The sequence below is a fragment of the Lytechinus pictus genome, chromosome 17 (genome assembly GCF_037042905.1).
Source record: "Lytechinus pictus isolate F3 Inbred chromosome 17, Lp3.0, whole genome shotgun sequence".
NCBI lineage: Eukaryota > Metazoa > Echinodermata > Echinoidea > Temnopleuroida > Toxopneustidae > Lytechinus > Lytechinus pictus.
This window is the reverse complement of record NC_087261.1, coordinates 29,841,000-29,913,088: the sequence shown is the minus strand read 5'-3', so window position 1 is coordinate 29,913,088 and position 72,089 is coordinate 29,841,000. Positions and strand designations below refer to the sequence as shown.

General features: G+C 36.4%; 1 protein-coding gene across 1 annotated transcript; it reads right to left on the bottom strand.

Moving 5' to 3' along the window:
- Positions 1 to 16,599: 16,599 nt before the first annotated feature.
- On the bottom strand, positions 16,600 to 39,308 carry LOC129280868 (uncharacterized). The gene is made up of 5 exons (XM_054916864.2): positions 39,068 to 39,308; positions 35,774 to 35,944; positions 26,322 to 26,381; positions 22,934 to 23,003; positions 16,600 to 18,749 (listed from the first exon to the last, which is right to left on the bottom strand). The coding sequence occupies exons 2-5, from the start codon at positions 35,826 to 35,828 to the stop codon at positions 17,555 to 17,557; spliced, it is 1,380 nt and encodes a 459-aa protein (XP_054772839.2). The 5' UTR covers positions 35,829 to 35,944; positions 39,068 to 39,308; the 3' UTR covers positions 16,600 to 17,554.
- Positions 39,309 to 72,089: the final 32,781 nt, after the last annotated feature.

The following is a 72,089-nucleotide window of genomic DNA, read 5'->3' as shown; positions in this document are numbered from 1 at the left end:
TGATTTGAATGGATGTTCATTTCTAATGACACAGACGAAAGAATCATGTTCTGTATTGACCCTTCATGATTATTTCTGCTCGTTTTGCAGCTTTTCAATTCAGACTTCATCCGGCACTTTTGAATCCTGGGAGTTGGGAGAAATTAATGGTCAAACTCAGATTTCCAAACTTTTTTTGAGGGGTTTATATCTTATATAACCGGGTTGACTATAATTACATGTGACCAGTGCTGCAGTGAATACATTTTAATAAGCTCAAGACCCAAACTACATGAACTAAGACACACAAATACAAGAAATAAGGAACAATGGGTATAATAAAGATGCATGATAAGTAAAATGTGACATTCGATATTATGTATGCTCTTAAGTCAGTGGAGTTTCATGTAGGCTGTAGAAATGATATATCTAAAATTGGAATTAGTTTTGGTGCCGTGTCCAATATGGTTTTATGCATTTAAAGAGCGAAACCAATAGTAAAAATAATAATAAAAGTAATAATAATAATAATAATAATGATAATAATAATAATAACAGAACAGTTTTTGTATAGCGCATTACACCTTACCAAGGTCTCAATGCGCTTTAGGAAAAAGAAGAAAAGATGAAGGAAAGCTGCTGCTAATGCTACGATGATATTATTATCAGTCAAACAAATACTTTAAATGCAGACTTAAATTGTCCAACTGTATCAAGTTGCCTTAAATTGTGTGGATACTATTCCAGAGTTCCAACGCTGCGTACGCAAACCCCCGTTCACCATCAAACTTTGTCTTAACAACAGGTACATTATAAATCCTTATGAAATGATCTAAGATTTCGAACAGGTTCATATTTTACAAGTAACTCAGACAGAAAAGTTGGAGCCATTTGTAAAAAAAAAACGCTTAAATGAGAGAAGTAAGATCTTGAACTTAATACGTGACCTGACAGGCAATCAATGCAATTAATGCAGATGATACACATTCATATATTTTTGTTCTGGTAACAATCCCAGCCGTCGAGTTTTGAATGATTTGAAGTTTCTGGAGTTGGGTGTCTGGTACTCCATACAATATACTATTACAATAGTCTAAGTGGCACAAGAGAAATGCATGCACTAACCTTTCAGAAATATCTCTATCAATATACGGTCGAATCTTCCCAATCTTATGTAATGCATATGACGCAGATCGACATTTAGATTTTATGTAATTTTGCATCGTAAAGTGATCATAAAATAGGACACCAAGATTTCTTGCTGCACCCTCTACACCCTCAATTTCAAAAGGGCGCAAAGGTACATGGGTTCGAAATCGAGATTTTATATGCATAACCTCTTTTTTTCATTCTATTCAGCTTAAGGCCATTCAATCTTGACCACTCTTTAAAGGGATGCTCCGGGCTGAACATAGTTATATCTAAATAAATAGAGTAAAATTCACAAAATCGGATAACCAATAACAAAGTTATTAAATTTGAAAGTTTAACAATATCTTGTGAAAACAGTTATATGCACATCGTCCTGAATGTTCATTAGGTGGGTTGATGATATCATATACCCACTTTCCTTTTTATTACGTTATCACATGAAATCATAATTATTTCATTTTGTCATATACATATGTAAATGATGTGTCTCTATTATAATAAAGTAAGTTGCTGCAAAAAATAACTAATGCCCTCAATCAGTTGTCAATCCAATTGTTCTAGTTCTTGGTAGAAAATGTTTTAATATTCATAATTTCGTTTAATAGAATAAAAAAGAACAAGTGGGGTTATGACATCATCAGCCTACATAATGAATATTCGTGAAGATATGCCGAGAACTGTTTCACCGGAATAATGCAACTTTTTAGAATTCAATAACTTCATTATTTGTTATCCGATTTTGATCAAATTTTCAGCATTTTGCTTTGTCAATTTTACTATATTTATTGAGATTTAAATTTTCCAGCCTAAACCATCCCTTCAATTTCCTTGATACCACTATGTACTCTTGAATTTCTATATCCGATGACTTACTTGTCATATACATTTGGGTATCGTCTGTATAAAACATTTTAGAGAATCCATAAGAATCAATGATATTTTCTAAAGGTGGTGTATTCATGATGAAAACAAAAGGTCCGTTAACAGTCCCTTGGGGCACACCTTTTATCTGTGTATAGGATGATGATTGTTCACCATTTATAAATACAGACTTGAGTATGAAATGTTAGGTATGTGCGAAACCAGTCAAATCCAGTAAAGGAAATACCACTTTGGGAGATAAATATGAATACGACAATCTGATGAATGCCCCTATATACTATTTTCAATTATCGGATGGTCTAATACCATTTGGTCTAATTATCAGTTTGTCTAACATCACATAGTCTAAACCCATTTCGTCTACAACCGATTCGTCTAATATCCAATTCGTCTAATTCCCACCTGGTCTAATATCCTATTCGACTAATTCCTATTTGGTCTAATGACCAGTTGGGCTAATTCCCACTTGGTCGAATATCCAATTCGTCTCATGAGCAGTTGGGCTAAAACCTTTAGTCTATTTTCCTATTGGTCTAACACCACTTGTCTAATTTCCACTTCGGTTAATTTCCACTTGGTCTAATTTTTATTTTGTCTAATTGTCATATGGCCTAAAGACCGTCTGGTCTAATTTACACTTGGTATAATATTTAATTGGTTTAATGACCACTTGGTCTAAAAGCCAAATGGTCTATTGACCAATTGGGCTAATAGTCAATTGGTCTCATTTTCATTTGTCTAATTGTCATATGGTCTAATGATCGTTTGATCTAATTCACACTTGGTCTAATGTCCATTTAGTTTAATATGAAATCATTCATTATGATTTATTTGATCTTAAATTAACAAATATGGTCATGGATAAAAAAAAAATACACCATGCATTAGCTAATGCATGTCGCCAGGATCCAGAAGGGTAGAGCCGGGGTAGGGCTGATGGCGGGAGCAAAACCTCTCCGTGAAGAACTCCCCATGACGAGATAGTCGGTCACAGAATGAATAAGGATTAATCTGATCAAATATAATTCTTATAATTAGGCATATATCGATAATATATATGATGCTGAAAATCATATCATACTCATAATCATAATATCACCGCATGCACATTTACAGATTCTAAGTATTGGGTGAACATTAAGTTGGGGACCTTGTAGCTTATAATGGCCGAATGGCGGGGTTTTCACCAGAATAACATTATTATGAAGAAAGGAACAAAAATATAATGTAATTGATTGTGTGGATACGTGTCTAGTAGACATGTTTATGCCTCTTTTATAATCATTGTTATGCACCACTACAGACGATACTTGAACTGTACGGAAAATAAGCAAATAGTTATGCAGTTTGGGGGGTTTCAAAAGTTACAAAGCCATTAGATCACGCAATTTTGTTTTGAATATTTTGTTAGTAGTCATTCATTTATCTTCTCATTCTTTTTTTTGTTCGACTTCTTCGCCTCCTCCTCCTCAAAATGGATTGGCGGGGGGGGGGGGGGCAACAGGAACGCGGTTCCTGAGATTATGAATGTTATCCCCACCAAAATATTTGAAAGAAATTGCAGTTTTGTATGTGGTAGCAAAAACAGTTTTTTTTTCGAAGTCGTATGTTTCTTTTTACCCTTTTCAATTTTTTCGTTTCCTTTCCTTCTATTTTTCCGTTTTCTTTCTCCATCTTTTATAATTTTCCTTCTCTTTCCCATTCATGTTTCTTTACCCTCTCTCTTTGGTTTTCTCACTCAGTTCCCCCCTCTCCCTTCTCTTTTGTTTTTTATTCTTCTTTTCTTCTTCTTCTTCTTGTTTTTCTACTACTACTATTACTAGTACTACTACTACTACTACTACTACTACTACTACTACTACTACTTCTCCTTCTTCTTCTTTTTTTTTTCTTCTTCTTCTTCATCATCTTTTTTTCTAATGTAGGGCTTCTTCCGTCAACCTTTATTATTGTGATTTTATCTTAATTTATTTTTATATTGTTCTTATTTTTTATTCATTCCACATTTCTCATTTACAAGGATAGGCATAATATAAGGCCTAGAGCGGACAACATGCAATGCAGTATTACATTTCTGCAGTGTTCAGAAATGAAAAAGAAAAACAAAAATATTATTACTATACTTTCTATATAATGGCCTAATGAAAATAGTCCAACAAACCATTATCCAAAATGGAAATCAGATTAATTAGAAATTAGACCAAGTAAACATTAGCCGAAATGAAAATTAGACCAACTGCAATATATACCAAATAAATAATGAACCAAGTGAGGATTAGACGAACTCGTATTAGACCAACTAGTATTAGACTAAACCACAATAAGCCGAACTAGTATCAGACCAAATTGATTTAGACCAAGTGACAATAAAATCGATTGGACGAAATGACAATTAGACCAAATAAAAATTAGACCAAGTGACGATTAGCCCGACTGGATATTAGACCAAATGTGAATTGGACTAGGTGGGTTTAGCCTGAATGTTGTTAGCCCATCTGAAGAGTAGACCAAGTGATATTAGACCAACTGTCAGTAAACCTATACTATGATGACTTATTTTGACTAGAATGAACGCAAGTATTTTATACGCACCAATTCCTAAGATCTGGTTTATTTGACATGAATCCAGAAAAGGGGAAAAAACGAAAACTGTTCCTGCACTTTAGATTCGTTTGCTTGTTGATTGCCAAACTTGTTACGTTTAAGCAGGGACGTCCCTGGTTTAAGCATGTAGCTGCAGCAGCCTCCCAACGTGTATTACACAAGGGGCGTAAGAGGGAGAAGGACTGGAATCTTAAAATGAAGATACCCGAGGGCTCCCCCTCTCACGTCCCTGATTACACCAAATGTTACTTTTTGTTCAAGATTGTACAGCGATGACTAGTAGACAGTATCATGTACCACCTGCAAGCGAGCTCAGCGAACATGTTTTAAAAGGTCTATGATTTTAAGCGCAGGACTCTAAAGTAGGTTATGCTCTTTTTGTTGTTTATAAAGGCCAACACTCATCTCAATCATCACAATTATCATAATCATCAATATATTTATCAAAAATCTCTTTTCATACAGCATATTCACAATCTAAATCTTGAAAATATTTTTTATGTAAATATATGCATACGCTTTGAAAATGTTTTGCATATAAATTTTATATGCAAAACATTTTCAAAGCGTATATATATATATATTTACATTAAAAAATATTTTCAGTATTTAAATCATCAAGGGCAGGGTTTGCCTAGGGCTATTGGCCTTGAAATTCAATGGCCTGAAAACTGCAACGAAGGTAGACTCCGACCATAAGTACATGACAACAATACTGTTCAGCAGCCATATTAATCGCAAACCTTTGCAAGACAGGACCCAGCTCGTATTTTAGGCATATTACATGTTTTTTTTGTATTTTTTTTATTAAGAATATGCTCATTATTGTCAATACTCCACACCAACAAGTCAAGCTAACACATAACCTAAACTAAAACTACACAATAACTTAAACTTTAACTACCAATAAATTTGTCAAACTTTACTTATAAAAAAAACAAAAACACTACAACATGATACAATACATTACGACCTGTGCACCTGCCATGTTCCTCTTTTCATTTGCACTTTTTATTCGCACCTCCCTTATCTCCCTCTTTCTTTCCTTTGCCACTTTTCCCTCCCTATTATGATTTTGTAAGTACTTTTTTTGTGTGTCACCACTGTAATTATTATTAATTGAATTACTTTCTCTTATTTTTGTTGTCGCTTATTCGTTTTATTTTGATATTTGTGGATTACTTGTTTTAAGTTTGTCTTCTGTGTCCGTCTCGATTTTTGTATAGAGTTGTATATATAGTTTGTTTATAATTAGTATTGAAACCAAGGTTAGGGGCTTGCCTTCTCTACAAGCTTTTCATTGATAAAATTACTGCAACAAATTGTAGTTTGGTTTAATTTATATTCTACATTTGTTACGAAATTTCATTGATTTGTCTGTATTATCGATTATATTGAATATGTATTGTTTCTTTGATTATATTTTGAAAAAATTGTTGAACGGAAATAAAATCTAAATCTAAAAAAATCTATATTACATGTTAATGCTTGGAGTTTCGGTAAGACCTTAAATTAATTGAAAGGGCATACGAACCAGTGGCCTTAATAACCCCATTTCTGTACCCATAATGTAGAGTAGTCTTGTAAGATAGCCCCACTTGAATTATAACACACTACTTAATACATTCATATCGCAATAATTATATTACCAAATATCAAAACAGATACCTATCCTCTCAAATATACTTCATTTTCTTTACACAGATGAATTAATAGGCTAAATCATCATATGTACGGTTTACTAATAGTTATCTTAAAAGACAAGCAATCTTATATAGCACACAGTCAATGAGGGACAACATACAGTGTACAGTCTCGATCAGTACGTTCCCTTTGAAAAAATAACCATAAGAAAACGTAATGAATATTCAACACATTCATCTATTCACACCCCTATCCGAACAAGGCAAAATGTAAAGCTATCCCTCCTGACGCCATTGAAAAAATATATTTCAGTTCTACCCCACCACTAATACCGCAATTCAAGAACAGCAATACAACGTAATCGTTCTGTTATCCTTCTTGATGCAGTGATATATCACGAAGAGGTCATCCTTCCGTATCAGTTTGTGAAATTTTTGTCCAGACCAATAATATTACCTTCATGTATTATATTCAAAACCTTTCATGATCGGTGAAGACTATTACATGCAATATAATCAGCATTTCCATTGTTGTTTAAACAAGTTAAACCGCAATGAATTCTTATAATCCTCTTCAGAGTGACGATTAATATTTTCATGAATTGTTAAACATTTAATCTAAATACATTTTTTTTCAAACAAAATGAGGAGAAAACTCACCCTCCGAGCTTTCAGCAACACTTTGACCGAGGCTCGAAAAGCTGAACCCGAACAATAAGAATAAGTAAAACACCATTTTGAACATCGGAAGTAAAATCACTGGCGGGATATTTATTGCACGCTGTCTTATTTATTGGTACCGGTAGTTTATTTGTGAAGATAGTATGACCTTATAATAACAGCTAATGCGGCCTAAATAAAGACGATATCGACATCACGTGTATTCCATAGCAATGTAGTTGTAAGTGTACTTTTTTTCGCAGAATACTTCCTCATTTCTTGCTAGCAGCCTATATGTCTGCTCAACACACTCAATCATTATATCATACAATAAACGCCATCGTTTGAAAGTTGTTTTCATTTTGATTTGACATGCATTGAAAATCTTATTCTGCTACCAAGTATGGGGGATACGACGTAAGTAGTCTTATAATTACCACATCGAAACCAAAACTTGAAGGCGGTGCAAGTACTGCAAATAGTTCGTTGCTGCACATTTCCTACATGTATTAAAAGTGGGATTAAAAGCAAAATAGACCCTGAAGTGCAGTTCTTCAAAATAATATAAGCATGAAGCTGAGGGATACATGTAATCATATTAGACAAAATCCCTCTAATTATGTACATGTATAGAGTTTGTGACGTCATATGACTGTAAGCAGCTGTCTTTTGGATTTATTAAGAAAGAGGCTGCCATTTCCCAAAGCTTCACGATGAGCGACCTTTTTCATAAACCATTTAGACATACCCCTCATATAATGCGTAAATTTTATTGACTTTCCATAAATTATCAGTCTTTAATCCATGAATATATTAATTCATCTATTTTTTAAAATGTGTTCACCCTTCTATGGTCATCATATTAAAAACCAATAGATGTGAGTAATTATACTGTGGAAGCACCGCGGTGTAGCGGTTCTGACTCTCGCCTTGTAATCAGAGGGTCGTGTGTTCGAATCCCACCATGGCCTAGCGTCCTTTGGCAAGGCGTCAATCCACAATTTGCCACTCTCCACCCAGGTGTTAAATGGGTACCCGGTAGGATGCGAAAGCCTATGTAGTATGCCTAGCAATTGAGTCTTGGAACTCTTGTTGGAATGCTCCCCAGGGAGTGGAGAAGGTGCATACATTGTATGCGGGCATGCAAGGATCCGATGACCGGGGTAATGATATATCTGTAAAGCGCTTAGAGACGTCGTTCCGATGTGTTAAGCGCTATATAAATGCGGAATATTATAATTACTACTAGTATTCCTTCAATAATGTCTTGGCAATATCCCTATGAAAGAATTGAAGAAAGAGGAAAGGAAGCAATAATAATAATAATAATAATAATATAGGTATATTTACCCAGGGAAGCCACTTAACTTCTGAAAACTGTTCTCCCAGCAGGCCCTTCTATTATTATTACCCCGGCTATAGCTGGGCTGGTTAGGCGGTCAAGCATTCAAGGAATTTCTTCCTACCGGGTCAACGGCCGGTATGCCGGAGTCCTTGTTCTTGCCGATGGTGAGACACTTTTGAGCAACTCTGCAACAAAGCTTTAGGCAATGTTAGACACCACCTTAGCCTATTCACAGTGCTGGAGGTACAAGATCAACCCAACTAAAAGCGCTGTGGTGGTCATGCATCCGAAGGAGAATGACACACAGACTGTCTGGAAGATGGGCGACTCCCAAATTTCCCGTAAGGATTTCCACGACCACCTGGGCATCCCCAAGTCTGGTTCTCGCCTAGACCCCACCGACCAGATAATCTCGAGAGGCCTTAAGACATTTTATGCCCTCATTGGCACGGGTGCTTATACTCTGGGATTGGTTCCAACACTGTCTTCTCATCTTCGGAACGTGTACTGCGTCCCAATAATGCTGTACGGTAGAGCAATCCCTCACTTCACCAAAGCCATGGAGTATAAGCGGGACAAGGCGCAGAATCATCTTTTAAAGAGAGTCCTTGGGATTCCCAATACTGCGGCTAACGAATGTGTCTTCCTGTTAACCGATCTTCTTCCCATTAGTGCTAGAATAGATAATGAAAAGCTTCTGCTCTTAGGGCAACTTCTTAACCTAGATCAGATTAGGTTTGAGTATGGAACCTTCCTTCAAGCACTGCATGTCAACACCCAAACAGTCAAGTCCCTTAGGTGTATTTTTCAGAAATATGGGCTACCACCGCTTGAAGACCTGCTTATTAACCCCATCCCATATCGAGCTTGGAAACCTGCCATCAATAAGGCCATCAACGATCATGTCCAAGCTCAGATGTTACAGGGAGCCACTTCCAAGCCTTCTCTTGTTTGCTGGACACTGAGGCTCTTCACTGAACCTTTGGGGTTTTACCCCAAGGACCCTCCCTCTTCCAAAATTGGGAAGAGAACAGACCCAACTTGTGCCCTACGTAAACTTGAAGAAGACACTACAGAGCATATCCTTGCCAAATGCCCATGTACCCTCCACCTACGCATCACTCTCTTGGACAAGATAAGGAATCTCCTAAAGGACTTCCCCTCCTCAGCAACCTCCTTCAATCCCACCAATCCCTGCCAACTCACAGCAGCCATCCTACTACCCTATGATGCTTCCCTCCCTCACCCTCTAAATGCCCTGATCCTAAAAACTACCATGCACTTCATTTTTAAGTTGCATGTCCTTTTTTGTCCGTTAAACCTGTCAATTCTCAGTAACCTGCCTGTCTTTTAATCCATGTGGACTTGACATTTACCAGACTCATTGACTCAACTTTTGCAGTGATACCTGCCGATCCCCGAACAGCGGAGGAACTGAAACGAGAGAGAGAGAGAGGGTTCCCATTCATCTCACTTGGGTTGAGTGCAGAACAATGTGGATGAATTTCTTGCTGAAGGAAATTACGCCATGGCTGGGACTCGAACCCACGACCCTCCGTTCAAAGTCAGAAGACTAATCCACTGGGCCACAATGCTCCACGTAGTATATAAAAAAGGAAGAATGGAGAGAAAGAATAAAAAGAAGGAGATTATGAAAAACAACAATGATCGTGATGATGATGATGATAATAATAAGAAGAAGAATATGAAAGGACGAAAATTAAAAGAAAAGGAAGAGGAGGAGAAGAAGAAGGAAAAGAAGAAGAAATAATAATACGAATAATGATAATGAGAAGAGGATGAGGGGGGGGGGTGGGAGAAGAAGGAAAAACGAAAGGAAAAGGACGAAAAATAAAAGAAGATGACGAAACATGTCTACATCAGATAGACAATGCAACAATTGTTACAAAATTCTTACGAGATAACGCTGAAGTACTCATGGTTTTAATATATTGAATAAAAGTGAAACAGAGGAAAAATGGCCGAGGAGTGACAGCGTTTTAAACACATGCTCCTCTTCAGGATGTTATCACTCTCCACAATGCCAGGAAAGAGGGGGGGGGGGGGTTAATCACCTTTTAAAAGCGCCGAAGTGTGACCCATGTTAACCCATGTTAAAAACGTGGTCACACTTCGGCGCTTTTAAAAGGTGATTTAACCCCCTTTCCTGGCATTGTGGAGAGTGATAACATCCTGAAGAGGAGCTACACACAAACTGAATACGAGAGGTCCGATGACAGAACCTTGTGACCCCACATAAGTAAGTATTTGACTGGATTTCACCTATAACCACATAATGGCTTCTGTTCCTGAAGTATAACTGGAATCGCTGTTAGATCTATATATTAAGGATGCAAGAAATCTTGTGTTGTGCTAAATATTAATTATTGGACTAGCGGCTCAAGCCAAAGAGCAATCATCGTGGAAAACATCGTTGGGATGCCGCAACTGATGCATCATTAAATAGAGTTACATGGACAGCCATCGCCAAATTATTCTTATAAAATAAAATAAACGAAACCTTTGGTATTTTTTTTCTTTATTTATTAAAATCACCTTTTGTACTTACATAATACGAGGCTTTAAAAGAAATAAATGACATAATAAAATTAGTTTCACCACAATTATGTATGCATTGTATACGGGGGAGGGGGTATAATCACAATCGGATGTGTACATAAACACAGTGAAGACTTTAAATTTCAATGAAATTTTCATTTTCCATGCTTTGTACTTTCTATACAATGTTCATCATGTTTATTTATGAGCCATATTCTCTAAACGCAGCGAATGTTGCTGCAATCTTAGGGATATGTGCATTTTGATGTCGAATATGAATGGTTTGCTATAATGGGTATCTGCTTCCTATATATATATATATATACATATATAGGTTTTCATGGCCGAATTCGGCAAATATCAGTCAGCCACTTTGATCATTAGGCATTCACATTCAAGCGATTTATCCTCAACTGTCATTCCGGGGTTTCGATTTCACTCTTTTCGATTGAATACTTTGTTCAAAACTATGTATTATGAGTAAATTTTTATTCAAAACAAAACCTTCAATCAAATTGAATAAAACATCATTTGATTTGGGGAAGTTAGAGTGGAGAAACAAATTATGCTGTTCTGCATGTCCATTTTCATATTTAGGCAATCACTTTGATTTTTTTTTCATTTCACTTTCAACGTTAATGATCTATGGATATTGTTGTGTTGGGATCGTTCATATCTTAGTTGGGAGCATCAATGACCACACAGGAACGTTAGATGTACAATTCAATCAAGAAACTTTATTAATAATCAATCTTCAGCGATATTACATGTAGAGTTGACAAGCATATCACAATTAACGTACGTCGATGTAGATCCTAACTCTGTGATGATCTTAACTTATCTCCCCTCAACCCTTGGGTGTACACTCAATATATATTCAAGCTTCTACATAAATTATAATCCAAGTGTTTGGGTATAGGACAAAAGGGGGTTTTGATTATTGGGAAGGGGAAGGCAGTTCTTTGTTCTATGATTAGGGGTTGTTTGAACTATTAACAATAAGGGTTTTTAATGGCGTGGATTAAATAAATGAATAAGGCTTCTGAGAAGGGGTATGGACATAAAAAGGGATGGTTCTGAGAAGAGGTATTTTACATTATGACGTCTAGGCTATATGTATGTAGTGATTTATACAATTACTACATTACATTCCCTTTCTTTGGAAAATTGAGGCTCCCCTCCATGTGGAAAAAAAATCAAAGAAAGCAAAATCAGAGGAATAGATACCCTGGGGTCAATGAACTATATACATTATAAAGTCAATATAGAGAAATAGAAAAGAAAATATATACATTATAAAGTAAATACAAAAAATATAGAAAAGAAAACGATATGTGAAACATTTGATCATTGTTCCGTGTTCTCTTTCGCTCATTCTCTCTCCCAAACAAATACTTTAAACATAATATACATATATACAATAAATTCATATTAAATGATTAGCATAAATCATTCCATAATTGTGGTAACGATAAAAATAGACATAATGCTAACCCTACTCAAAATTCAAAACATAAATTGCAATTTGTGTTCAGAAACCAGTGCACATTATGCACTTAAACTAAACAAAACAATCATAAATTGTGCAGACTTATGCACTTAAAAGACAAAGTAAAAATGAAGAGAATTGTAATAACTAGAATAACAATTCAAGTATCAATAACAATAATGTAGTCTAGCAGCTTGCAGACGAAACGTCGCTTTCACACTACGTTTGCTACATCGTGAGACAACTGGTTAATTTCTTCTACTCAATCCTTCACCACGATGAACCTCTTCCACATCAACAATAATGTAGTATATGTTTCAAATATTCTTATTACTAGCCAAGGCAATTCAGCAATGGATAACAACTCTTTTTACAATATAAGTTAAACAAATCTGGTATCAGTTAAGGTTAAAGGTATAAATACCAGTGAACTGTATATGTAATAGTTTATTAACAATATATAAGCTAAGTTTGCTAGTGTGTCTATCTTTTTACTGCTATCGACCATTAATGGATAAATTCTCATCATACTCTGATGATAAACGAAACCAAAGATACAAATGTGATATTCCAACATGATTATAAATAAGAAAAATAGGTGCGCTCTAGGTATTGAAAGTGTGTCTATGATTAAATAGGCCTAATTATACTGCATATGAAGCATTAACATAGAAACTCGAGTCACTAACAACCTAACCTGTCATGAATTTCCTTTTATAATCATATTAAATGAAAAAAAGTTTAACAAGTAAATTCAAACTTGTTCAGTACCACTTAACAAGAGTATATACAAACCTTGTTATGTCATCATATTGATGAACTTTGATATATAACTTTATGTTCATGAACAAATGCATTTTAACATGTGTTCAATTCGACACAACAATAAAACATACCTTCATCAAGATTTTGACTACTAATTGCTATCCGGGTCTTATTCAAACCATTATGACTTATAACATTATCTAGGAAGTAAACTCTTCCAGGAATAACAAAGATACAATATATCTATAAAATTACAATAGGGTATACACTATTGTAAATAGATTAAAGCTTACATATACAAAGACTTGTAAAATCTTGCTGGGGACCCTGTTATTGGTATTTGTCTATTAGTCAATATGTCATTAATTAAATCGTCCGTGCCTCTATACAAATCGACATTCCACCAAAATCTAACTTGTTTGGTGGTGTTATTAAAGCTTTGGTCAAATGAGGTCAGTAATTGTAAATGTCCATTCTTAAAACGCCCTCTATGAAGAGTCATGTTCTTATCAATGGGGGCATTCATAAGCATTTCAAACTGTCTTTCCAGGTCGGTCTTTGTCAAAGGTCTGGGGGCAGCTATCCCATTGATGTCCCCTATTGCATGCAAGTAATCTGAATCATTGATTGGGCCTGATAGCTGGGTACACATAACTTGCTCAGCATTGAACTCTGGAAGTTTCTCATCATTCTCATTGATGAAGTGATGTCACCAAAGTAGTTTATGTACACTTCACAATAATATAATACAAATCAACCAATTTCTGAGCGGTGGGCGTCCTCATCATAGGGAAATGTGCTTCTATTTTCACTTCAAATTCCGAAGTATATTTTTGTAATAGGATTACGCACCATATCTTCTATATGAGTTTCACTCCTAATTTGCTCTGATAATATCTTAATGGTTATTTCAAGTGTATTCAAACTTGATAAATTTCATGTTATACACAAAGCGGCGAAATACTAAAAGAAAATAATAAAAACCAAAATAAAAACGTATTTCTTGACACACAAGGCCTATGTGTAGTCCAGTTTCATTCATCACTGGAAATTGCTTTGCTTTACATGTTAATGTTAACCAATTGCATCATCATGATTTCGATTGAAATATAAAACATTTTTGCTTCGTATTATCATCTACCTTGATTACATCACATCTGCAACATTGTTTGAGAAATGATGGAACATCATGTTGCATTAATTTGGTAAATCCTTATTTGGCTCGATATTCCTTGGAATTATCAATATCAGTGGCTTCAACTTAAGTCATAAAGGATAATTAAGAATATGGTTAGAAAGGTCAGTGTTTGTCGAATGTGGAATGTTGTTCTTACAAAGGTGAACGCAGTATAGGATAAAGATGATGTTATCATCACAAATTATGAACCATGAAAATACAATTATCATGTAACAAAAAAAAACTAAATTTAGTCGCTCTCTCACACTTTTATTCATTAGTGGAACAACAAAGAAAATGGTTTCACTTACCAATCAGAAATGAAGGAGATGTCTTCTAACAATAATTAAAATAGAGTATAAGAAATAGCACAGTATTAAAGTAATGTCCAGTATTTTTATATATATTCATTCAGGGAAAGTCAGTCGTTCATTCCATATAGTTCGGGATTTATATTGTCGTAGCATAGAGTTGGACATGATGATGGTCGGCGTCGTGGTGTTGACGATGGTCTTGTCATGCTTCCAGTTGTCATTTATGTTTCCATTGATGTCCTTGTCCTATTGTCCATCTGTCTGTTTTGTCCTTCTACTCTTCCGTCTGTCCGTCCATCTTGGGTAATGTCTCTGTCATCGTACATACACGTATGTTTGCGTTAAAGTTTTCGTTAGCCGATCGAGTTCATGTTAGTGCTAGTTAACTCTTTCTATATCCTATATCTGCAATTTCTCTGAGATTGTCATGAGAGAAATTCTAAGTCTTTTATGGAAGCACAGCGCCATGATCACGATCTAGTGTTTCTCAATAAAAAAAACTGGGTTCTCGTCACTGACTCTGGTTCAAAGCTGTCTGTCTTTCCTCCTAATTCATTATTAATTCAAGGGAAATATGTGTCAGTCCTCTATCGCATGCACTAGAAAGTAAAAGCCGGGTTCTCCACCATGTTGTGTTGGGATCGTTCATATCTTAGTTGGGAGCATCAATGACCACACAGGAACGTTAGATGTACAATTCAATCAAGAAACTTTATTAATAATCAATCTTCAGCGATATTACATGTAGAGTTGACAAGCATATCACAATTAACGTACGTCGATGTAGATCCTAACTCTGTGATGATCTTAACTTATCTCCCCTCAACCCTTGGGTGTACACTCAATATATATTCAAGCTTCTACATAAATTATAATCCAAGTGTTTGGGTATAGGACAAAAGGGGGTTTTGATTATTGGGAAGGGGAAGGCAGTTCTTTGTTCTATGATTAGGGGTTGTTTGAACTATTAACAATAAGGGTTTTTAATGGCGTGGATTAAATAAATGAATAAGGCTTCTGAGAAGGGGTATGGACATAAAAAGGGATGGTTCTGAGAAGAGGTATTTTACATTATGACGTCTAGGCTATATGTATGTAGTGATTTATACAATTACTACATTACAATATTCATATTTTTCTTTTCCCACTCGTCCAGTCTTTCAATTTCATCAATTTTCTCAATCTTTTTTATACAAATAATTAGTTGTCATTTTGTTGTTTCCCGTCCTCTTTAAATAATTCATCATATGGTATTCTTCTGAGTTCTTTGGTCCATTATTTATATATTCCAAAATACAATTCACATTTTCTGCATCTGAAATCAATGTCAGAAAATATTTCCGTCGATGCATAAAATGACCAAACATTCTGTGGGTAAATCATACTGGGTTAATGCTCATTAAGTCTTAAAATTTTTGTTTTCCCTTCATTTACATATTTTTTTTTATTAATTCCTTTATTCTTTTATTTGTTTCTTAATCAATGACATAGTTATTCCTTGCACAACTCTTATTTCCATTCACCATTCGCAGGCATATATAGAACGATAATACATTAACCTCGTTTTATGAAAAAAAATTATATGCAAAAATAAAATATTTGCACATCTCAACGCATCAGAACATGAATTGGAAGTGTATTTATATTGTCTAACCTTAAATATAAACAATTACGTAATATAACTTCTTTTGTGGTGAGAGAAATGGTAAGGAATATCATAATTTGCATTCACAATACAAGTTATTCATTTCTATCCACCGTTCCGATAATTGTCGAATATATATGCAACCACCACTATTGTTTTCTTCTTTGCTTGTTCATTAGTTTTATCGAGTGTTGTTATTCACGTTTCGTTACAGTAAGTGTGTTATGTGAATATTCATACTTCATTGTACTTTATTTATTCTGAAAAGCCTTTGCTCTTTCGAGGGCTTCTTGACAATTTCCCACTTATATCTATTTCCGGTATATCCTCGAATGTAATTTCTATTTTTATACTGCCAGGGGCTTTCTTTACACATTTCCATTTTCCTCGATTAAAAAATGATAATTTTCATTATTTTGTTTCTTCCACATCTATAATTTTTTTTGAAAAAAAAAATATTCGTAACAGTACAACAGTAATGAAATACATTGAACAGATGTGAAAACTGTATGCCTGTTCGTGAAATTGATGGCCGGAACCTTCACCACCTTGTGGCCTGTGGGAATTCGAATACTGTTCGTGAGAATTTGAATACTCTTCACGCGTTTATCTAATAAAAAGTTAATCGCATTATCAAAAATATCAAATCGAACAGTATTTGCTTCTCAAATGGCGATCCACGTTACCAGTCAATGTCATGTCAAATTCATTCAATTATCGAATGTTCGGATGCTTACATTTCGAAAATTGGCGGGAAGACTCATACTGTATCAAGATTTAAATTGCAAATTTGCAATAGTGCAGACGCGGTGATTAGCAGAGCTGAAATGAATTTCACTCAATTTCTATGGTGCGACATTTAATTGATTCAACAACCTTCAGATGAAAACAAGGTATGCGTGCCATGATATTTTTGTTTTCATATGATTTTGTGATTTTTTTTTACAGTGCACATGGTATTGTTCATGATGTATACCATTTTATATCATATTATTCTCCTCTTTACATTCTGATATTAATCCGTTTTGTTTTCCTCTCTTCTTCTTCTTCTTTCTTTCTTCTTCTTTCTTTCAGTTTCACAGAATTTCTCAGTCGTTTTCGTCTCGTCTGCTTATCCCTAATCACTATCTTCTGTTCTTACTACTTTTTCTTTAACCCCCCCACTCCTTCCCCTGCTCCCATCGTTCTGTATCTTCCGTATACTTTTTAAATACATACTTTTTTACTAAAATGCTAAGCAGCCTATCACACATGTCTATAATACAGCACAAGTCCCAGCTATCGAAACCGAATAAAATCATATTCGATAGCGCCATCATGAATATTCTTCCTTTTCTCTTTCATGCTATCTGACCATGTGCGACCATCTCGTAGTCTCCGTTTTGGCCGGCATTGGGTGTCGCTCCTCCAACCACCGCATACTCATCATCATCCACTGCTGCGTATAGGACCTCGCCGGTTTCAAACGCACTTCCTGGGTCATCTCCGACAATATTATACGTTGGGTCAGAGGCAGCGGCCCCGTCAGTGTCCTTCCCGTGTGCCAGCTTGTCATAGTCCGATGTCTTCAGTTTGGGCTTAAGAACCGAATATTCCTCGGGTGATGACGAATCTTCGCCTTGCTTTTGCTCGCTTTTCGCGCTGGTGCGAGATTTGAAGAGCCTATTGAATCTTCCATACCCTTCATGAGATGTTTGGAGTTCGATATCAACAGAATCTCCCCCTTGCATGGTATACTTCTTCTTTGGTGAGCCATTGCTAGACTTATCGGGAAGTGCATAGATGTCATGTGGCATGGTGTTTGACTTGGGATCTTCAAGAAATTTTTCAGCGGTAGAAACTATACATCTATCGAGTAACTCGGTCACGTTGGTATTTGCTTTATCTTCTGTCCCACATAGGGAACCCGCTGGTCTGTCGATGGTTGGTATAGGACTTTTAACAAAAGTGCCATCACATTTAGAAGGCTTTCGCGAACTTGGAAGTTTTGGCAGGTGGTCGAACAAAGACTTCCGTTTTGTCTTGTCAGGGGATTTTTTTTCAACTTTAGAATCCTCAGAATGCCCCTTCTGTCTTGGCTTGACAACAGGGTTTGGCTTACTTTTCAGATCTGACCGCGCATGTCGATTACCCGTTTGGTCGGAGGCCATGCGAAGATCAGGATCAGAGTTTCCCCCTTCACCAGAATTACACTTGCGAATGTTGGTTGGCGTATTTGAAGGATATGTCTCTGATGCCATTGCACCTTTAGCTGAATCTGGTAACGAACAATAATGATTTCCGTTCTCGCCATCGAATGAGCGAACCGTTGCTGCCGGTCCTTGGGCTGTAACAGAAGCATATGCTTGATCGATAGATTCCAGTCCACGATCAAGGGTACTGGATTCCGAAAGATTGCGATAGCTATGATTCCTGTTCATAAGATTATCACCTGTTCGGTGTACACTAGACTCGTTCCCTCTTCTTTGATGGATGCTGCGAGGCTGCCATTCATCGAACATGCCTCTCGGACGCTTTCTCAAAAAACGTACAACTCTGCAAATAGAGAAAAGGATTGATAAAAAATATGTGTTTTTTATTATTAGATGTATTGCACTGTGTTTCAGATGGATGCCGTTAGAACGAACATTAGAAAACTCGAACGAATATTTGTTTTATTTATCCCGACTGTTTACGGTTCCTCGGACTTTCAGTAAAAAAATTGTTAGGGCCACCGGAACGTGTAAACGTAAGGAATACTGGGCACAAGGGGGGGGGGGGAGCAAAGGACCCCAAAACCTTTCACGAAACAAAAGGGAGAAGACAAGAGAAAGGAATGCAAAGGAAGGATGAAATGTAATTATTTTCTATATTATATTCTGAACAATATTACGTCAAAATCTATCACAAAATATATATTTTTTAAAACAAAAGGTCGAAACTTTGGCACGTTCGCTGTTTTTATTGGAAACTTTGCTCCATATGCCTCGTCTGGCCCCTCAAAATCATACTCTTAAGGAATAAACTGGGATATATTTGACGTCAACACTCCATATCCATAGATCAGAGCGCCTTTAAGAACGACTGGTAATCCTTTCTTGTGGTAAATGATATACAACAAAAGGTCCATTGGGGCATTTTCACGGTAACTGACGTTACACGGCACAATTTTACACACCTTTCATTGTGTGTATCTCTAAAACAACAAATGATGGGAGTTTGCTTTTGATAGAGTTAATGAAGTGAACCTTGCTGTATAATCTGATACTAAGTTTTTCAATGTAACCCCATTTGTTACGCATCAGCAAGCAAAATTGTGTCGGTAACTGACGTTACGTAAAAAAGGACATGCAATTTCAGGGTGTTCAGTAAAATTGAAATATCTCACGTCCCTGACTAGATAGAGTAATAATTTAAATATGTTAATATACCTTCGTTACTCGGTTAAGATGTGTCAAAATATTAGATAATTCGTTTTTGTCTTTTTGGGGGCTTTGATATTTTTTTCACGATCATGCTGGTAACTGACGTTACACTTAATTTGCCATACAGATAACACACGGAAGTCAAATGTGTGGAATCATTGGATTGTATCTTCTGTTTGAACTTGATGTGAAAGTATACCTGAGTTTCTAGGAACATTTCAATAAAAAACTTTTCTTTTTCTTCTTTTTCTGTGATTTGAACATTTTTTTTATTAAATGAGAAATATATTGATTATAAACACATGGCCTTATTATATATCAATGGAAAGGTGATGATGTGGGGATTATCATTAGGTCACCTGAAAATATTGAAAATAATACACAAGGTGGAATCGCCAATTAAAAAGCGCTGAAATTCCTCCCCGAAATATGCCTGGCATCGGTCTCTGAATTGACTCGAATTTGATTACGTGTATTTCTATACGAGAGACGTGATTGGCTCTCACATGTCAAGCTCCACTTGCATGCAAAACCAACTGCGAATGCCAGTGCCCGTGCAATTTCTTCACACTGTCACTGAGTAGTTCGATCATGAAATGGAGGAAAACACAGAAGTTATATCTAGATTTGGATTTCGAAACAAATGTTGATGAAGAAGAAGATTTTGATTATGAAGATTCTAGCTCTAGTTAACATCAAAGCGGGGGGGGGGGGGGGGGGGAGGGGTCATAGCAGCTACATGTATTCCTACAGTAATTTAACATTGTATTGACTTTACACATGGATTTTACATGATACATTTACATATATTAATCAGTCTTATATTGACTTTTTAAACCTTTTCCTTCTTCAACCTCCCCCTCCCCTCAGAACAGGCAAAATGAATGAGGGTCTCCTCCCCAAGGCTACCCCTCCCCGAATCTCCCCTATCTCCCCGAATCTCCCCGAACCTCCCCTACCCCTCCCCGAATCTCCCCTCCCCTAACCCTACCCCTCCCCGAATCTCATGCAGCCATGTAGTTTTATTGATTTCTATTCTGGTCAGTGCAAGCAATTCTTGTTCATATCTGTCGGGTTTCAATTTTCTTCACAATTTGCTAATTTCTTTTTTAAGCTGTCAACAAAAAAGAAAATCCAGTTCTCAACTGAAACTGAATCATTTGTAAATTAGAAAAATGGCACAGTTTTTAGTAGATGCATGCAACATTGATCAGAACTGACAAATTTAACTTTCCATTTATACTTGTAAACCAAAAACAAACATTGTGAACTATACCCTTTTTGAAGTCAATAGCAAGCTCATTCTGGTGTGATTTAACTAAGTGAAAGACTTAAATAACAAGTATACAATATTCCTTCGCCATAAATTGACCACATCTACATTTCTTTATTGGTAACCAACGCTTTATCATGGTAACTGAAATTACATCTCGGTAACTGACATTACATTTTCCTCTTGGTAACTGACGTTACACATATTAAATGGTACCCTATGGCTTGATTGTTAATTGATTATCTATAATTTTGGTGTAGAAGGAAGGGGTGTAACCTGAGGAAGAAATCTACCAAGTTTCGTATAATATATCCTCTTTTCTGGGAAATGACAAAAAAGTTAATGTTTTTGGTAGCTGACATTGCATACCATATCACATAACTTCATCGATATTTTTTTATCAGATAAATGAATTACTGGTGTTTCTTTCTATTGGATTTTGTAAGGTATATAATAGCAAGCTAAATCACAGGTGAAAACATGACCAAACCTATTCTTAAAAAATCTGTCAACACAAAATATGTATCAATATACCATTTTCAACATTAATTTGTATCCATAGACTCGTGTGTTAAATTGGCACTTTAAAAAATTTATAAAAAATAAGGATGAAATTCGGGGGTCGAATGTTTACTACCAGTGGATAGGATATATATCTGGCAATCCATATCTGACCAGAAAAGGGTCCCTCGACCGGCTCATTTTAAAAATAAATTGGCGTGTTTGAAGACATCGTCGGGGGGAGCAGATTCATCACCTCAAACAGCAAAATAGCCCTAATCCTTCCGCCAGTCAAAATATAGTCCAAAATTGGTGATATTTCTTCCCAATTTGAGAAAAGGAAGTTCAGTAATTACCAAAAATAGAATCAGTGTTAGATGGACAATCATATGCATACACTTTGTCAATCAGCCATATCAAAATAAAAAAAATAGCAATGGGTTGGCTCGAATGAATATCTATGGCCTGCCACTAGTGATTAGGCCCGTGCAGCCCCATACTTTTGCGGCCATTTTGAAATAAAGAATGGCTGCCAGAGTCGGAAAAAAATTACCCCAGAAACTTCAGGCCTTGTATTATTAAAAAACATTAAACATTTGACATGAATATATATTCGATTTTTTGCCTCTGTGTCCATCTGTGGTGAAAATGCTCATTGGCGATAGTATAAGCGCGTATGAAATGATCACCAGTCGTTCTTAACCCTAAACAGGCAGGGGGGGGGGGGGGTTGAATCACCCCTCCCTCAACGTTTTCTGCGATCATTCTGCCATGCGAAATTTTTGACCGCGCCACTCGCAGAGTTTATATTTTTAAGTCTCGCGCATCTTTTGAGACCAAATTTACGACGCCCAGGTACGCGGTTTGGAAATTACGCAACATTTCGTAAGCGCATGTCAGACCAAAAAATGTTCCAAAACGTGATTTTGTGTACAAAGTCAATGCAAATTGAGTTTTCTCAATTCATATAGATATGATTATTTTTACTTTAGACAGCTGAAATCAATTGATTTTAGCATAAGTATGCTTCAAAAGGGTTGTGCAATAAGTCTGGTGAAAAAAAAAAGAAGAAAAAAAGGTTGAAAAACATAGAAATACATAAGAAATTCATAAAACAATAAAATACATAAGAAATTGATTTCCAAACCGAAGTTTTTTCAATTGCGATTGTTAAGAATGCTACAAAGAATATTTTTACCTAAAATTATCAATCAGGGAGCTTTATTTAGTGAATTAGAGCAAAAAGTATGATTTATGCATAAATTAGCATAATTTATTCATATAAAATAAATCTCATTATTTTGGAAAATTTTACCATACAGCCTTGTAGATTACATCGCACACTACCAGCGTGCAAATTTTTGCGTCGCTCGCGCGATCGGCGGCCGAGATCTCAGGGGGGGGGGGGGTTGAATCACCCCCCCCCCCCGGCCACAGAACAGCAAAAAAAGCCCGGCCTTGTTAGGGTTAAAGTCACGAACAGCTTTATGAAACATCCCGGTGTGTTACAATCAAAGCGATAACATTGTGGTTATACTTACATGAAAACCAAGATGATGAGGAATAGAGCGACGAGTATCACTACCACATCGATGACGATCCGTAACCAAACTAAAGGGAACAATGAATATATTATCTCCTAAATTGTGCAATATATTTAACCTTTCAGATGAACAATGCAAACGTTTGCCAATTTGCATGAATCCATATAAAACTTGTGTGAGAGCATTATAGTATGCGATGCAACACCTATCATGTTATCAAAATCAGGTTCTTGGTTTTGAATCCATCTCCCTAAATTTCTGGCGTTTTTCTGTTCACTTAAATGACAAGTCCACCCCAACAAAAAAGTGGATTTGAATAAAAAGAAAAAATCCAACAAGCATATCACTGAAAATTTAAACAAAATTGGATGTAAAATAAGAAAGTTATGACATGTTAAAGTTTCGCTTAATTTCGCAAAACAGTTATATGCACATCCTGGTCGGTATGCAATGGAGGAAACTGATGACGTCATCCACTCACTATTTCTTTTGTATTTTATTGATGAAATATGAAATATTCTCATTTTCTCTTCATTGTTAAGTGAAAAAACGTTAAATTCTTCCCTGAACATGTGGAATTAGCAATGTTTAATATTATCTAGTTCAGTCAAGTTGGTCCTTATTGTCAAATCTGTAAAAAATGAAATATTGTATAATTCAAACAATAAAAAACAAAAGAAATAGTGAGTGAGGGACATCATCGACTGTCTCATTTGGATGTCACTGAGTTGTGCATATCACTGTTTTGTGAAAAATAAGCGAAACTTTAAAATATCATAACTTTCCTATTTCACATTGCCTAATAACATTTCACTTTGCCTAATAACATCAAACAAGCTACATCTCTTTTTTCCTTTAAAGCTTTGTTAAAGAGGTTTATTGTATCAAAGTATTTGTAAAAATCTCACCTGCACGTGCACCCACATCTGCACCCACTTCACCTGACCCCTATACCCTCTCCCTTTTTTTCTTAACATTTCAAATAATTATGTAACATCATTATTATAGACCCGTGAAGATTTCTCTACAATGGTTTTCATGTAGCTCCCTTCCTCTGGCTGCTATTATCTCAAGCATTTTGCTTACGATAGCTGGCCACTGCATTTTATTCCATATATTATTGCTTACATGTATATCTATGTAAATTATTCTTCTATTATGTAATCGTCACAATTTGTAATTCTTTCATTTATTTTTGTATTTCTTTATATTCATTATGATTACTGTGTTTCATATATTTTCACATCAATGGAATTTTCAGCGTTATGCAAGTGTGATTTTCTCTATTTATTCAAATCAACATTTTCCCTGGGGTGGACTTGACCCTTAATAATGCTTCAGAACTTTATTTTTTAAGCTAAAATTTCTTAAACAATAAATATTATTGTGTATTTCACAAGAAGTGGATCCCAAGAACCCCCCTCCCTCCTCCTGTTACACCCACAAATGTAATAATTCCCACAAATGTAAAACGCCAACAAATGTAACAAGACTTTACCCACAAATGTTATAATTTTTGATCCCCCACAAATGTAATAATGACTTTACCAATACATTTAACGAATTTGAAGGAATATTTTGACAAATTTGTTTTAAACTAAAACCCTGTCGTAATGCATTCATTGCAAACACACACACACACATTTGTCACGGTAAGCGCGTTTTCCAGAGAACTGTAGAGTTCTATATACGTTTCAAAATGGCATTATTTCGATTCTGGTTTTATGCAAAAGCCACACCTTCAGAAGTCCAGACTTACATAATCTATTACATTATTTTCAATGACATACCAACGGTTGGCTTGGAGTTATATTTACAGGTATAGGGGGGGGGGGGTAAAATTTTTTAACACTTTATTTTCAATCGAATTATATGAGTTTGGCTATATTATACAGTGCGTCCCACAAAAAAACGAAACCGAGATTTAACAATGATTTATCATACACTAATCATAAATACAGTAGACATATGACCCATCTACTTTAAGCTGGTAACATAGAAGATTTTTCATACACGCATACCTTTGAACGAGTAAAACATTATTCAAAGGAAGGATTCCAAATGTCATTTGACGGGGAGTATCTAATTAACACAAAACACATTCCTCCAATTTCAACCAAAGAAAATGGAAAAAAGAGTTTTGTTATTTTTATAACAATTTCTGTAATTGAGGTATCAAATTAAAGAGATGATATTAACATGATCAAGGTTTTTGGAAATGTGATTTTCATTTTGAATATCAGATACCGCACGCTTAGTGACTTTTTGGTATCCTTTCTTTAAATTGTATTTGCTCACTCGTGCGTGAATGAAGAGACTGCGAGCTTTACAATGATAGGTCATTTGTATATTACGTGACTTATGGTGCGTTTATCCGCCACTTTTTTACCTTAGAATTATGATCTGAATCATGATTCTGCAGAATCACGATTGCGTTCAGTCGAAATTGAATATAATCATGATGATTAGAATCACAAACATGAAACAAGAAAAAAGGGGCGCTTGGAAAGACGTTTCTGCAGAATCACGTACGAAAATGTTCGAATAAACGATATCGTGATTACAATCATGATTCTATGACCTCACTGTTGTGTCGGGCTACTTTTTGACTCTTGCCAAGCTCAAGGCGCTCTATATGCTCATTTTATGTACATGATTATGTACATGTACTATGCATGCATTTTTTGTCATGTTCAAGTTCTGTGTTGGTCATCGCATCGTCCACTACTTTTCATTTTTGGTCATGTCTTCAACTTCAAGTTCTAGTAAATGAATTAACTGGACAGACAATGATCTCAGTTGTTGTTGAGTATACAGTATCAATATTAAATTGGATCTACGCTGAAATTCACTTCCGAACACCATTTTGGATAAACTAACAAGATGAATAGAAGCATATGGACCCTATATGATAGAAGTATACAAAATGAGGTATAGACTGTATTCTGGAAGCGAAATATTTTTGGAGAGCCGAAACACGTGCGAAAAACTTCCTCTGTCAAACTGCGCACTAGTGATGCGCACTGGATTGGCCCGAATCTGAGGAGAAACAGCATTGGAATGAAGGTCGTCTAAACGCTGATTCTGTGATATTGTGATTCATGTTTGTGTTTTGAATCATGATTCAAATATTTTCTGGCTTGAGGTCGCATAAACGCAGCCTTAGTAATGATAAATAACCATTAAATCTCGGCTCCTTTTTTTCGTGGGACGCACTCTACTCTTTCTTGCCTTTCTGTATCCTTTTACCCACTTTATTATATCCTTTTGTTCACTTCTTGAAGGGGGGGGGGGGCAATGGGTAGAGGACCATCACCCCTTGCCTGCAGTACACTGTGGTAAACCCCTACCTGCCTGTAAGAATGTTCTAAGAGAAAATTATTACTTGAGTATGATGGACGACAGCAATGTCTCTCCAGCTCTTCACTGCAGGTACTATTTTGATCTGTAAGAGATTTATAATAAAAAAAAAATGATAACATAAACTTTCGCGTCCAATTCCGTCGAGATTTCATCCGATTTAATGATGAAATTTGTCTGACATATTATCATCGGAGCTTGACCTTTTTTTGTTCCACTTTTATAGCTTAAAGTCTGTGGCCAATACTATGTATGTAACCGAGTCCCTCACAATATACATCAATGATAATCTTTAAAAAAAAATTAAAGATGAATACAAATTACTAACTTAAGTGTCCCACCCACTCACCAATAACTGAAATTATAATTATATCAGGGGTAGCAAAAAGAGGAGGGGGCGGGGCTGGGTGCCCGGGTCATCGGGCTTCAGCCCACCCCCAACTTTTTTTCCAAGGCCGTGTACAAACACCTAAAATTGACCATCTGATTTTTTTTTTCAGGATCAGCCCCCCTTAAAAAAACCGTTCCTCGGCCCCTACATAATTGCCATGTATGTATTATATCGATTACGCTATCATTTTTTTTTTCATTTATCGAAAAAAATTACATTAATTGAGATGATTAGAAAAAAGAAAGATGATAAAGTTAGAAATAAAGAGACATAACGTGGTAAGAACAGAAAACCTGTTATCTGAATTTGGACGTTTAAAGTGCAGATTAAAAGTTGAAAGTTTTATTTAGGGAGAAATTGAGTAACCATTCCATCGGTGCAAAATCAAATGACAACCTTGGGTCGTTAATGTCAATGAATTTCTTTCTACAGTGCGTATAAAAAAACGGGACAGTTTTGAAAAGTCTATCAAAAATTTGTTTCAAATTATTGTATCTAAACTTTTATGTTAATAGATGCTCTGATGTCTTATGTTTGAAATACCGTTTAAAAAAATAAATTATGTTCATGCTTGAGCGAACACGGGACGATTTTGTCGGGGGTTAAAAAAGAGGCTAGCGCCAAAATGGCAGAAATTAGAAATTTGATGATTAGACTTTTGGCTAATCAGCACACTTCCTCTTAATCTTTTCATTTTTCTATGCCATAATTTTAGAATTATGCTGTCAAGTTTCATGTACAAAATTATTCATTTACCTGAATTATTTTGTTTTTCATTTAAACTTCTTTTACCTTTTAATTTTCCTTAATAAGTAAGAAAAGAAGCCTTTTTGTCAACCCAAGTAAGAAGATTTGCATTATTAATTCGGAGAATTAATATTCAAATCCTTTTATTACTGGTATGTGAAACAATATGATACCTATAAAAGACATGAATCCTATTTTCAAGGGGTTATTGAATCCTTCACCAAGTTTAATTATGTGCTTGACAGGATTCATGTCTTTCAATGGCAATGGTGTATTGAGTCAATTTTGAAGGAGCAAGATACGGCAGATCGGGTAAAACGTATTAAAAGGTTGTGAAGCGAGCAAATATAAATTTCAACTTTTTAATTAAAATATCAAATGTTGTGATTTTGATATAATATTTAGTAAATGATATCATATTTCAATTTCTATGTTTTCTGTTATTTTCCTTTCCACTTTTTTATTGGGGGGGGGGGGGGTCACCCAAGCCCCCACCACCCATCAGTATGCCACTGTACAAAAGCACCATAACATTTGTAGCACAAAATGAAAGGAATTGAAAAAAAAAACACGCTCTCCCATACTTCGGTTAAAAAAAAACTTTCTTGCCTAAAGAAGAAATATTCAAAGCTAAAAGAGAACATATTAAAAAGGAACAAAAACATAACTATTCAAGCAAATAAGAAGATTTGGAAATGAATTTTAACCGCATAATTCGAAAATTATGGCAAAGATAATGAAACGGTTGAGAGGAAGTTTGGTGATTAGCAAGAAGTTTGACCATCATATTTATCATTTTATGCCATATTGGGGCAAGTCTCTATTTTTAACCCCAGACAAAAACATTCCGTGTTCGCTCAAGCATGAACGAAACTAAATTATTTTATTGGCATTTGAAGGATAAGACTTTAGAGCACCTATTGACACCAAAATATAGAGATAATAATTTAAAACAAAATATTTATAGACTTTTCAAATCTGTCCCGTTTTTTTTAATTTGAAGGAATGGTGTGAAACGTAATCGAATCCTGAATAAATCAAAGTGAACCATGTATGCAGAGGGTTGACAACGTACATACATTCATTGATTTAAATGCAACTCTGATTGAAAAGGACGGGAAAACCTATAGAGTACTTCGCATTCATTTGTAATTCCAAAGCTTCGTTATTCCGAAGGTTCGGATATTCCGAAGGTTCGTTATTCCGAAGGTTCGTATTTCCGAAGGTTCGTAATTCCGAAGGTTCGTTAGTCCGAAACGAAATGAGGTTCGTAATTCCGAAGGTTAGTTAGTCCGAAAACGAAGTGAGGTTCGTAATTCCGAAGGTTCGTCAATCCGAAAAAGAAATGAGGTTCGTAATTCCGAAGATTCGTTAGTCCGAAAACTAAATCATTAACTAACCTTATTTCGTTTTCAGACTAACGAACCTTCGGAACAACGAACCTTATTTCGTTTTCGGATTATCGAACCTTCGGAATAACGAACCTTCGGAATAACGCCACAAATGTTCGAATTAACGAACCCTTTCACGTTTTCGGATTAACGAACATCGAGGTATAGGCAATTTGCGTGTTTCGGAATTACGAACCTTCGGAATAAAGAACCTTCGGAATTACGAAGTGTAACCAGAGTACTTGGCTATCAGTAACAATGATTACTGATTGCTTTTTTTCAGAGTGGGTAAAAACAAAAGTTTCATCGCAGTGGCGTACCTTGGGGAGGGCGGGCACCGGCGAAAATTCCGGCGCGCGAACCAGATACTGACCTAATAAAGATGTTAAGGACTGTGCAATTAAACGGATATGTATCTCAATAATCAAATAATGCGAGCGCGGGCTGAAAGTCTTTGATACTCAGACGTAAAAATTGACATATAAGCATATTTTTCTAATCATCATTAAATACACCTGCCTCACTAAAAAAAAAAAATGCGGGCGCATAGCGCGAGCTGAATTTGTTGTTTATATTAACCCCAAACAGGGAAATTTTGATAGCTATTGTTTTTTTTTTAATTAATGAAAAGTATGCAGTTTATGTCTTCTTTGTAATCGCGCTGGATTTTTTTTTAAATTCAGACCTAAAGAGAAGTATTCTATGGCTTGTTTGTAGGAAGACCATACGTATTCACTAACTATATTATGCGAGCGCGAAGCGCGAGCTGGATTTTTTTTTACATTCAGATAAAAAAAAGGGACATCTTAATGACTGTTTTTAGGAATTCAAGAAGAGCAGACATATCTTACCAATCCACCAATGCAAACGTAAGCACGACAAGAAATGTATTATATACAGACCTTAGAAAAAGGGCAATATTGCCTGAAATATGCCTTGCGATGGCTGGCGAAAGGCATTTTTTGAAAATCGTTTTCAATGGTAACTGATAGTAAATTATATTTACCCTACGTGTTTGGGTTCGTACACCTTCTGAACTAATAGCTGCGATTATTCAAAGTTTGAAGTCGCATCTCTTATTTAGTCTGCGTTAATCGTTCGTGTGTTATTGTCGCGCATAGTCCCTCATCGCGCTTTTGGCAAAGTAGGCCGATCTTGAAAGAACACTTAAGGCCGCCTCACACCTAACCGAATTGCCTGAAATTGCCCGAATTGCCTGTAAGTAAATCATATTTACCCTACGTGTTTGGGTTCGTACACCTTTTGAACTGACAGCTGCGATTATTGAAATTCGCGAGGAAATTTTGAACATGTTTAAAATTTCTCGACGAATTGACCAATCGTTTGTTATCTGTTTGAATTCGCATCTCTTATTTAGTCTACGGTAATCGTTCGTTTATCGTTCGTGTGTCATCGTCCCGCATAGTCCCTCATCGCGCTTTTGCCAAAGTGGACCGATCTCGAAAGAACTCGTGACGAAGCAACACGATGACACAACGAAAAAGATTGCCTGATCTATTCCCTCCTCTTCGTTTCTAATCGCACGCCATATCAAATCATTGCTCACTGTTCCTTCGTCTTATTGCCTTATATCAACCCTTCGCTCGCCTTCGGCCGCAATTTTCTCAAAGAGGTGAACCGAAAAATCGATATCCTTTGCATGTCATATTTATCCTTCGCTTACCGTTTGTTGATAAAATTTGACAATAGTTACTGATCCCATGATTTGACGGAAATTTTATTTGAATTCGTTGAATTCCCGTGCATTTCGTGCATTTTTCCAATTCGTCACCCTTCGTCCGCCTACATTCGGTTAGGTGTGAGGGGGCTTTTAAATAAAAGAGTTTTCAGAAGATTTTTAGAAGTCGCGATAGATGTGCATTTTTTAATGTCTCTAGGAAGGCTATTCCACAAAGGGGGGGGGGGGGGGGGGGCACGAATATTAAAGCAAATGATCGTTTTTGAAACTTTTGGAATAACAAAACATAGTACATGTTTATATAACACATAGTAGATGTTAATTGTCGTTCAATATACAATATCGTTCGTATACATAAATTTCTTTGAAATATATGGACACTCATATCATGGTTTATTGAACTTCTTTTTTAGCACGCACTATATGTATAACATAATATATATGTGATATATTATAACATAACATAATATAATATACAATGATTTATTCCCCCCCCCTCTACGTTTCTCTTTCTTGCTCCCTCTTTTCCCGTTTTTTTTTGGGGGGCCAGCCGATGGGTGGGTGGGAGGGGCATATATCCCCCGTCGCCCCCCCCCCCCGTAGTTACGCCACCTTTTCATCAGGTTGAAGTTGGTTTGTCTGAAGTATGAAATTGAATAATTGATTTATTGATATGCAATGGTATAATTATTCTTTCTAAATATTTTGAGAAAATGTTCATATGGATATTTGCATCCAAGATTCTACAGCCTTCTGAGATGTTTCCTAGTCAGTCATGGTGGCAAAGAGCCATATGAAAATGATACCAAAATATGAGGGGGGGACTCTTTCAGGATGTTCCAATGAATCAATGGTCAAATGTTCATACTTTAGACAAGACATCTTCAAACTGATTGGACATCTTAAAAAATAATGATGGTATTTTATTTCAAGACTGTTCGCAGGGCTGAATTGTACAAAACCTTTACTTATGAAAAAAATATAAAACATAATTACAGTAATACTTAATAAGAAATATGAAAATAGCATAATAAAAATATACAAAGCATAAAGAAATATAAAATCATAAGTACTTTTGGGTTTTAAGAATCAACGGAATATTTTTAACTAATTGTAAAAACTATAAGTAATCGCAGAAGTTTCAAAATTTGCTTATTGATAGTATACGAGAAAGCGAAAGAGAATTAAAGGATTTGTGATGTATATGAATTGGATTGGATAAATTTGACTGTCTGACTGTAGAAGATATAGAGATTTTGAATAAGTGACGTATTTAAAGTATTAGGAAATTGAGAAGTGGAGATTATACAATGGGTAAATAATTAGAAATATATATATATATATATAAACATACAATTTTATTCTATACTTATTTCATTCTACTGAAACATTACAGATAGTCGCTGATCAAAAATCAGTAATAATAGCAAATCAAATTGCAACGCATACGCGTTGGAAAGAGAAGAATAGAAGTAAAGAGAACTGGGACAAATGAACAATAAAATGATGAGAGAGAATTAAGAGATGGACGATGAGACAGAGACAGAAGGAGAGGGAAAGATGGGAGGAGAGAGTGGATATGAATAGAAACAAAAGATTTAGGAAGAGATCATGATAAAGAGCATAACAAACAAATTTTCTTTATCTACAATTAATTCAATAAGCTGATTAGATATGGAATTGGACTAAGTTTATACCTTTGTTTCTTGCATTTAATCTGATTGTAGGGAGCAATTCTTCGGAGTTATTTTCCGTCCTTTCACACGGTAAAAAAAAATCGTAATTTGAAATGATGATCAGTGAAAAACAAAGCTACTGATTAATATCTAGCGCTTGTGAAACCAAACTAGAACATGATTAGAGTCACGAACGCTAATCACAATCACGATAACAGTAGCATTCATTACAGCCTTCTGAGATGTTTCCTAGTCAGTCATGGTGGCAAAGAGCCATATGAAAATGATACCAAAATATGAGGGGGGACTCTTTCAGGATGTTCCAATGAATCAATGGTCAAATGTTCATACTTTAGACAAGACATCTTCAAACTGATTGGACATCTTAAAAAATAATGATGGTATTTTATTTCAAGACTGTTCGCAGGGCTGAATTGTACAAAACATTTACTTATGAAAAAAATATAAAACATAATTACAGTAATACTTAATAAGAAATATCAAAATAGCATAATAAAAATATACAAAGCATAAAGAAATATAAAATCATAAGTACTTTTGGGTTTTAAGAATCAACAGAATATTTTTAACTAATTGTAAAAACTATAAGTAATCGCAGAAGTTTCAAAATTTGCTTATTGATAGTATACGAGAAAGCGAAAGAGAATTAAAGGATTTGTGATGTATATGAATTGGATTGGATAAATTTGACTGTCTGACTGTAGAAGATATAGAGATTTTGAATAAGTGACGTATTTAAAGTATTAGGAAATTGAGAAGTGGAGATTATACAATGGGTAAATAATTAGAAATATATATATATATATATAAACATATAATTTTATTCTATACTTATTTCATTCTACTGAAACATTACAGATAGTCGCTGATCAAAAATCAGTAATAATAGCAAATCAAATTGCAACGCATACGCGTTGGAAAGAGAAGAATAGAAGTAAAGAGAACTGGGACAAATGAACAATAAAATGATGAGAGAGAATTAAGAGATGGACGATGAGACAGAGACAGAAGGAGAGGGAAAGATGGGAGGAGAGAGTGGATATGAATAGAAACAAAAGATTTAGGAAGAGATCATGATAAAGAGCATAACAAACAAATTTTCTTTATCTACAATTAATTCAATAAGCTGATTAGATATGGAATTGGACTAAGTTTATACCTTTGTTTCTTGCATTTAATCTGATTGTAGGGAGCAATTCTTCGGAGTTATTTTCCGTCCTTTCACACGGTAAAATAAAATCGTAATTTGAAATGATGATCAGTGAAAAACAAAGCTACTGATTAATATCTAGCGCTTGTGAAACCAAACTAGAACATGATTAGAGTCACGAACGCTAATCACAATCACGATAACAGTAGCATTCATTATTACAATGATGATTCAAGATTCACGTGTGAAAAGGCCCACTATGTTCTGTCTAGGATTAGGCAACCAGGATCTGAAGGTGGCGAGTTGTGGAGGGACAAATTTGATACTTAAGTCCCATCGTCTTAATTCGAGTGATTTCAGGTTTGTGATTTGTAGGACATTCTCATACTTGATGTACAAAGGCGCAACAGTGATTCTTGGAGATCTTTTGTGCTCGCTGTTGGGTAGTCAGGCCTGTGTGCCAACGGGCCTCACACATTGGCGGCGGAAGCCAAAAAAATTAGGGGGGGACGCAGGAAACAAAATTTACAACAACTAAAATTTCAGGGAGGGACTACCAAATTTTTTTGACAAGCCAAAAAAAAAAAAAAAAAAAAGGTCATCAACAAAAAATTTAGGGAGGACATGTCCCCCCGTCCCCCGCTTCCGCTTCCGCCGCCTATTGCCTCATATAACCAATATAAATGGTCAGTAGATCATCATGTTGGAGTTTGAAAGGTCTGAGCTGTCTCAACATGTAAATTCGCCTGTCATTGGACTAATGTGGTCATTCCATTTCAGGTCTGATTGGACAAGGACACCAAATATTTTCATCACGTTTACTTCCTTCAGTGTCTGGATGCCTATTTCAACATTCAGTGGTGGGAGTGGATTTTTTTATTTCAAAAGTCCACTCTCATCACTTGACATTTACTAGCATTCAAGTTCATTTCATTCGTATCACACCATTTCTGGCTCTCTCTGTACATCTAGAAAATAATTTATGTAAAAGTCGCCTATGGAACTGAAATATAAAATTCAAATGTTGATACGAAAAAAACCCTGAGTAACCTTATTTCCATTTTCATTTCAACGGTCGCATCTCTGGTAGGGGCAAGCTGCTACGCCTCCGAATAAAACAAACGGGCCGAATACTACTACTACTACTACTACTACTACTACTACTACTACTACTACTACTACTACTACCAATAGCAATAATGATAATAATAATAATAAATCAGTCTTATATAGGGCTTTTCATGATATCCATATCAATGCGCTTTACATTGTAGAACATATGACATATACAAACAAAAGTGAGATAGAAATTATATAAGAAAAAATAGAATTAAAAATACTGAGGACACTGTGATTGGGTCTATGCTGAATATGCTTTCTTTATGAGATAAGTCTTTAAATTGGATTTAAACGAAGTGATATATGTGATACAACGAAGGGAAGCTGGAAGAGTATTCCAAAGACGTGGGGCAGGGCTTAAAAGGACCTAACATCACAAAAATTTGTTTTTGCGTTTTGACGGTTTTGACGGAAATTTTGATTTGCAGAAAAGGGTGCTGTTTTAAACTAATATGTGTCGTCCACGTCATTAAAAAAAAAATGTTGCTTTGCAGCAACCTTCACCGGTGATTCCCACTTGGTCACTGGGGAGGGGGGCACAGCCGGCCATTGCCCCCCATTTTGAGAGGCCTAATACGAATTTTTAATGTAAAATATCCTTATAACACAAGTATCCCCCCTTTGAAAGCCTTTTGCTTGTCAAATTTTTTTTTCTCGCGGACGAAATGACCAAAATTTTTGGGTGATTTTTTTGTGGACGAAACAAAATGACCTAAAATTTTGGGTCAAAACCGTTTTTTTTATTGCTTGTCAAACTTTACCGGGGAAAATGTTCCCCTTCCTTTTTGGAAAATCCTGGATCTGCCCCTGCACTTCGTGTACCCTTTTCTTACTTGTCACGCCAATTACGTTAAGCGTTTTCGTTCATTTAATAGCTTTATTCTCTTTCAATCAGAAATCGTTTGTGCGAACATCGTTTGGAATTTGCAGTATCCAACGACATGTTATAGATGAGAAGAAAACTTTGATAAGGTACTATCAATAGTTTTTCTTTTCATTTCTACGCCATGTGTGGTATCAGAGTCAGTAGGTCTCGGGTCCAGGGTGGGTTGTCTCGTTAGTTACCACACTGTGAATTTGGTTTTTTAGATTACGCCGTTTTTTCCCAGACTGTTTGATGCGGGAGAGAAGTTGGACCTCGGAATGTTGTTATATTCGAAAATACACTAGGCATCTACTATAATGTTTGTTCGCAAATATATCATTCAGCAGTTCAGTGGGTTCCACTTCTGTTAAAAATTGAGACTATGCTTTTCCCTCAAGACAAACATCTCATATCTTACCAATTTCAGTAATAGAAAAAGACGTAGGCATGGTTGAAGGGACCTCAGATTCCATTGTCGTGTTCGGTCGGTCCACACATTCAGTGTAGGCATATTTGGAATCGTTGAATGTACAGTAAGAAATTCCGGAATTCAAATGCTTTCGGTCGATTATCTCGGTTGTGCTGTAAACTGAAAATATGACAATGATTTTTTTTTTACTTGAGAATTTAGGCGTATGCTTGTTAACATAGTATATTTGTATATACTGAAGGGCGATGTTATCATTGTAGCAGCGTTTAAATGACGCCACCAATGCAATATGTTCCAATCTGAATTTTTTTGTGTGGCTTTATTCGATATACACCCACGTCCAGATTGGACTTTGATGCACATGTATGGAACCCTAATAGTCCAGGATAGAAGAGGCATAACCTTGTTTTTTTATATATACAATATTTTTTTATGGTTTCTTGTCAATTCGAGGGTGCTGATTACGAATCTGAATGATGCCACTGTAACCACGTGTAACCTTGAGCATTTTTCGCAAATTGGCAAAAAGCCAATATGGCCGCCAAAATATGCAAATTACCCATGAAAATCATAAAATTGTCCGCACATTGACTATGAAATGCATGAAATTGTGTGGCAGGAGTGAAATACTCTCTGAAAAAATAATTTTTGACAAATATTTATTTTCCTGATATTCAAAATGGCCGCCATAGGCCCTTGTATACTCCATTATGTAATATATGAATAGGGAAAACTAATTTTCACAAAAATGAGCACCAAACTGCAAAAAATCGCGACGTATGAACGAAGTAATATATTCAAATCTTCATTACTAACGAGATATTTCATTTATTATGTCATATATGGGAGCATTGGTGTATTTTGATATCTAAAATAGCCGCCATTGGCCCAAACAGTATTGCGTACAACGGCAATGGGGGCCAAAAAAATCAGAAGTGATTACTAAAATGCATATCATTAAGATTAAACGAGTGGAATACTGACTAAAAACATAATTTTTAATGAAATATATCATTAATATGCCATGTATGTGATGAATGTTGTATTTTGATACTCAAAATGGCTGCCAGAGGCCCTAAAAGTGCTATGCACTATGAGAAAGAGGAGCAAAGAAATCACAAGAGTGAGCACTAAAATGCATATACATGTGATAAATTAATGGGATACTGTCTAAAAAACGTATTTTCTAACGAAATGTATCATTCAGGTTTCAAGTTTGTGTTAAATACTGTATTTTGACTTTCAAAATGGCCGCCATAGACATTAACAGTATTATGTACAATGCAAAGTTGTAAACCAATATTCACAGGAGTGAGCACCATAAATGCAAGTAATAGTGATCTATGAGTAGAATATTGTCTGAAAGCATAATTTCTATTAAGATATTATATATAATTTATTCTGCCAGTTAGGCCATAAATACTGTTATTGGAAAGTCAAAATGGCCGCTACAGGCCCTTACGGTATTATGCACAATGTGAATGGGAACAAATTATTTCAACAGAATTTGGCTTTGCTTGGCCAAATGGTGATGTATGAGTGAAATATTTTCTGAAAACATGATTTATAACAAAATATATCATATCTTATGTAATTTAGGTGATAAATACTGTATTTCAACATTCAAAGTGGCTGCCATATGCCCTTTTTGTGAACATTATTTGTCTCCACTCAAATTGTATATTATACGATAAGGGCCTATGGTGGCCATTTTCAATTAAAAAATGCAGCATTTATCACCTTAATTGCCAAATTCCGTCAAAATTATATTTCCCATGTTATAATGTACACAATTCTTTTAGGACCTATGGCAGCCATTTTGGATTTCATAGTACAACATTTATTACCTCCACGACCAATATGTGATGTATTTAGATAGAGATCATGTTTAAGACAATATTTTTACTCGTACATCACAGTTATATGCATTTTATGATTCTCGCTCTTGTGAAAATTAGTTTCCCTATTCACATGTTACAAAATTTAGTTAGGGCTTGTAGAGGTTATTTTGAATGTCAAAATACAGTATTTATCACCAATATGGCAGAAGAAATGCTATAATAAAAAAAAATGTTTTCAAATAACATTTTACTAATACAACAGGATTATATGGATGTCATAGTCAAGCAAATCCAAATTTTTACAAAATTATATGTCCCCATTCACATTGTAGATAATACTGTTAGGACCTAAAGGGACCATTTTGAATTTCATAATACAGCATTTATCTCATGCATGACAAAAGAAATGATATGTCTTGCTATAAAACATGTTGTCAGACAATATTTTACTCGTAGATTACAATTACATGCATTTTTTGTTTCTTACTCGTGTGAAAATTAGTTTCTCCATTCGCATTGTACATGATAAGTATAGGGCCTATGGCGGCCATTTTGAATTTCAAAATACAGCATTTATCACCTATAATGGCATATTAACAATGATGTTTTTAGTCAGTATTCCACTCGTTTATCTTAATAATATGCATTTTAGTGATCACTCTTGTCATTTTTTTGGCCCCGGCCATAGCCATTGTACATAATACTATTTTACATATAAAAAATAGCAATGTTCCCATATATGACATAATAAATGATATATCTCGCTAGTAATGATGATTTGCATATATTACTTCGTTCAAACATCGATTTTTTGCGGTTTAGTGCTCATTTTTGTGAAAATTAGTTTTCCCTACTCATATTGTACATAATAGAGTATACAATGGCCTATGGCGGCCATTTTGAATATCAGGAAAATAAATATTTTGTCAAAAATTATTTTTTTCAGAGAGTATTTCACTCCTGCCATACCATTTTAATGCATTTCATAGCCAATGTGCGGACAATTTTATGATTTTCATGGGTAATTTGCATATTTTGGCGGCCATATTGGATTTTGCCAATTTGCAGAAAATGCTCAAGGTTACACGAGTGGCATCATCAAGATTCGTAATCAGCACCCTCGAATTGACAAGAAACCATCAAAAAATATTGTATATATAAAAAAAAGAAGGTTTGGTCAAGTTTCTATGGGGCCTATCCTGGACTATAACCCTAATCCATACATCTCCCACCTGAATCATCAAAGTTCAATCTGGACTATGTACACCTTATAACAGATTGCATGTTTAACTGTTCCAAGTGCAAACAAATGGTTTACATGGTACACGACTCACATAATTGTTATGTTTTTTACTATTGATCTTACTGTGCCTCCAATGAAGCGAACTAGTAGTGGGAAGTAGTGGGGCGATTTTTTTCTAGAGCAATGACAAGTAATAACCTGAGTAGCCGGCTTTTGCTCCACATTTTTGGCAAGGATTGCCGTGACATCTGGTGTCGCAGTCTTCATTATCCAATCTCGAAATATCTTGGACATCATGGCTGCAGTAACAGCTTCGTCCACTAGTGATGGCTGCGTATTCGTATTCCCTGCAGTGGATCACACATTCATCCACGCTTCCAACTTTGACATCATTGTCAAGAATTCCCTGCAACTCTGCTCCGACAGCGTAACATCCTACAAAATCTGATTTGTATTAATAGAAATAAAGCCAGAATTAGTAAGCTTGAATGAAAATAGAAAAAAACATATCAACGAAATTATGAAATGAAAGCAATAATTATTAAGTTGTGAGAATTTGAAAGTCTTCAATCACAAATGAAGGATTTCGTACCAGAAAAATATTTGACAAGCAAAAAAAAAAGAAAAAAAAAAGGGTTAAGCTCGTCGGGGGGGGGGGGGGGGGGGGGGGGGCAGGGATACGTCCTTTGCATGGGTTGTGGCTCGTCAGGGGGGCAGACTGCCCCCTCTGCCCCCCCCCCCCCCGTAGGTACGCTAGTGCCTCACTCACTATTTCTTTTGTTATCATGGGAGCACTAAGTCGTATTGTTATGAAATGTTCCGAAAAAAGTCAGAGGTTCTTCACAGATGTATTACCTATGGTAATCCATACACTCTACCAGCATTTAGATTCTGTTCATGTAATTAAGAGCTACGTTAAGTTTTGTGGATTTTTCCTCCGCATATAATATACTATCCAGCCACATTAGTCATGGAAAAATTAGGTTTCTTAGATGTAAAACTGTCTCTATTTCTCTGGATCTATGAATACCTGCATGGCACGACCAGAGGGTTAAGGTTGATAATGTACCATCCGACGAACTGACAACGAGCACAGGGTCTCAGCGAGGGTGTGTTCTCTCACCTGTTCTTTATATATTATATACTTAACAGGCGCGTATCCAGTATAAAATCATACAAAGCATTTCAGGGGCCCAATAATTGACTGTGGACAATAATGCCTCTATTATGCTTGCGTACGTATGGGCATATACATTTCTTTGTCATTGTTGATGCTGGATACGCTAGTGCTAATGACTGTGTTTCCAATATTCCGTCGGTTCATATGTCATATTTGAAAAATGCTGATGATACTGTCATCGTATAGTACGGGGGCTCAGGGAGTTTATTCAGCTCATCGGGTACATAAGGTTTGATGGTCCCAACATGTTAGCATGATATCAGTGGTCAAGAAAATTTGTTGCTGCCGGGTCATATCCTGTACGAAAGGCCAAGAGGAATTATAAGAATTTATGTCAAAATTTCCATGTTTTTAGGCAAAAAATTTGCATGTGCATTGATATCTTTCTGTTTTGTCATTAATATCAACAATTAATGCAAAATATCGGCATTCTTCACGAAAGAGGATATATTAACGAGAACATTAATATGCCTCATGACAGTATTAAAAAATGTCTTAACTTGCTTAAATATAGGGAAAATACCTCCAAATGTATATCCCGATATTGCGATAAAATGACACAAAAAGAAACCTCCGTCACTAGTCACACTAGTGATACCGTCTAAAATGCGCTCGCTGGCTTGCCTTTCAAGAGAGTACAATAGACTCAATCGGTCTTGCCTCATCTTTATTCCCGACCTTTCGTTTGAGGACGCGCACGCTTATTTGCGACGGTAGTTGATTTTGGAAGAGACTTTTTGGGCTTGTCATCATGGTCGTAAAACTCTGTCCTGCAATGCAAATTGTGTGACATGAGATTATTTTTTTCGTTTCGCATCTGCGACGGAAACATTCAATATGCGTTTCGTGTGCAAAATTCTGGTTGCTACTATGGTAACAGCGATATATCCGATTGAGGACGACTTTCCAAAGCCACATTTGACTCCTCCTAGAGCTCGAGAGGCCGCCCGGGGGGCCCACTTCCATTGATTAGTGGATACCAGGAGCGAACACGCGTTAAAGGAGACAGAGTGGGCAGGTACGTTACTTATAGGCCTATGTAACGTAATAAGGGTGTCAAAACGATGTTTAAAATGCTGAAAAAAAGGGATATATATCCAATACTTGTAGGGTTTCACAAGCCAAATACTTGTTCAGAGATGCATTTTCATAATCTGGAAAAGAATTGCTTTCCTTGTTTAGGGTACTTTTCGAAACCTCATGGTCGTGCCTGGTATCCACTCATCAATGGAAGTGGTCCCCCCGGAATTTGAATCTAATCCCCCATTTCTGGGGAAAGTAAAACATAATGCCCATTACATCGTGTGCGAGAGGCATATCGTTTGTGTAGAAGGAGTAAACAAAAGAAACAAAAGAAACAAAGAAACAAAAGAAACGAGTTCAAACGTATTGCATATGCTGTGCACATATCAACGCGTGTGAAATTTTCGGCTGGAGAGGTTGATCTGACCCATGAAATCAATTGCCAGTGATCCACCAATAATCCACATTAAATGTAATATCGATTCGATGGACTGTAATGATCTATATCTAAGCCTTCATTCAGTAAGTTTTTCCTCACTCAATATGTACTCAATTTGTTTGAAAAACCACTTTCTTATCCATGTCATAATCTATTTTAGGTCCTGCATTTCGAATATCTCCAGCCATCAGTCGTAATATACATGCATGTATGGTGGGTGTCGCGGAAAAGGATTTTGCACACGAAAAGCAGATCTGTAGGGCCTGTAACCCCCCTGTAACACAAAGCTTAGCATTGATTGTAGAGCAGTTTCCTACGTTTGATTCTATTGACTATAATGCACAATCAATCTTAAAAATCAAGTGTATGATTAAGCGTTAAGTTTTGTGTTAGGGGACCCTAATATTAGCGTCCGTGAGGACTGCGAAAGGTCCCAATTGATGTGACTAGCACACATAAATGCATGTAATGAGCGTCGCGATAGAAAAGTGAACAGCCACCTTTCGCAAATCTCTACAACGCGACATTAGAGCCCGGTAACAGTCAAATGGTCAAATGGCATGCTGGTATCGTATGAAAGAATTTTGCACACGAAAAGCAAGATCTATAGGGCCTGTAACACAAAGCTTAGCAATGATTGTAGAACAGTTTTCTACGTTCGATTGTATTGACTATAATGTACAATCAATCTAGAAAATCGAGTCTATGATTAATCGTTAACTTTTGTGTTACCGGGCTCTAATGTCGCGTTGTAGATATTTGCGAAAGGTGGCTGTTCACTTTTCTATCGCGACGCTCATTACATGCATTTATGTGTGCTAGTCACATCAATTGGGACCTTTCGCAGTCCTCACGGACGCTAATATTAGGGTCCCCTAACACAAAACTTAACGATTAATCATAGACTCGATTTTCTAGATTGATTGTACATTATAGTCAATACAATCGAACGTAGAAAACTGTTCTACAATCATTGCTAAGCTTTGTGTTACAGGCCCTATAGATCTTGCTTTTCGTGTGCAAAATTCTTTCATACGATACCAGCATGCCATTTGACTGCCTGAGCTCGCGGCGGGACTGTACTATCATGACTATCATGTCTCCAGCTGGCTGGAGACATGCGAAATGTAGATTGTGACATGGATAAGAAAGTGGTTTTTCAAACAAATCGAGTATTGAGTGAGGAAAAACTTACTGAATTCAGACTTGTATATATATAATTTATAGTCCATCAAATCGATGTTGCATCTAATTTGGATAATTGGTGGATCACTGGCAATTGTTTCCATGGGTCAGATCACCTCTCCAGCTTGTTTCATGTTATATTATGAGTCAGAAATAAACAGAAGTACACAGCTTCTGTATAGTCGATAGAGTAGCATATAATAAGTATTAAACGTTTTTAGCGCTCTCTTTTGGCAGGATCATTACATGCTCCTCAAATCTCATAAACATGCAGATATTGTAACATCCTCCCTTCTTTGAGCTTTGTGCTAGAGAAAATGTATATGATTAAAAAAATGTCAATGATAAACCAAACAATTAAATGTATGTAAACATTTCCAAAATATAAAACCAATATACCAGTTTATGAGACTTTCACATTTTTGTAGTCGCACAAAAATAATACTTGCAAAAAAATTATTGAGTTCAAAACAGTTCTTCCAGTTGCAAACAAAATGTTTTAAAAGTCCAGGTTAAATTGTCCAGGCTAGTTTCACAAAATAAAAAGTTCAGATAAATGAGTTGATAAATGAGTTGATTGTTGCTTCAGTTCTGACTTCAAAATCTGCTTGAGTTAAAAACAAAAACAAATGTTGTTTAAAAATGTTAACGTTCAGTTTGTTTATTTCAGCATTCACTCTCTTTCCTTCTTCGGTTTAAATGTTCAAAACGTAACAAAATCCCTCATCTTAAGCGGTTCGCGTCGCTGACGTCTAGGTCGTCTTAGGGAAGCTGGGTTGGTTGGTTGGTTCCGTTTCTGAGGTATTGAAGTTTGCATCACGCGACTTCTCCGGACTGTTAATATCCGCGGTCTGGGATATCTGGGTCCTGGTATAGGAAGTATGGCGCTCAGTAGTTGGTACATTAGGTTGAGGATTACCATCAGAACGTCTCCAGTTGAAAAGAGCAGGACTAGTGTCATGTACATCTTGTGGTTCAGATGTGGCTCTGAGGTGTTCTCTGTTCCTTCTGAGAACCTGGCCCTCACAGCGAACTTCATAGGAATGGTCATCAAGTTTCTTAAGGATAACTGCTTTCTTCCACTTCTTGTCATTGTTGAATGGCTTGACTCGTACGACTGCTCCTGGTGAGATATCTTTCAACTTTCTTGTATCTCTGTTGAAATACTTTGCTCGGAAGGAGACCCATCACTATGATTACCAGTCATCATGCAATCAACAGTAGTCGCAGCATAAAGCTATAAAAGGTCACAGTTAGTCAGAATGGTAATTCACACAAACAGCGATACTGAATGTAGAAAACAGTATACAGACTTACATATGTGGGACACATGCAGGAATGACTCACAGGAAGCTAGCGAAATCCAGGTCAAATCACAGTTTGCAGATGCATAATAGAGTTCAGCTCTACGGAAATATGTAACTTTTTACGGCTGCCATCATGTTTCATGTTTGATTCTGACTCAAAATATAACTTGAAACAAAGCTGGACCATTTTGCATGCGCTGATATGTACACGGCATTATGCAATAGGCTTATTCGTCTGAAACTCACCACACTTTGCGTTTTTTCCCCTTTCCCTGCTCCTCCTAAACAAACGATATGCCTCCAGCACACAATGTAATGGGCATTATGTATTATTTTCCCCCGAAATTAGATTCAAATTTTCGGGGGGAACCAGTTCCATTGACGAGTGAATACCAGGCGCTACCATGGGGTTACGAAAAGCACCCTAAACAAAGGAAGCAAGTCTTTTCCAGATTATGAAAATGCATCCCTTAACACGAATTTGGCTTTTGAAACCCTACAAGACTTGTATTGGAAATGAATCCCCTTTTCAGTATTTTAAACATCGTTTTTGACACTCTAAACGTTACATATAGGCCTATACGTAACGTACTTGCCCACTCTTTCCCTTTTTTACGCGTGCTCGCGCCTGGTATCCACTCGTCAATGAAAGTGGGCCCACCGGGCGGCCTCTCGAGCTCTGGGAGGAAGCAAATGTGGCTCTGGAAAGTCGTCGTAAATCGGAAATGTCGCTGTTACCATATTATTTTGCACACGAACCGCAGATTGATGTTTCCGTTGCAGATGCCAAAGCTAAACAAAATCCTCATGTCACATAATTTGAATTGCAGGACAGCCTTTTACGACTGGCCCAAAAGTCTCTTCCAAAATCAACTACCGTCGTAAATAAGCGTTCGCGTTCTCTAACGAAAGGTCGGGAACATTACATATATGGGTATCAGGGCAAAAGGCGTTTTTTTTACATATGAAAGCAACTTTTTTGTTAATGAAACCTCTTGGAAAGGTTATAGGATGCATTGCTCTGCATGTCGCAAGCAATTACATTCGGGCACCTTAAACATAGTCCCGCAAGAGCCTGCCGAAGGTACCCCCACTCTTATCCGAAGCTTGACTATTAAAATATCTTGCCTTTTGGAGCCCTCAATGTGGCAAAATGATGCTTCGGATAGGTAAAAAACAACATTTGTTTAAATCACTTGGAGATGGAAGAGTAGGCTTTTCTCTATCTGCTACATTTAAAGAATCGAGGGCACAGCAAAGCCTACCCTCTCAGGGGGTTTCCCCAAGTCATCCAGCCCCTTTTTCGTTTTTTGCCCATTTCTTGGAAAATTCGTCATTTTGGATCCACATTGATGAAAAAAGTGTTTCTACTATGTAGTGAAGCCACTTCTATTGTTTTTAATCACTTGGAGACAAAAGAGTAGATATTCTTCTATCTGCTACATATAAAGAATTGCTGGAAAATCGAAGCCATTCCCGTCGGTGGGTTGCCGAAGACACCATTCCCTTTTTCCGTATTTTGCAAATTTATGGAAAATCTGCAAATTTGGAGCCCCCACTGACATGACTGAGGCTAAAGGGTATTTCTGCTAAAAAGCAATCAATTTTCGCTGTCTTAAAACCATATGGAGACGAAAGAGTTGCCTTTCCTCTTTCAGTTACAAGTAAAGAAGTGCTGGTACAGCAAAGCTTACCTCCGTCAGGGGCTCCTGAAATTACCCACACTTTTTCTGTATTTCACCTTTTTATTAGAAAATCTGCGAATTTGGAGCCCACATTTCCAAGTGGATTAAGGCAATAAAATGGATTGATATATAGCAGAAGCACCCTTTTGCCTCAATGGGGGCTCCAAATTGACAGATTTTCCTATAAATTGTTAAAATGCGAAATAGGGGTTAGGTGACTTCAGCCGACCCCTGAGGGGGTAGGCTTCGATGTGACAGCACTTCGTTATATGAAGCAGATAGAAAAATACTACTTTTTCTTATCCAAGTCGTTTTAAGACAATGAAAGTGGTTTGCTATATTGGAGAAATGCATGCCAGCGAGCGCATTTTAGATGGTATCACTAGTGTGACTAGTGACGGAGGTTGCTTTATGGTGTCATTTTATCGCAACATCGGGGAATACATTTGGAGGTATTTTCCCTATATCTAAGCAAGTTAAGACATTAATACTGTCATGAAGCATATCAATGTTTTCGTTAATATATCCTATTGATATGTAGTGTGTATAGCACAATTAAAGTAATGTGCAGTGTTACTATATATTAAGGGGAAGAGTCAAAGTAATTCTTTCTATATATATGTAGTTCAGGATTTATGTTGTTGTAGTGGTGATCTGCGTCTTTGGCGATGGCGTCCGGTAATGGCGTTTGTCATGCTTCTTGTTAATGTCATTTTCATTGATGCCCTTGTCCCAATGTCCCTCCGTCAGTATCGTCCGTTTGCTCTACCGTCTGTATATTCCGTCTGTTCATCCGTCCTTGTCCTCTGTCTATGTCTTAATCGTATTTGTCTTTGTTTATCGTAGATGTGTGGTCTTCAGTGACGTGTCATCATGATTGTTGTCATACATACATGTAGCTCAGGTTCTAACAGGGGTTCATGCCAGTGCTAACACATGTAGGATAGATGATAATATATTAACTGTCTTTTCATAAGAGCTATTCTCAGCCTTTTCTTGAAGATCTCCATGATTTTAATCTTTCTCAATTATAAAGCCGGGTCTCCACCATGTCGTAAAACAGGAAGATGAATGTAATATTTTAATAGTATAAGATTAAGATTGTGGAGTTAAGTTAAATAATAATAATAATAATAATATAGAGTATTTATAAAGCGCCAAATCCACATTGATTATGTGCTCAAGGCGCTGAAATTAATATTCGATGGACGTCTAAGTCTTGAAGTCAGTCAGTCTCTATGGATGAGTGTTGGTCTAGTATTCTATCGTTGTATTCTATCTATCCAATAATCAAGAAGTCTTATTTATATCAATAGTTTTGGGGGTGTAACAATTTAAGGTGGTTGTGATCTAAACTTGATCTGATTGGTCTACAGGTAACTGTCTATCAAACTTTCTCTGGTATAAGGGATGTGGTGATGCTCTGTGTAAGTGACTGGGGCTGGAAGTGTGAGTCATACTTCTTCCTTGAAGTTAGCTGACGTCACTGAGGGTTGGTCTTTTTAAGGTCAAGGTTTAGGAGTTAAATGGTATCGGGGGTTTGGGAATTATTTGATGACATTGGGGAGTTTGTAAAGAAGTGAAGGTGAATGACTGAAAGGATAACAGGAAGTTAAATGCATACTACATAACACTATTTCGTGTAGAATGCTGATATTTTGCATTAATTGTTGATATTAATGACAAAACAGAAAGATATCAATGCACGAGCAAATTTTTGCCTAAAAACATGGAAATTTTGGCATAAATTCTTATATTTTTCAAAAAATATTAACCGGACTCTCCAAAAAACGATTGTAATCGATTTATACTATCTAAATCATTGTGAAATGCGTTTATTTAATATTTTTTCCATTGTTCGTGCAAAAATATGAAAATAATTGATTTTCATGAAAAATCCAAGATGGCCGACAAAAATGGGGTCCTCTTGGCCTTCCGTACAGGATATGACCCGGCAGCAACACAATTTCTTGACCACTGATATCATGCCAACATGTTGGGACCATCAAACCATTTGTACCCGATCAGCTGAATAAAATCCCTGAGCCCCCGGACTAGTAGGTCTGATGAAATGGATTGAGTTAGAATTTAGGGCGAGCATAGCTTCATTTGGTAGGTGGTGCACTAAAATCTATCTGGTGATCAGGGGCGTAACAGGGGTCGGTGGCCGGGGGGGGGGGGGGGCAAGAGCCAAAAATATCATGGAACAGGCAATGGCATCATGAGGCCAAAATTTTAGGGGGCGATATGGTGTATCGGGCAAAAAAAAAATGCTAGCTAGCAAAAGTTTTGACATTTTTTATAACAAAAAACAAATTTTGTGATAGATTTTGACATAATTTTTTGTGTACGCCACGGTAAATAGGATTTTTGTTTAATATGATTGTGCGCATCAGGGCGAAACTCTATATGCTCGAGGGGGCCCAGTATGGTGTGTGTGGCAAGAAGTAGCTTAATATAAGTCCCGAGCGAGCGAAGCGAGGGAGATATAAAAATCACCTCTTCATGAGAATCTAACATGAATATAGATTTTGGCGTGATATTCAGACAAATATAATACACTTTTCCTTTGCTTTTCTTTCTTTTTTTGTTTGGTCTTTGAACTTTTTGGGGCCATGGTCATCCATACAACAGTGCTATGTGGGTGGGGTCTGGGGCGGAGCCCCGGAATCTCTTGATAGTAAAGCCATTTTAAAGCCCCGGAACCTCTTAATATTAAAGCCATTTTAAACCTTACAGATGGCTACTAATTTAAATCAAATTGCGTGTATATTTATATAGCTTTCACCATGTTCACACAACACATAAATTCAATGCAGTTGTGTACCTAAATCATCCAAGTATTTTGAGGGAGCACACCAAAGCAAAAGTGGGAAAATTTGTAAAAAGTCACCAGCGAGCGATGCGAGCCAGAAAGAAAAATCGCCTTTTGAAATGAAATTCTAATTATGACTTGTGAAAGTTTTTTAGATCATAGCTAATATCATGTCATATATATTTTCATTTGCATCTCATTTCGCTGCCTCCTTTATTTTCTTTTATTTCCCCTTGGCTGTGGAACCACCCCCCTCTCGGTACGCCTATGCTTCAACGCAAAGTTTAATGCATGAAGGGTCCATACATGGGCCGTTATACAGTGCGTATAAAAAAAAAAGGTTTACACTTAGGAAAAATCCTGTAAAATTATACATTTGTGATATCCTGAAGACTTTTCCATATTTTATCATTGGTACAGATTTAAGCATATGACGATATAACTGTCGACAAATATTTCCGCTTGAGTGAGCACCACTTAGTTTTGAAAAGTTAGTGAAAAATGATTTGTGCAGAACTTTGAAATAGTTATGCGAATAAAAATAGGCCTTAATCATGAAGAACATGTGGAAATTAGCTAGTAAAGTTGATTTGAAGATATCTTATACCTATTTTAACTTGTTTCCATGCCCAAAACACCTCGAAGAGTGCATTGCGCTCCACCCACTCCCCCACACACCGAGACCATCGTGACGATATTTGCTTTACATCGAGCTGTGATTTACATGAAATGGCTTAGGCGTGATTTTCATTTTGTTATTCATTGTCAAGCTCGGGAAAAGTATGGAGAAACAAGTATTAAATAAAAAATTTAATGTAAACCCACTTTAAATGATAAAAACTTAGTGAAAAAATGATGGAGATGTCTGATGTAAACTTTTTTTTCAGATTCAGTTATGTCTTCAGATCCAGCTGGCACAAAAAGGGTAAAGGTTGTGCCTATTAAGTGTTGAAATTTAAATTTGGGTGGCAAAATTGTTACAAAATGCTTGAATGTATCCGTTTTATTTCAATTGACTAAAAGTGCAATGGAAATGTATGAGAAATGTTTCGCAGGGTTTGTTTGATTTGCCCTTTCCCCTTGACACAACGTGAAAATGAGCATTTCTACGCAAACAGATTTATGCGAGCTTTACAAATATGGACAGTGCTCACTCAAGTGTAACATTCTGTCAAAAGTTTACTTTCATTGGATAGATGAGACCCAAAACCAAGATTATATAATGTGAAAAAATTACCCACATGTTGTATATTTTTAAATTCTCAGGGCTTTTTCAAAGTGTAATTTTTTTTTTGATACGCACTTTAGAGCCCTTTAAAGGTTACATATGAAAGGCCTCCACTTCACGGATTCTTGGACAGAGCCCCCCCGGTAGCTTTGAAGATTTAGCAAGTTTATGATGGACTTTCATACGACATGATCATGCTATATACCATCCATCTTTCTTCCTGCTCGTTATCGTCAATCCTCGGCAGCCCGGTAGTTTTGTCTTGTCCCTGTTCTTTCTTTTCCAATTTAGATTGTGGCTCATTCCATTTTACCTTTATTTCCCGCTTTTGTTTGCCTTTTTGTCACCTTTAATTTATTTCCCTAATTTACTAATCATGCTAATGTATTTGTATATCGGGGAGAATTGTTCTTTCGCACATGTTCTTCTTTCCTTCCTTTTCCCGTTTTCTTTCCGTTTTCCCTTTTTATGTTTTTTCTTAGATTTATTTTCCCTTTCCTTTTCCCCTTCGCCTTACCTTTTCCCCTTTCCATTTCCATTTCCTTTTCCCCCTTTCCTCTTTTTTCTTTTCCAATTAAAAAAAAAAATTCCCGGTGAACTCCGCAAGGGGGGGGGGGGCAGCTTGCCCCCCTGCCCCCCGTCTATTACGCCACTGCTGGTGATGAATTATAAGAAAACTAAAGACATCATATTTGACTCCACATTGAAGTTGTCCATAGTTTTCATGGTTTCAGTCATCAAGGCACCATTGTTGACGATAAACTTAATTCAACTGACCAGACTAAAGCTACCACACTAAAGTGCAACCAAAGATTGTTTTTCCTGCGGAAGTCAAATACTTTCATGTAAATGACGGTTGTCATATTGCCAAACTGAATCAAACCAAAGCTAATTGTGACCAGGCACCACAAAACCCACAAAAAGTGATTGGTCAACATTGGTTTGACTTTTAAAAAATCTGAGCTAGAAGGTCACACTTGTCACCTGTGTCTGTGATATGTTACAAAAATGAAGCCCAGACAAAAATGCGTTCGAAAATAATTATTTAGTGCTTCAAAAATTGAAGTATAAAGTGACCGAAAACACTATCTTAATTTCATCCCATACACTTATGTGTACTATTTAGGCGTCTATAAGACGCCTTTTTACAAAATCGGGGTTCGCCTTGTAGTTTTAGCTTTTTATTATCAATAATGGTTGTTTTCAGGGTTTATTAGTTCTAATACATGCACTTGTACACATGTTTAATCTTGGTTTGAGAATTTTTTAAATCGGCTGCTCGCAAAGTTAAACAATACCTTTAAATAGCCATTCTGGAAGAGGAGATTCTAAGCTTTATAATGATATATAACTCATTAACAGTGATTTATCCATACCCACTAAAGTAAGAGGAGAATGCTCATTACCATGAAACACTCCTTTTGAGAAAAGGGGGATTAAAAGTTACTAGTCCATTGAAGAGCGCTTACTCTTCCCCTATTGGGTATAGTAGACAAAAGGAAGATTAAAAATCATTTGAATTTCAATAGAAGAAATTATCAGATTGCCCCTAAAGTTCACATATCAATTAGGTACATCATGTCCATTAGCTTGAATAAGTATCAATGTTAGAACTTATCCTGTTTTAAATTCATAGGAGTTAAAAAAGAGATGAATGTTCAGGTTTTCAGGGGAAAAAACATGATAACAATTAATTAAAAAAGACAAAAATCGGTCCTATAAAAAAAAATACACTTTAGGTTTGATTGGTACATCCAATTTTTTACATTGAATAGAAAGAGTATACTCTTTAAGAAAACACCAAAATCTGAATTTTGAACATTCTGAACGAAAAAATCTTAATTGGCTCCAATTAAAAATATTTAAAGTAAAACACGAGAAAAACGGTGGAGCATAATTTGCTAGAATTTGAATGCTAAATAATTTAATCGAATTCGATCTTGTCGGAATTGACCAGAAAAAACCTATAGTAACAACATCTATACAATAACAATGAAATAACTTTATCAAGAAAGTAGAGTTCTGAATTCATATATGAATCACAGAGGGGGGGGGGGGCACAGCCGGCCCGCCGCCCCCCCCCCCTTGAGAGGCACAATTAACATTGTTTTTAAATGTAAAAATGCCTTTAAAAAAGAAGTGTGCCCCCCACTTTTGAAAGTGAAAAACTTTTTTTTTTGCTTGTCAATTTTTTGTGTGGACGATATACCCTTAATTTTTGGTTAAAAACTTTGTTTTGCTTGTCAAATTCCTCGGGAAAATGTGCCCCCCCCTTGGGAAATCCTCGATCCGCCCCTGATATGAATTATGCTTCAAGTAATAAAAAGGTTATACATTAAATGATCTGATACTCATATTCATTCAGCAGTTATGAAATGATCAGATTTTTAATCGTTATACTTGATACGATTAATGATCTGATTGTATATTCTTATAATCAACTTACATGTATAGATTAGAATGAATGTGTACTATGTGCACTCCAACATTTTTATTTTTTTTTTCTTGCTTTGTGCATGTTTTTTAAGTGTTGTAATTTGTATTATTGCATGTAGAAAAAAATCAATTTCCAACAAATTGGACTATAAAACAACAATATGTGACCTCAGTAAAAACATACAAATCCCGGTTTAATATTTCCATTTAAATAATGAAAGTTAACTTTAATTCAAATCATTTGCAACATTTATTTCAATTTTAATATGAGTTCAAGGCAGGTAATTAGTTGAAAGAGAAAGAAAAAGTAATTGAAATTATTTTGATCATTAAATGAAGTTGATTACTCTAATATGATGGTTCAGTTGCTAAAAATACAATTATCTTTCCGAAAATATATAGCTTTTAATTCCTCCCAAAGATATTTATTAAAAGTTCAAATATGATTATAATGAGCCCGACTAAAACGCAGAAATCCGTCGAATTCCCCATCTTGGCTATCGTTTGAATTGCTATATAATGTAATATCATGCTGCATTGTAATATTCCGCTCTTTGACAAATCATGTAAAATACCATTTAAAAAATGCTGTTGCATCATCCAACATAACTTAACTCCTAAATAGCCAATGTGTGTCATCATTGGGTCACATAGGGACCAGGGATTGCATATTGTCTGGCTGTTTGTGAAAATATGCGAAAAAAAAAGGGTCTTCGATATTTCAAAACCAATTTTGATTTTTTTTCAGTAGTATGCTTGTGTTTTTAGGGGGGCGGGGCGATTCGATGGCCCTTGATAGAAATGTGCTGGGCCTGTGCCGATAACGGAGGTGGTGCCAAGGGGATTACTATATCCATAACTAGACTAGATCTGGCTTTTTTTCAGAGTTTTTTTTATAATAATATTAATGTACTGTCTACTCACCATGTTCATTGCTAGCTCGAACTGAAGCCGTTTGTAAAAATGTAGTTATCAAAACAAACTGTAAAATAATCACGGTAACATGATAAGGACTGATGTGGTTCGTCATGATGAATAATAGGATGAGTTTTGCTTAATAAGTAACACTGCTTGACATCTATTGTTACCGCATTAAGAGTGTATACAAATGAAATCGCATTGAATCAATAATCAGTATTTTTATAATATCACACTTCGACTTCTGCTACATGTAACCACTTCCTTATCTGGACGCTGTTTCTTAAGTACCTTGATTTCATGGCAGAGAAAAGACCAGGAGAAATATATTGCAAACTGAAAGTATTTATATAGCAACAAGGGGCGGCATTACGTGGGAGGAGGTGGGGGGGGGGGGAGGACTGACCACCCTTTCTATTTCCAGGCGATGCAAATAAAAAAAATAAAGAGAAAATCGGACAATGAGGCAGATTAAAGACGAAGAAAGAACGAAATATGAAAGGAATTCGACTTGATATGATTTGACGTATTGTTTTCCTCTGCATTCATATCATTCTCATAATACATTTCTCATTACATTACAAACATACTATCGATGAATGTTTTTTACATGAATCATACAAAAAATATGAATGAAAAAATATAATTCCATACAATTATGAGCTACTACTAATTATAACAACATTTGCAGTTTGCAAGGAAAGGATTTTCATCATAAGCAGTTTGCTTGAAAGAAAAGGAAATGACACCCCCAGATTAAAACTCAATTTATAAAGCAGAATATGATATAATATTTCTATAAGTTTGATAATGAAGATGATAAGGATGGGGATGATGGTGACATTAGTGAAGATGAAGATGGTGGAGATGATAATTTGCTTGGTCGAATAACTGAAATAGCCTTGTAGTTATATAGGTAATGTCACAGCCACACTAATGAAATCGATCAAAATGTTTACGTTATGTCCAACAGCATACCGTCGATCGGTTCGGAGTCCCTCTTACTGGTGTGGCTGTTGCATTTAAGAGGATATTGCTTTCGGGTTGTCATTCCCATGCAGCCCCCATCATTTACCCCATCGCTGCCTCGCCATTAACATTAAGGTCTGTTAATATACTGGTAAGCCAACCATTTAGAAACTCGAACTAAAATAACCAGGTTATAAACAATCATACAATGACGAGTGAAAGTGAAACATAAGACCGTATCAGCTCTAAGCGTGCAAACAGGGGGATCTTATTAACCACAAGTCGTTGTTTTCCACTCACAACAGTTAAACTAAAATCCCTGCATCTCATTGGCTGAGAGGATGTTCGTCATTGAAAGTCACCGACAAGACGCTTTGTGAAACGTAACCATGGTAACGGGGTGGGGGAACAATACCCCTTTCATACTGCCCTCTTCATTTTTCACCGGCGAACTTCTCCGCCTCGCATTCCTCACTTCCCCGGCGAAGAAAAAAATGTACCCTTTCGCACTGACATTTCTTCCCCGGCGAAAGTCAACGGGATTGCAGAACAAACGAAAGAAAATTGTAAACATTACTTCTTACCTATTACAAAAAGGTATCAAAAAAATTAATTACAACATATTTTGGAAGTATTACGATAAAAACAAACAATATCACCTTGTTTTTATATCTTAGCGTATTTTATACATGTAAAAAGTGCTTTTTAATAAATATTGTTAAAAAAAAAAAATGTTTGAGGGTATCTACTTGGCCATAGCATTCAGCTGAGCTTGCAACTATCGCGCGCGGAATCTCGGTGCAGGGGACTTCGGGAGAGAAAAAAATTGACCTCTGACGTCATTAAAGAGGAGAAGTTCTCCGGTTTGCTTTCATACTGGCCTTTTCACCGGCGAAGTTCGCCGGTGAAACAGTTTCGCCGGCGAAGTTCTCCACCTCTAGAGGTGGAGAAGTTCACCGGCGAACTTCACCGGTGAAACTCTCCTGTGTACCTTTCATACTGGACACTTTGCCCTTCGCTGGCGAACTTCGCCGGTGAAGTTCGCCGGTGAAAGGCGCAATATGAAAGGGGTATTGGTTGTACTTTATATCGGAACTTACACCAATTAGCTTCAGCTAAAACATTTTTTTTCCAAAAATGATAACGTGCAATAATGTTTAAACATAATACCTTTCCATAGAGCAAACAGATATGTGTTCATTTCCGAACATACGGTTCCAATCTTAAATTCAACCGTATGTTCATGAACGTGCCTTCTTGGACATTGTAACTGAATTTTACTGATTCCTATACACAAATCGACCTTATCTTCTAAATGGGGGGTATATTGGCCAATATGCATGTAGGCATAATGCTGTGATATTTGATTAATCTGATATTTGTTATTCGAACAATTTGATTATTGATGAATTTGATATTTGTTGACTGAATGAAATGTGATACTTCATTTGATGTTTGAATGATTTGATATTCAATTAATTCTATATTCATTGTGCAACCGATTTGATATGTGATGTTTGGTATTGGATTGATAAGATACATGTTTAACGTGGTATATAAAGTTTTACGAGTCATTGATTAAAAAAGTGAAGTCAGACCGTTTAAAAGTATAATTTATTTCAGTGATCTGTAAGTTTCTTTTGTTGAAGGTCTTGGCTCAAACCTGAATGTAGGCTAAAAAAGACTTTTGCTGGATATATTCTAAAAGTGATCAAAGCTGTCCACTTAAAAAAAAAAAACATATGTTGTCGTTATACAAGATAAAATAGGCCATTAGTAAAACTCAACTTTCAGTTTTGGTTTGATGATTTGAAATGTGATCATAACCATTGTTCAATTGTTGTATGCACTACCTTTGTGTATTAATCACTGATAATAACACATATTTTTATTAAACATCAGCGAGTATGGCATGTATGCGCTTGTTGTTTGTATAGAGTATAATTTATTATTTTTCAAATCTTAAACAAGGTATTAATCTGGTTTTGTTTTCATAATGGTTCATGAACATGTATTAAAATCCAAGTGATTGCTGCATGCAACGGGTTTTTACACGTTGAAATTACTACACCGTGACATAATACGAAAACAAAAACAAAACAACTTAGGACAACATTAATATAAGGAACTAATCGGTACAGTTATATTTAGCTTGGCTTTAAGCATATGTGACACCCATTAGCGTCAGGGTGATGACCAGACGTCCCGTATTTCCCGGGACCGTCCCGTATTTTACTCCTTTGTCCCGGCGTCCCGACAAACCCTTCCCTGGACGCCTATTTATCCCGTATTTCAGAATATTGAACAAAATTTGCATCATTATAAAAGTGACGAATTTTCATCAAATAACCAACAGATGACGAGCAGAGACAACAATATAATTTACTGTAAACTTTTGCGAGTTCTGCGGTGATTTTCTTGCTAACCCAATACAGTACATTGCAAATGAAATGGCCTCCTGCCTGTGTGTGGTAGGCTACTAACTAGGTATGAAGGATCGGAGCAGATTCTCAATGGTGCAAACAATATAATATGATAAACAGTTTTTCTACCAAAATAATCACAAAAACGGCGAGAAATTTTTATAATTATATTATGGATTCTCAGATTACTGATTTGAAGATGTAATCGGAGAAACAAGTTATTGAGTTTTCATAACTACATTTAGTTGTTTCGGCTTTCGTTTTGAGTCTTGCCTGGTCTTGTTGTGATCGATGCGAATTTTGTTTCACTTTGATATTTTATTCATTTTTAAAACATTTTAGTTTTTTTAATTAAAAAAATATGTTAAAAAACACAAAATATCATTATAATCTTTGTTAGTGATTTGATTTGAAGTTTTTTCTTCTTTCTTTCTTTTCTATCCCTCTTTCTTCATCCTTCTATCCTTCCTGCTTGCCCCTTTTTTGTTCCATCTATCTTTATTTTATATCTTTCTTTCCTGATCCGTTCTCTATCATTGTGTTTATTTTTCTTTCTTTCCTTCTTTCCCTTACTTTCCTACTTTTTTTAAAATTATTTCCTTCATTCTTTCTTTCCTTAACCTTTTCTTTGCTTCCTTCTCCTTTCCTCTCTTTTGTTTCGTTCTTTCTCTCCTCCCATTACTTTTTTTTCATTCTCTCCTCCCTCCATTCTTTCCTCCCTCTCCTTCATCCTTTCTTTCATTTTTTATTTTATTTTTTCCTTCTATTTTTTCCTTATTCTTTCTTTCCCTCCCTTCCTTCCGTCCTTCCTTCGTTCCTAACTTCCTTCGATCCTTCCTTGCTTCCTGTATTCTTTCTTTGTTTCTTTCTTTCAAAGAATGAAGGAAACACTTTTCTTTCCTTAATTTTTCTTTCTTCCTCCTTTTTTTTTTACTTTCTTCTTTGTTGATATTTTTTATTAGGACCTGGCTCGGTCGATCAGCTCGTGCAGCGTGCTTTGTCGATTGTCCCGTATTTCATTTTGTGAAATCTGGTCACCCTGATTCGCGTACAAAGAATATCATTACAAGTTAATTTGTGTGATTTCCTATTCGGATAGATAATGTTAATGCTCTCTTTTTTTATAAAATAAAGATTAGATCACAATCCAGCCCACAAATACACTGTTGGTCATAAAGGTGGAATAAAATATTTTTGAATAAAAATCGACAGTTTTGTTGGTATTTGAAAGGCTACGCGTAGACAAAATGGTAATTGAGTGATTACATAATGTTTCCCCATTACACAGGTGACATTATAACATGAGAAATTTGGATTACGAAATAAATTATTATGTTGTAGACTATAAAAGCCTATGCATATGATATTCTGCCCCTTTCCCTGATTTAGCACTGTGTATAAGAAGGTTGCATTTTTTCGAGTTCCTTGTACCGTTTGGAATAAAAATCGGTAGAGACGTTCCCTGGACTATGCTTGGTCCAACGGCAACAGCAACACGCGAGAGAGTGGTAGCAGTGCGACAGGAGGGCTACAAGCAGACTGATATCGCAGAAGTCCTAGGGATATCACAGAGTGCAGTCTCTAAGATCCTGAAACGTCAACGTGAGGCGGGGAATGTGCGGCCACGGAAATCTCCAGGACGTCCCAGATTGACCACAAGAAGAGATGATCGCCAACTGTTGAATTTCAGCCGCAGAAACCGGAAATTGCCCAAGAGCCGTCTTCGTCGCTTGTGGAGGAGATTTCATGTGATCAGCGTTTCCCGGTCAACCGTTAATCGCAGATTGCTCCAACATGGTTACCGAGCACGACGGTTGACCAAATGTCCACGCCTGTCTGTTCGCCACAGAGTAGCTCGTCTTCTTTGGGCTAGGGAGCACAGAAGGCTTCATCCAGGACATTGGCAACATGTAGTCTTCACGGACGAGAGCCGGTTCATCCTTGACCGAAAGGATGGGAGACAACGAGTTCGTCGATTAGCCGGGGAAAACCTTCGCGATGAATGTATCCACGAGACGACTCAAGGCGGAGGCGGCTCAGTGATGATATGGGCCGGCATCCATTATGGAGGGAAAATGCCACTGGTGGTTCCGGACGGAAACGTCAACGCCGCCGCCTACAGGGATATCTTGGAGTTCCACTGTCTTCCATATGCAAGACGAGTGTATGGGCACAATTTCCGACTGCAGGATGACAACGCTAGACCGCACAGGGCCGCTGCAGTAAGGGAATTCCTGGAGGCAGAGGACGTCGTACAGTTGCCATGGCCAGCTTGTTCGCCGGATATGAACCCCATAGAGCATGCATGGAATGCCCTCGGCCGAGCCATCAACGACAGAGAGGTCATTCCTCAAAATCTGCAGGAGTTGGCAGATGCTCTGAGGGGAGAATGGGACGATATGCCTGTTGACGTCATCAACAAGCTAGTGGATAGCATGCCACGGCGTCTGTATGCGCTGGTTCGTGCCAGGGGTGGACATACCCGCATACTAGTGACTGAGTAAGAACAATGACTCAAGTTTGATGCAAATTTGTCCATTAAATCACAAAAAAGAAGTCATCTGGAAAACTGAGAGAGATTGAAAATAAATATCTCATGATCCTTTAATTTACTGTATATTGTCGTCATTGTTGTTCTATGCCCATGACATCCATCGCTTAGGACATAAACTTGTAAAATATCACTGTCAAACGTGTGTAAAAGGCAGAATAATAAAGTAAAGTGGTTATCATGCACCATAAATGCCATATTCAAATCATGTTGTAATAATTACGCTGTGAAAACTTGGTGAAAAAAAATATTCCACCTTTATGACCAACAGTGTATATTACCTTCCTCTAAAATAAAGAGAAAAGAAAATGAAAAAAAATATTTGCACTAGAAAAAAAAAAGAGTTATGCCTCATGCACCCCCACAAAAAATGAATAAAAAATAAAAAACGAATAAATAAATATATAGACGAATAAATAAATAAATATTTACATAAATAACTGAATTTTCGACTATGTAAAGTGAAGGAGATAAGTATATATAAATATACATATTTTTCCGGAATATTATGCCAAAATCTCTCAAAATGTTTGGTAATAAAAATGACATTTTTTTTTAATCTGCCATATTTTTGGCCCGTAAAAATGTATGTGTCATAATGTCACTGACTCACTGTTGACGCTATATAATTGTCAGAGGTAAATAGGGTTTAATTTTTGACCAACAGGTGTAGTCTGAAATTCCTAGGGCATCCAGGGCATTATCACAGTCCTTTGTGCAGGTTGTTAGGCTAATGCTAATTGAACTGGTATCGAGATATATGCTTGGGTGGAATCATATAGAGGAGAGGTGAGTGTCAGTGTATGTTGTGAGAAGCTTGAGCAAGGTGTGTAAGGAGTGAGAGAGGCACGCCCAAGTTCCACCATTGCTTCTAGCCATGAGAGCCTGTCATTTTGGACATGGAACTTGTTTTCTGCCACGCAATCCTACAATGATATGGCCTTATTTTAGCAAGTTTTGACGTGTTGCTGGATTGTATGAGCAGGCAAATTTTCTGATTGGATCTGGGCAGTTTCATCCTGTGAGGAAATGTAAGTAAACCAATTCGTGCATTTTTATTTATCTCAACCACAATGTAATCGAAATTATCAATAAATAAGCTTCAGTGCAGGCATATATAAAATGCAAAATACATGGAGTAACTATGATATTGTTAACACTGTAAATATTGGGCATTACTGAGTAATATAATTTCTCTATGAGTAATTTAAATCTCAGGTGAAATCAGGTTTAAATAAAACTTTAGAGCAAAGTATAAGCCAATTTTATTGATTTATGTTAGTCTTTTAAATTTAATTAATAGCGACCAAAACCAGAAAACATTCTTAATGAGAATGGGGTAATAGGACTTGGTAGTTGATGTTACAGTATACATATTTTTTCAGGTAACTCCTTGGGCGGATGTCCGATAGAGCTACCCTACCGGGTGAGAGAAGTAGGCTTTTTTGTTTTTGATGTCGGTCGTCGTTATAACTGGCACGATTAGCAACGTGGAGCAATGATAAGGAACACGATGACACAGAGGATCGAGGAAGAAGGAAATTCAGATGGACAGAGATAAGAAAGAGTACTACCACTGCACTAGGGAACAATTGATCTTGGTGATCTTTTGCAATGTATGTAAAATGTGTAGTAGAAGTGAGATTTGACAAAATAAAAGAAATTGATCACGGTGATCACCTTTCCACTTCCACGTTTGGTCCTCGAGGGTGATAACAAAGTTTCTAATGATCTTGGTGATCAGTTGAATTGGTATAGTTATGTCTTAGTGACAAGAGGATTGATGTAAGTTGATCTTGGTGATGATAGACCTCCCCATGTGATTCAATTGATGTGATCAGAAATGAAACTTTGTGTTATCGGCACTCTTTGACATTGATTATTGGCAAGTACGTACATTCTCCCAAAGTTAGTTTGGTATTATAATTTCTGGTATGACGGAATAAGGGATACCGTCTAGTATTTTGAAATTTGAATATTGATAAGTGAATTTTGATCAGACTGGCAACCTCTGGCGAAATTAATGGAAAAACTGCATTTTGTTATATTACAGTATATCTGCTATTTTGGCTAAATCCGGTCTTTAATTAGTGTTCTTCGCTCGCGTTTTCTCCAGACATCACGGTTCTCATAGTTCACTCGTTGCTGATTGGTGACCCTTTCCACGCCATCGTTAGATAACATAGCATTGTTGTGCACATTTACAGATACCCTGCTGATCCTATCCATTGGTACATAGCCTTCACCATCTACAGCTATCGGCCCCGGACGATGGTCAACATCGTCAGATTCTTCTATGTTGCCTTGGAGGCTGACAGATGTCAGAGGCTCTCCAGCAGAGTCAGGCATGGTAGGTTGGTGAGACTCGGTATGGGTGTTCGGGCTTGGGATGACGTCAGTGGCAGATTGAACATTCTGAACTTCACTGTTAAAAAATAGGGTTTGATAAAACGCCCCTGGCCTTGGAGAAGTCGTAGCGTTCGTATTGTCTACGCGGATGATGCTTCGGAGACGATGATCGCTTCTTGCATTACCACGTCTTGTGAAACACCGCACAATGCTTAAAAAACAACAAATGAACAAATGCATGATTTAGTTATGATTGAAGTAGTTCTTTTAAGGGGTAATAAGAAAAAAAGGAGACGACATATGCCCTTGCGACATTTGCTCCTGTCTTAATATCCCTGAGGGTACAGGGTTAGAGTCAGGATTGTTATAGAGTTTTAAGTTCAGAATAATGTAAACATAATGATTAGGGTTTATTTTTGGAGGGAAAGTTTTATTTTTGGTTTAACGTGATTATTTTCAATAGGAGAAATTGTCACTGGAGAAAATGTCACGGAACTGCCACAAGATTAGCCATCATTATAGTTCAAATATATGTATCTTAATCGAATAATCTGCATTTTACTTTTTCATATAATTGTTTTTAATCCAAAAAGGGGTCTATTTTATTTCATCAGTAAATGTGTTTCACTAATCTGGACCGAAGTTATGGAACTCACTTCATAATGATATAACAAATGCAACATCTTTGAACTCTTTTAAGCCTAAATTCAAATTATCTCTATTAAAACCTTATAATATACTCCCAAATTAAGTTTAATTCATCATCTCTGTCAAGTCATCATTATTACTTTAAAGACTACAATTAAAACATAAAACAATTATTATCCTTTTTTATTAAAAAAAAATCTGACACAAGTCCTTCTCCGATGTGCTCATTATTGAACCTCATACATTATTGCGTCTATCCTCTCCTCTATTTTCTCCTCTCCTGTCCGCTTATCCGCCTTCCTACCGGTTATTTGTTTACGGCATCAATCACATTTTTCGTGCATTATATTCTTTCCAGGTTATTTTACATACTTTTTCTCCTTTTATACACATCATTGAATCCAGTTTGCTTGAGTCCACGACGGCATGTGTTCTATCTACATACAGCAACACCCATCCGTCTTCTCAGGGCATTCTCCCTTTTTTTTCTTTTTTTTTTCCTTCTCTTTTTCTGGGGGGGGGGGTGGGGTGGGGAAGGGTGGATATTTTTAGGACGGGTTGTTTTGTCCTTTATCTAACTGTATATTTTTGATAACTTTGTATTTATTTTGTGAGTATTTCCCTCTCAGTTATTTGTTTTTTTCTCATTTGATTATCTGTATTTATACTTTGCTATTTTGTTATTTGTTGTGTTATCTATTTTTTGAGGGGCCCACATTGTACAAGCATTGCTTTTTAGTGGGTCCTTCCATTTCCATCTTAATTTAATTTCTATTGAAAAATAGTATACTTATTTAAAACCTACAATGTGTTGCCCAAATTGTCTAAGTGTTTTTTTTTCACAACATATGTATCATTATTTTCTTTTTTTTGCAACGTATACAAATATTTATGTTTTTATATGGTATACAATTCATGTATGTACAATTGATGGAAGTGAAATAAATAAATTTGGATTTGAATTTGAATTTGAATCTTAATCGGATGCTGTCATTGTCATGCCTTCCGAAATGTTCACAAGGAGGAAGAACTGAGTAAAGTGATCATTTAGAAACGGACATTAGAAAACTCTGAACACTTTTTGGTCTTCCCGATGGTTCACGGTGAAAGTCTTGATGTATTATTATAAACTGTGAGGGCCACCAAAAGGTGTGAACCTAAGAACGTATTTGATCCATTTCAATCTGCATATCGTCCAAAGCATAGTGTGGAAACTCTCATGGCCAACAGTCAGTCGGCAAGCCCTGAAAAAGTAGCTTCTTTTATCTAAGCGATATTCATGACTAGAGGGTTTTTGCATTGTTAATGAGCTTGGTGCGGACCAAAACATATCTTTTTATTCAGCCATTGCTGCTCTAAATATTGACCAAGTTTCATGTTTTTGGTATCTTTGAAAAAGAAGAAGAATCATTATTTTAGGTCATGTGTTTAGATTTTTTTTAAAGGATTTTGTAATACAGGGGAAACTTTTGATCTGAAACATGAAACAACATATTTTTTCATGCAAAAAAAAAGTTGTTGTTTTCACACTTAATTTCTTTTTGAGTTTTAAATTATGATAAAGCTGAAGATCTCAGCTTTAATATGATATAATTTTTATAAGATGTATGTTAGATGGGTCAGCAGTCAGCTTTTCATAGGCCAAGTACATTTAGCAGCTCAAAAACAAGAATATTGCGCTCTGATTGGTCATACAGACCACACACCCACGCGAATTCCAATGTTCCCCACACTGGGCCTCTGCAAGGTCACACTCACCATGTGGTAATCTCTTCAAATTACCCGCGCCTGTTGTTTTGAAAACATTATTCAGCCAATTAGAACTCTGGATTCTATGTTACTCAGAAATTTCAGAAATCTCGTCTTGCATCTTGATAATTGTTTAGCTAACATTCACTCCTGGCTGGATAGTCATTCATTGAAATCGAATATCTCCAAAACTGAGTTCCTTCTATTTGGTTCAAGGGCTCAACTTAGTAAGGTCAAGTTGTCATCCGTCTCTTTTTCGGGATGTACCATTAAAGAGTCCCAGACGTGTGGTAACCTAGGGGTCATGTTAGATTGTGGAATGTCTATTTTAAATCAAATAACGAACATCTGTTGGTATGCTAGGTATCAGCTCCGTAATATTGGGTTCATCAGAAAATATTTGTCAAAATCTGCTACTGAAAAAATTGGTTCATGCACTGGTTTCTTCACGACTTGATTTCGGGAATGCCTTGCCTTACAATTTACCCAACATCCAGTTGTCTAAACTCCAATCTGAAATCCCTTCATTGGTTAAAGGTCAACGATCGCATCATCTTCAAATCCTTCTCTTTGTATTCCATGCAATGAACGGCTCTGCTCCACAGTGCAATATTAATCTAATCAACAAATACACTCCGGTCAGGTCCCAACGTTTATCCAACTCTGGTTCCATAGTTATTCCTAAATCCGTTAAGACATGGGGGTTCGGGCTTTTGCTCACGCTGGCCCTGTTCTCTGGAATGATCCTCTCCTGGTAATCCGTGAATGCACTTCCATTGACACATTTAAACGTTACATTAAGACTCGTCTATTCAATGCTTCTTACTGTTAATTGCTCCTGAATCTATTACAATTATATTTGTAATTTTTTCTCTTTAGTTCTTTCTTTCTTTCTTTCACTGCACCTTGGGCACTCTGCCGAGTGGATTTGGCGCATTACAAATCACATATAATATTATTATTATTATTATTAAGGAACACTGGAGCATAAATGCGGGCAGGGCAATGGACCCCAAAATGTTTCAAGAAAAAGAAAAAAAATTAGACGAACGATGGAAATGTAAAGGAAGATGGGTGAAATATAATCATGATCTACGTCATTTTCTGAACAATAGTATGTTAAAGTCTATCACAGAATTTGATTTTCTTTTGATAAAAAAGACAATTTGGCTCGCTCGCTGTTTTTTTTTCTAAATTAAAACTTTGGTTCATGCGCCATATCTACCCCATCAAATTATTGGCTTATTACGCTACTGGTGAGGAATTAACTGGAATGTATTTGACATTAGCACCCCCCATTCCAGTGTGTTATATTCAAGGTTTTAACATTGTGATTATACTTACATAATACACAAGATGATGAGGAATAAAACGACGAGTATCACAACCACCTCGATGACGATCCGTAACCAGACTGAAAGGAATAATCAATACATTATCTTTCAAATAGTGCAATATGTTTAACCCGATATATGAATAATGATAATTTTCGCAAATTTGTTTTAATACAGATAAGACGTATGTGAGAGCAATGTAGTATGTGATGCATCAACTATCATACTAACAATTCGTTCTTGTTTTCAAGATGATAAGATGGAGCAAGTATAAATATTTAAGATTAAAACACAAATTCAGAATGAGTAAGAACATGGGATTTATGGTTCTTTTTCAAATAATTCATACTGTTGATTATAACTGAACTATCAAGGGCTTGTTGAGAGGTGACATTTTTGTTTTGTTTTATTCAATATTATTGTTTACGAGGTCTGCTTAACATGAATATGGAAATAGATCCATGTTTCTCTTTGTGTTTTTACTTCATGTGCATAAAAAATATATCATTGTTAGTACGTTTTCTACGCAACTGAGTAAAGTTGTATGTTTCAAAATGTCTTTATGTTGTTCATGCAATTATGCAAAAGCCAGACCTTCGAAACTATCTGCAAACCAAAACAAATATAATAAATATTTAATTTTCAACACTCGAATGAAAGGAGTTGGGCTACTTAGAGTGCGTCCTACAAAAATAATAAAACTGAGATATCGCAACAGAATTATTATAACTATTTCATAAATACAATAGACAATTTACCTATCATTGTAAACATGGTAAAAACTAAGAGTCTTTTTTTTTTAAGCTGGAGACATAGAAGGTATCTCATTCACGCATGAGTAAAAAAAAAAATGAACTCAAAAGTTATTTGACGGGGTATGTAATTTAAAAAAGAAAACCAATATGCCTAAAAGCTCAAATAACAAAGTATTTGTATTTGTGATGATGAATTTTCGATAAATTTCGGTTTCGTTTTTTTGTGGGACACACTCTAAACTCTTTCATGTCTTTTTTTCTCTCTTAACCCACTTTATTTTAGTTCACTTCTTGAAGGAAACAAAATCATGGGTAGTATGTGGACCATCACCCCTTGCCCCCATGCCACTGTGGTAAAATCCCTACCTGCCTGTAAGAATGTTCTATGAGAAAATTATTACGTGTGTATGGTGGGTGACAGCATTGCTTGACCAGCTCTTCACTGCAAGTACTCTTTTGATCTGTAAATCCGAAAGAGAGGTATAATAAAAGGAAAAAAAAGCATGTCTGATAATAGTGATATTTACAGGGGTCGCTGGCCGGGGGGGGGGGGGGGCAAGAGCCAAAAAACTTCCCGTTTATATCATATTATGAACAAGATCTTTTATGATTGTGCCCCGAGCATTGCCATTTATAGGGAGAAGCTCAACGCGTGACAAGTACAAAGAAGAGGGGGGGGGGGGGCAGTATGACGCGCGCAGCAACAGTTATTTAATATAAGTCCCGAGCGAGAAAATAAAATTACCTTTTCATGAGAATCGAACTTTGAGATTGATTTTGACATGGTATTGAGAAAAAAATCTTACATCTTGCTTTCCTTTTTTTTCATCTTTTCTTTTTTGTTCTCGGTTGTAGAACTTTCGGGGGCCAGTGCTAGGAGGATCGGGTCGGGGCAATGGCGGCATCAGGATTTTTAACATAGGGGTAGGCAAAGAACATGAGAGAGGGGGCAACACACAAATTGATGCGAGCGCTTAGCGTGAGCTAAACATTTTTCATTTATGAAAATTATGAATACCAGGATGTGTATCTCGCTAAAACGAATAATGAAAACTCTATCGCGAGAAGCATATTGATTTGAATATAGGATTTTTAAGCCCCATGTGAACAGATGATTGTTTATCTAAGTCACCAGTTACTGCGAGTTGGATATAAATCGACAAATATTAATGAATAGCTATTGTCTTTATAATAATTCATTGATGACCAGAAAAAGAGAATATCATCAAAGACAGTTTGCAAACTGTATAGCTGCCGTGAGTTATTTTAGAAATTTGGAATGATATTTGAAGGCCCAAACTTAGATCAAGATGAGTTGAAAAATTCCAGGCCAGTTTCGAATCTTTCATTTCTTAGAAGACCATTGAAGTGGTTGTTGTAAATCAGATACAGAAATATCTTTCGGATAATGACTTGCAGTCCCCCATACAGTCAGCTTTAAGACCATTTCATAGCTGCGAAACTGCGCTTGAAAGTATCGAATGATATTACTTCCTCCTTAGACAAAGGCTATGAATCCATACTGGTGTTACACGATTTCTATTCAGCATTTGACACGATCAGACATGATATGTTGCTGAAAAGATTGAAGGACAGGTTTGGAATTTGTGGTCTTCCTTACAGTTGGTTTGAATTCTAACTTAAAGAAAAGACAACAAAAAGGTGTTATAGATGGTTATGAGTCATCAGTCCATGTGTCTGATATAGGTGTGCCCCAGGGTTAAGTAGTCGGCCCAATGTTATTTACAATGTTTTCGTCTCCGTTGGGGGATGTAATAAAGGCCAATCAAATGTAAGGGATGCATTATGCTGACGACACACAGATATATGTATCTTTCAAACCATGTGATTTTTTAGGGCAATATCCCAGGTAGAGTGTTGTGTAAAAGAAATAATGCAATGGACAATTCTAAATGATCTTAAACTAAATGACGAAAAAACAGAGGTTTTACACATAACACCTCGATTTTGTAGAATATTAATACTTCCCCTGATTAAGATGGTGTTTCTATTGTTCCTGGTGTCTCGGCCAGAAATTTGTGTGTTATGTTTGATCAGTGTATGGCATTGGATACATTTGTCTCGGGAAAGTGCAAATCTGCCTGTACGGCCTATATGAACTTGGAAAGATTCGTTCTTGTTTGGACTCTAAAACAACAAAGAAACTTGTTCAGGCTCTCGTAATAGTTTGCTTTGTAACATGGCTGATGCTCAGCTACAGAACTCTGCTGCAAGACTGATAATTCGAGCTAAAGGCCCCCTCACACCTAACCGAATTGCCTGAAATATGCCTTGCGATAGCTGGCGAAAGGCATTTTTTAAGAAATGCTTTCAATGGTAACAGATAATAAATCATATTTACCCTTCGTGTTTGGGTTCGTACACCTTCTGAACTAACAGTTGCAATTATTCAAATTCGCGTGGAAATTTTGAACCTGTTTAAAATTTCCCCAACGAATTGAGAAATCGTTGGTCATCTGTTTGAATTCGCATCTCTTATTTAATATGCGGTAATCGTTAGTTTATCGTTCATGTTTTATTGTCGCGCATAGTCCCTCATCGCGCTCTTGCCAAAGTGGACCGACCTCGAAAGAACCCGTAACGAAGCAACACGATGACACAACGAACAAGACTGCCCGATCTATTCGCTCGTCTTCGTTTCTAATCGCACGCCATATCAAACCATTGCTCACTGTTCGTTCGTCTCATTGGGTTATATCAACCCTTCGCTCGCCTTCGGCCACAATTTTCTCAAAAAGGTGAGCCGAAAAATCGATATCCTTCGTATGCCATATTTATCCTTCGCTTTAATACTGTTCGTTGATAAAATTTGACAATAGTTACTGATCGAATGATTTGACTGAAATTTTATTTGAATTCGTCGTGCATTTCGTTCATTTTTCCCATTCGTCACCCTTCGTCCGCCTACATTCGGTCAGGTGTGAGGGGGCTTTAAGAAGTATTCTCACATAACCACTGTCCTGAAACAGTTACACTGGCTTCCGATCCAATCAAGCATAAACTTTAAGCTACTGTTACTTACCTATCAATGTCTTGATTCGTTGGCCCCTGACTATCTCAGTGCGAAATTAATAAGATATGTCCCTTCACGTAATTCAGGATCTTCACATAGATATCTGCTGAAGTGTCCGGTTGTTCAAATCAAGTTCTATGGGGAGAGATCATTTTGTTATGCTGCCCCTAAACTTTGGAATACGATCCCTTCTTCCATTTAAAAGGGCACCTACATGCTCTGCATTCAAAACTCGCATCAAAACTCATTTGTTTAAGCGGTTTATGATTGAGACAATCAACATAATAGCTTTAATCCTCTCTCTTTCTTTGCCCATTTTCCTATTAATTAGAGACGCCAATGGGCAGTGATGTGCGCTTTACAAGCAATGTCGTATCATCATTATTATTAATTTTTTGAAATGGATTATTTGCATACATGATTTTACCTCCTTTTGAATATTTTTTCGTAATAAGCCAGGTTTGCAAAGATGAAAATGGTACCAAAATATGCGGGGAGAAGAACAAGGCATACCAATAAACCAATGATTAAATGTTCATACTTCAGACAAGACAATTTCAAGCTGATGAGACGTTCTTTTTTCATTGCTGACTTTGTTTTGCTGAAAAAAGAATTTTTGTAAAGTCGTCTAGGAAATTGAAATACCAAAAATTGAAACTGAATGCTGCTACGAAGAAAAACACCACCATCTTGATGGTTACATCTTTGGTGGGGGTAATCTGCTACGCATCCGACACGTCCGAATAAAAAAAAAAGCCGAAATGGGTTCTGTTGAGACTCCCAGGACTAGTGTCATAGACGTCTTTTGAAAAAAACACATGTTGCTTTCCTTTACCACCCACAGATAATTACCACTTGGCGTACCCTTTTCTTACTCGTCACGGTATAATTCATGTAGATTTCATTAACTGCAATGTATTTGCTTAGTTTTCTGCGAGCATCGTTTGGGCTGTGCACTATCCAACTACATGTAATAGATGAGAAACAAACTTTGATGGGGTATAAAATTAGGGCTTTTCCTTTCTACGCAAACTGATGTATCAGAGTCAGTGGTTCTCTGTTTTAGGATGGCTTGTTTCATTTGCACCCCCTCTGTATTATTTTGTTTTATATCCTACATAGATTAGATCCTGTATAGTGATTGGTTCAAATAGCATCATGTGACCAAATGTATTTCAACAATGATGTTGCGTGACGTCTGACCTATATTTTTCGCTAAAACAATATTCTGACGTCATTATTTCAGACAACTGGATATTTTGCTACACTCTCGAGCGCACCGGTCAGCGAGCTGTCTCTCCCGGGCAAGTACCGTGATGCGTCGGTGCAGGAATAGATTTTGGTTCTAAATTATAAAAAGTAGGATATACAAGAAATATATCAGACGTTTCCTTAGAAAACATTGTAGGAATTATTAAACCTGGGTTAAACTGGTAAAAATACTCAATTTCCCTCGGGGCTTCGAACCTATAGGGAAAAATAGTAATTGCCAGACCATCATCAGATAAATTATACTTTCTATTATACTTTCTCAAAGCCTGATATATTTGTTTACTGGAGATGTTGTACGCGGAAGGCCCTAAGGATGTTGTTATCAATAATACGTTTGATCGCAACTATTCAGTCAAACTTGGTAAAGACTTTCACAATCGCTCTTGCGATGGTTTGCGGTCATTTGTTCACAATATATGTTGCACACAATCGCAATGGTTGTAAGCAGTCGCACCACCAATTGTGAAAGGGGCTTTATTGCTTCTAATAAACATAAATGAAGCATATGTCTGTCCCTTTAGACAAACATCTCATATCTTACCGGCTTGGGTATTAGAAAAGCACGTAGGCATGGTAAAAGGGACCTCATCAGATTCCATTGAAGTGGTACCCAACGTTGGGTCCAAACATTCAGCGTAGACATGTTTGGAAGAATCGTGAAATCGACAGCATGACAATCCGGCATTCAACTGCATTCTTTTAAAGATCTCGGTGGTGTTATAAACTGGAGATATGACAATGAAATTATGATGAATTAAGACTTAAGATGGATTCTTGTTCTGTGTAACATAGTATATATAAACCGAAACCATGTTTTATAAACATTATTTTAAATATTCCCTTAAAACAGAAAAAAGGAGGGGTGCGATGTTAGAGGTTAAATGGTGTCGTTTATGCAATGTGTTCCAATCTGTTTGTTTTTCATGGTTTTACTTCATGTAAACCTTATCCAAGATTGGGCTTTGATATACAAGTATGGAAGCTCTCTTTCTCAAAGTTAACGCAAAGGGCATCTGACTCCTAATCCCTAAGCCACTGCCAATCCACACATCTCACATCCGAATCATCTAAATCCAGTGTGGATGTATAATAGAATGCATGTTTACCTGTCCAAAGTGTTAACGCTGCCAAATGGTTTGTCTATTATGCCATTCACCAGAATTCACATTCTTTGTCGTTCTATACTAAAAAAACCTCTAAATAATAGAGCAATTAACACGACCAAAACCTATTTGCCCCCCTCCTCGGAAAACAACACATCGGTCCTCTTCCCCCTCCCATCTGCTTTCTCGCTCCTTTTCATTCCTTTAAAAATGAATAGGGGAGGAAAATGACTGCACTATCCTAACCTAAACTAATGCCATGGATATGATTAAAACTAATAACCTGAGTAGTATGTGTGTGCTCCACAGATTTGGCAAGGATTCCCGTCACATCTGGCGTTACAGTGTTCATCACCCGCTCTTGCGATATCTTCGAAATCGTAACTGCAGTAGCAGCTTTTCCCAGCAGTGATGATAGCATACTTGAATTCCCTACAGTGAAGTACACAACCTTCCACATTTTCAACAACCATGTCATCTTTGTCAAGAAACTCTTGCCATTCAGTTCCGACAGGGTAACATCCTACAAATCCAGGACCTTATGTGGATCAATTGAAATATATTGAAATGGGAACGGAAATATCAAATGAGAATGAAAGCCTGTGAACAAGTAAGATTGTACACTCTCATAACACAATTGGCTAAGACGATGGAAAAGGGTGAAAGACTGACAACATTAGAATCACGAACGCTAATCACAATCACGAACTCAAATTCTACTCCAAAGGTGAATTCCAGTGGAGTTTCACTTAAATTACAGTACGAATTTGGCGTGTTAAATGCTTGACCTCCGAAACACCTTTTTTTTTTTTGGGGG

What these genes read in the sequence shown, in the direction of transcription:
- LOC129280868 (XM_054916864.2), bottom strand. Translation starts at nt 35,828, where the DNA reads ATGGAATCTGAGGTCCCTTCAACCATGCCTACGTCTTTTTCTATTACT. An exon ending in TTTTTCTATTACTGAAATTG is followed by an intron (nt 26,382 to 35,773) that starts GTAAGATATGAG and finishes AATCTCTTACAG; the next exon opens with ATCAAAATAGTACCTGCAGT. An exon ending in CTGTCGTCCATCATACTCAA is followed by an intron (nt 23,004 to 26,321) that starts GTAATAATTTTC and finishes TGTTCCCTTTAG; the next exon opens with TTTGGTTACGGATCGTCATC.